General features: G+C 41.2%; 2 protein-coding genes across 2 annotated transcripts; both read left to right on the forward strand.

The window, feature by feature from the left end:
• The first annotated feature begins 38,598 nt into the window (after positions 1-38,598).
• LOC134209690 (uncharacterized) lies at positions 38,599-42,625 on the forward strand. The gene is made up of 3 exons (XM_062685701.1): positions 38,599-38,802; positions 38,932-42,520; positions 42,618-42,625. Exons 1-3 carry the CDS (start codon positions 38,599-38,601, stop codon positions 42,623-42,625), a joined length of 3,801 nt encoding a protein of 1,266 aa, XP_062541685.1.
• Positions 42,626-43,220: 595 nt separating this feature from the next.
• On the forward strand, positions 43,221-44,588 carry LOC134209691 (uncharacterized). The gene has a single exon (XM_062685702.1). It carries the CDS (start codon positions 43,221-43,223, stop codon positions 44,586-44,588), a length of 1,368 nt encoding a protein of 455 aa, XP_062541686.1.
• Positions 44,589-72,089: the final 27,501 nt, after the last annotated feature.

Below are 72,089 nucleotides of genomic sequence, written 5' to 3' on the forward strand. Positions count from 1 at the left end.
ATTGAGTTGAAAGATTTTCGGAAATCTATAAAATAATGAAAAAGAAAATCCTAAAGGAGTTATCTGAAGGGTTTCTCACGGAAATGTCAAAGGAATTTCCAGATGAAATTTCCGAAAGAACTCTTGAATGATTTTTGAATGATTCCTAAAAGAATTTTGAAGAGATTTCTTAAAGAATTTCTTAAAGAATAACCGAAGCTATAACGGTATTCATAATCAAATTTCCAGAGGAATGTCTGAAGAAATTGCTGAAGGAATTTTCAATAGAATTCCTGGATGAAATTCTAAAGAAATTTCCAGAGAATTCCAAGATTTTTAGTTCTGGATTTTTGGTAGGAATTTCTTAAGGAATTGGAAAAATTTGTTCAAAAAAATCTTGAAATAATTACTGATGCAATTCATTAAAAAAATTAAGTAGTTTCTAATACAATTTGGACAGGAATTCCTAAAGAAATTTCTAAAGGAATTCGTTAAGGAATTCATAAAGAAATTCATAAAAGGATTTTCCGAAGGAATTTCTAAAAGAATTTTGGAGAAAATCTTAAAAAGATCCTAACTAATCCGAACTAATCCGTAGAAAAATTTCCGAAGGAACATCTGAGGAATTTTCGAAGAAATTTCGATAGGTAAATAATTTTGTCTTTCAGAGGAATTTCCAAATAAATTTCCGAAAGATTTCTCCTAAAACAATTCCCGAAGGTATTCCTGAAATTAAATTAAGGAGGCTATGACTAAGACAATGACGAAGACAATGACATTCTGAAATAAAGATTGATAAAGAGAACATCGATGTCTTGTTACTCCTTCAGTATTCCTGAAGGAATTTTGAGAATTAATCAAAAACTCATTCGGAAATTCTTGTTTTTTTATTTATTACCAGACTAAGGCCGGAATGGCCTGTGCAATACACAAAAGTCTTCTCCATTCAGCTTGGTCCACGGCTGCACTTCGCCAACCACGCAGTCTGCGGAGGGTCTGCAAATCGTCCTCCACCTGATCGATCCACCTTGCTTGATGTGTACCTAGCCTTCTAGTTGCCGTCGGATCGTTGTCGAGAAACAATTTCCACCGGGTTACTGTCCGACATTCTGGCCCGGCCCACCGCAGTCGTCTGATTTTCGCGGGGTGAACGATGGATGGTTCTCCCAGCAGCTCATGCAACTCGTGGTTCATTCACCTCCTCCACGTACCGTCCGCCATCTGCACCCCACCATAGATGGTACGCAACACTTTCCTTTCAAAAACTCCCAGTGCGCGTTGGTCTTCCACGAGCATCGTCCAGGTCTCGTGCCCGTAGAGAATTACCGGTCTAATAAGCATTTTGCCGGAAATTCCTATACGAAAAATACGGAAATTCCTATAAGAATTATTTTTAGGAATTTTCCCAGTACCTACAACACCTACCGAAATTACTTTAGGAATACCTTCGGAAATTTCTTTAGGGGAAATCAATTTAGGAATTTCTTCGAGATATATTTCAAGAGTTCTGCTAGTACTTTCTTTCGAATTCTTTTGGAAACTCAGGGAAAAAATCCTTTGAAGTTTTCCTCAGGAATTTATTCATAACTTCTTTCAGACTTTAGGGGACCAGACCTTTAGACCAATTTATACCTTAGGAGATTCCTTGTGCTTTTTCTTCAAAGATTTTTTCGAAAATTCCTTTTGATTTTTGGTCGGAATTCCTACGGAAAAGTTTTCGAAAAACCTACGGGAATTGTTTCAGTAAAGGTTTAGGAATTCCTTTGAACTTTTGATGCAGCAATTATTTCAGAAATTTCTATAAAAAATCTTTCAGTAACTTTCTTTTCAGGTAACTCTATTAAGAAATTCTTTTTGGAGCTCCTACGAATTTTCTTTAGAACTCCAGAACTCGGAATTCTTCCGAATTTTGTTGGGACTTCTTTCCATCATTCCTCCGAAAATTAGAAATTCCTTGAAGCCTTCGGATTAGAATTAAGATTTTTTTTGAGGATTACTTCAAAAAATCAATCAGAATTTTTTTAGGAATCATTAGGAAATTATTTTGAGAGTTCTTTCGGGATTTTTATATGGAAATTCTTTGAAATATCCGTTAGAAACTCTTTAGCTTTAATATTTCCTATTTTATTCTTCAAAAATTCAAAAAAAGTATACTAACTTTTTTTTTAGAATAAATCCTGTAGCATTTCCACATTACATATGGTTAAATTAAAAGGATATCCGAATGATTTCCTGGAGGAAGTTTCTGAGGTATTTCCAGAGAAATTTACAAAGGCCTTTTCAGAGAACTTTCTGAAGGATTTCCTGGAAGAATGTCGAAAGGAATTCCTGGCGTAATTGTCTAAATTATTCCTGGAGTGAATTCCGGGAGGACTTCTCAAAAGAATTCTGAAGGGTTTTCTAAGACATAATCCGAAGAAATTAGGAAATCAATTTCCGAAAAAAAAAAAACCTAAAAGAAATATCCAAAGAGATTCTGCAGAAATATCCGAAGGTATCTGTTAAACAAGTTTTATAGATATTCCTGAGGAATATCCGAAGTTTTTCCCTTAGGTATTTCCAAGGAAATTTGCAAAGAAATTTCAAAGAAGTCAAGTCCTAGTATTGTGGGAATTCTTCTTGTTGGAAATTCCGAGGAATTACTGGAGAAATTTCCGAGAGAATGAATTTTCCGATGGTATCCGAAGAAATAACTAAAATAATTTTCGAATTGGTAAGTTTTTCCGTGTCCGTCCGTGTCATAACTTTTGAAGACAGCAGCAACCGATTGTAACTTATTGCCGTGAAGAAAACTTTTTTGTGCCAAAATCCATTGAAATTGTTGTAAAATTTCCGTAGAGAAATCTCATTTTGTTGAAAGCAATTAAATGGCATATGTAACTTGAGTGTATCCAGTTGGTCCAGCTGGAGTGAAATAACACCTCTTTTGGAGCAACTTTGTTGCACGAGATTGGTAAGCATTATCAAGCCATACAAATTGACACTCAATTAATTTAATCCGAATTTCCCTCACGTTCCAACGCAACAGAAAAAAATATATCTGCATATCAGGAAGTTAAACAATGTTTCAACACAGTACGGGAAAATTATCATCGTAATGATGAAACAATGTCAACATGTGTGCTCTATGCTTCGATGGAATGGTGATTGTTTTTAAACGCATTGTCAGCGCCCACAATTCCAATGCATTGGAAATGAGTCAACGGTGGTCAATGAGTATTTTCTGATGGCAGAGCATTAACGTGTCTGAAATGAAACAAAAATGCTTCCCTCCCATCAGCATTCCTGGAATTGATCCGTATGGAATAAAAGTAATGACGATGATGGAACGGAAAATATTTTTACGGATGCTGACTCGGACGGAAATCAAAGTGTGACCACGCGTAAGAATGCAAACGATTTTTCCTGTGATGGCAGATTAACCATCATCAACGGAAGTGACCTCAGTTAAGGCTCTATAAACCGTAATCAATTTGATGATGAAGATGATTTTGTTCTCATTCGCACTAATACTAATGCAATTTTAGCCAAAATTCAATATTTCACTGTTATTCATCAACTTACCTCTGTCAACGTATATTCATGGTATTTTTATATGAATTTTTCACTCACCTAGCAAATTGATTATTAATTATTTGACTAAAAAGCGCTTAAAACTGCTTTTTTCCTAAACAAATTTCCGTATACTAATTGTACACACACCAACTCCGAACGATCGAAACACACCCATACACTTGTTTTGAACATGCACTCAGTTTTTCACTTGTTCTTTTCTCGCCGTTTTCTTGATTTTATCACAACTAAACATAATTCACTATCTAACTTTCACTTTTGTCTTTGATGTTGAACACCAATTTCTTCACTTCATGTCGAAAACCCAACGAAAACTGCTTTAAAAAATTTGAAGTGAGAGACAAATTTGACGGCTGTATTGTGAATGTTGTAAAATTCGGAACACCCAAATTCACTACCGCATTAGGTGAAATAGTGCGCTCAAAATCTCGGCAAAGCAACTTAGAAATATCAAAACAATACATCGAATATGCTAGTCGACACGCAAACAACTTTATGCATATACAAGAAAAGAATCATCATTTCATCGTTGCCAGATTTATTTAATCAAATAATTATTGCGGTTTATAGAAATAATCAAATCAACCAGAAAAAAAAAAGATTATGCAAGCTTCTGTTGGCAGGGTGGAGAATGGTTGACATTTAATTTAACCGTACCATTCATCCTACCATGCAGTCAAAAAAAAACAAAACTACGGCAGCCGAGCAGCCTCGACCAAGCAGACGACAGCGCATACTTTTACAATTTTCTCCCCCCACAATCAATGTTTTTGTGGAATAATTTCTCAACGTATAATCGGTTTTGGTGGCAAATATGCATTTCATTATTCCTTACTCATTTTACAGATTAGAACTAATAAATCAGTATCTGAGGCTACCACTCTTTCAAGGCCCACAGCCTAATTCAACTCGATTTTGTTCTATTTGCACTGCGCACAAAAAAGTGTGGATGGATGGTACGAGACTCACGCAGTAGCAAACAAACAGTCTGCGGATGAAAAAGACATAATTTCGTCATACATTAATTTGGGAAACTGTCTCAGTGTGCTCGGTGCACGAAATTTTACCGGATAAAATGTAAATATTCGGAGAATCAAAGTGTTTTACTGTACTTTCCCCCAGAGTGTATGTAATTAAGAGTGGCGACACTGTCAGAATTGGAACAAAATTCATCTGTTATTCCCATACAAAATCGTGTTCCAAACGTGTAGGAGACCTGTCAAATGCGGCACATGTCGCCACTCTTAATTACATACACTCTGCTTTCCCCAACACTTGTATGTTGAAAACCCAGTGGTGTATGAAGAATTTTAAAATAAGTTTCCATATAAAAATATTTCATAAATGCTTAAAAGTAAACATTTTGTTGCATCTGGCAACATTATGTAGCAGCTGACAAGCTTTACCAATTCCATTTCCCCCCACCTCAAATTTTCGTCACTTTTTCGTACTAGTTGCCTCACCAATACTAACAAGCAATAACGTCATTAATTTTCAAAACAGAGTTATGGAGCCTTGAGCCTTAATGAAAGCAAACTGTATGCAAAGTTTACTTAATTTGGAAAGCAATAAAGCAGTGGTATGTCGGTTTTTATCTGAACCCAGTCGTGCGTTATTAAACAAGGATCGAATCTGATCATGGAACAATATGAAACCTGAATCTACGTTGAAATCTTTCTATCGCAGATGTAGCTTAGACTTGGAGAGTATGATGAAGTGAATTGCCGCCAGAGGTCACAAAAATTGCCTAACGCTCGCTATGAAATCATATAAAACTCTCCATGCCAGCTGTATGCTAACAAAACTTTATCTGTACTTTCTTCCCCGCCAAACTACGTGACACTTTTATTATTGTGTGATTTCTGGAGTATTACTTTTTCACTAGTTTTACAAGGGTTTAATCTGCTGAATATTTCTTCTACATCTACTGGAAAGCACTATAAGCAGGGCATTACTGTTATAAATAAAAGCATCCGAGTGCACTCAATGAGCATTTTTCTATGCTGCTCGGAAAAGTAACTTACATGTTCATATTTTTTTACCTTCATTGAAATTCATTCCAATCCTCTGATTCATGCACCGAGTTTTCCAGAGCGGAGGAAGCGACACCAACCTCTAGCTGCCGCATCACCCCTCGAGCCGGAAAAAGACGACAAAAAGCTATGATCTATAGAAAATCGAGCCAGAAATCGAAATATTGCTTTCCGGCGGTGTATCTGGGAGCGGTGCGGTGGTAAAACCTTTTCCAGCTCGCACACCTCTTGGAAACTAAAGACATCGAAAGTTTTCCGCAGCGTAAGAGGCAAGAAGAGATGGAAAATGGATATTCGAAATAATATCCAACCAAGCAACATCGAAAAGGTTGAACCCCATTCTGCTGTTTGTTTTACCGGATGGGACTCGGTGCGCCGTTTCCGACGAGGACGGAGAGCCGAACGCACACAAGAACTATACTCAAGTTGTGGCGCGGGGAGGTGGAAGCCATACCTTTTCGAAATGTTATGATAATCGATGATATTGAGATTTTTCTACGGAAATAAATATTATAGCTTCTAGGTGCTCGATTGAATCTCAATCCAAGGATCGTTATGGTAAACATAAAAGGTTAGAAGTGCCCACTCTCGGCAACATCGCAAAGGATTTGAATAATTTCATAGATTCTTGTGGGGATAATACGGAAGGCATCGTTGCAGCAACACCACATCGAGGGGAAACAATCTGGACGAGTTTATAAAATGGAACAGTGCATTTCCATTCATGATGGCTTTGTGATTCAGGAGGGTTGTTATTTTGATTACATTTTTTGATAGTCGTGTCAAATTTATGCTTGTACTGCTTCAATATTATGGTTATTTTAGATAGTTAAGGTAGACAGTTTTAATTCCCTAAACTTTACAAATAGTTTTTCTTAAGAATTTTTTTTTAACTATTGCTCTGCTTAAAGAGGACGTATACGCTGTCATTTTCCGATGCCGAATATTCGCCTTGAGGTAACCGAACTGCTGCCATCAGTTGGAGACAGGCGTGTATGTGAAATCACGAAATTTCAACATTGTTATATTTTCGCGTTCTAAACTTTTAAAATGCTTAGGGACTGTCCATAAACTACGTGAACATGCTGGTGGGAGGCAAGGGTTAGTGAAAAGAGACCAAAGTTATTAAACATAGGAAATGTATATTGAATATCAATGGTATCTGGTTGACGTTCCTGGCAAATAAGGAGTTCATCATGGGAACGTCCATAAATTATGTCACGCAAAAAATAACCATTTTCATTTCCTTCGCCCTTCATTATCCCACATTTTGTATGAAATTTTTCAAAAAATTGATATGAGTGGTCCCATTTTTAGAAACATTCTCCCTCCTACTAAAAGCGTAACGTAATTTCTGAACGTTTCCCAAAATAAGGTGGCATCCGTTGATAACATAACAATAAATATGAAAGTATTTGACCTCCTTAACCCTTTCGGGACGGATGGGTCATATATGCCCAGCATTTTAGATTGGCTGTGAAAAATCACAGAAGAGAGCAGGGTGCCCAGTTTCTTCTGCAAAAATGATCATCAGGAAGTCGGCTACCCAGGAAAATATTGGAGGTAAAGTTTGACGATACCCTGAAGACCTAGATATTCAAAACCTTGGAAGATTCTGCCTAGCATGCAGATAAATTTAAAATATTTGGACTCTATACAACATTGCTTAATAACGCTCAAGGTTCTCCAAAACGTTCTCGATTTCAGCCCACGGTATCTACCAGATCAACCAAGGCTTATGCAATGTCTTCGTCATCGGCATATACCCAATCCAGTCCAATAGGAATATGCACATCATGTAAATCCAATTTTCTCGAATACATCAAATTTGTTTATTAATTGATTTCTTTATGGAAAATTCTTCTTTTATTATTGCAATTTTTACTTTTTAAAACGTTAATATATTATATACGGAAAATGTTTAATTGTTCAAGGACATTTTGCATTATTTAGGGAAATTGTATATCTATTTATTGCTTCTACTTTGATTTCTTGATTGGCAACTTCTCATTTTTGTAGAAAATTTGCAATTCTTTATGGGAATTTTATGTTGCTGCCTATTGGTATTTCCTTTCTTCTGATTGAAATATTCAACATTGAGCTTATAATTACCTTTTCTTTAATTCCACTTGAAATATTTGTTTAACCTTTCCAGCATGTAATTTTCAAAGTCATGATAGTAAATCAGAATGCGTTGAAAGTTTTATTTCCATTTTTTCAAGTTTTTATGTCGTTCAGGTTCTTATTCTTGAAGCTGTTGTTCATAAGATGAATGTGAACAGTCTGGGACCCTTCAACACCCGTCGTATTAGTGTTACGAGATCCTTTGGGGAGATCTCTTTGAGAAGTATTTAGTTCTTTTCCTGCACAAACATTTGAGCATAATCGTTTATACAAGCTCAAACTCAAGGGAGTGAAAGAGATGCAATGTCTCATAATTTTCTTCATGTAAATTATGTCCATTTTTACGAGCCTAATGCCCCTTGTTCTGAAACAAGTGTTGCATTCGTGCTGGGAGTGCATTATGGTTGCCGTGGGGGCAACCATACGCAAACTCCATGAGTCGGGATTTTTATTCGCTTCGATTTAATTCTTCTGTCTCCGCTGTTGCGGGGCATAACCAGCACCGCGCACGATGACCCGGTGACGGTGTAGTATTTCGACCGGAGCATATTATTTGCTGCGCTGGTCACAGTAGTCGGCAATAGCATATGAAATGTGTAATTCTTTTTGTATGCTGATGCAATGAGAAAATTATATAACCGAACTTATTGATTTCGAAAGTTATTTAAGGAACTTTCGAAGAGTCTTAGGGGGCAGTTCGTTTTAGAGTGTGGTATCAGTTGTTAGATTAAGTTAGTGCAGTAAGTGAGTGCATAAAGAGTAATAATAAAGAGTGTAAAACCGGACAATAACGAGTTTCCTTAGTTTGGAAAAAGTGAGAAATTCAGACAGTGGTGACTAGTGTACGCTTCATATGGTGACAGCGGAAAAAACTGATCTAAACAGTTTGGAACGCTATAGATTGGAGAAATAAAAGTGAAGGAGAGTGAAAAGTATTTATTTGCTATAGCAAACTATAAAGCATAACAGCCTAAATATTCTACGGTCCTTCTCATTAAATAACGCCGTTTTTTCATAATTAGGATCGAGTTGAGTTGCTAAGAATATAAAATATTACAAAATCATAGCTTATAGATCGCAATCTGACAGAAGCAGTTTAGAATAATGGATTATGAGGTCTTAATTAATAGAGCATTTACATTCATTCCGTGCTTCAATGGAAAATCACAGGAATTAGATGTGTTTTTGCATTCAGCTGATTATTGTATAAATAAACTTCCTGCAGGAGAACCTGTTTCAGAATTATTGAATATAATTCTTTCGAAATTGATAGGCGATGCTGCAGCCTCTTTTAAACGAATCAAATCCGCATGGGAACAAGTAAAAACTAACTTGGAGAAATTATACCAATACAGAATAAAGAAATATTCCATAGAATCGAAACATTGGAACAAGAAGAAAATGAAAGCTTCAAGAGCTACAAAGAACGTGTTGTATTCCTGAAAGAATATATTGAGGATTTTGAGAATGACAAGGAAAACAAAACATCATTTGCTGAACGGTTTTTGAAAAATTCATTTTCTGGCTGGTCTTAAAGATAAACAGTTGCAATTTTACGCAAAGATACAGAAAAAGAAAACACTATCGGATTTATTGGATGATCTAGATCAATGGGGCAGCAGGGACTATGTACAAGGGCTTGACGATCCCTCCCCAGGCCATCTGCGAGTTGTGCCGCCTGCCTAGGATGTGGTGAGGTTTGCCAGTGGGCCCTGTTAAGCCTCTATAAACAGCTGAAAGTATCCACCAAGGCGACCGTGTGCCGCTCAAAGCGAACAAGCCCAAGTCCTGATGTTAGGTGGGACGCTAAACAGCCCTGACACGACGGCCCTCCGACAAGACAGGAGGTTTGCGCAGGCTCGCCTTTAAAAACAATTATTATTATTTATTTATTCAGACTAAGGCCGAAGTGGCCTATGCGGTATATAAGAGTCTTCTCCATTCGGCTCGGTCCATGGCTACACGTCGCCAACCACGCAGTCTACGGAGGGTCCGCAAGTCATCTTCCACCTGATCGATCCACCTTGCCCGCTGCGCACCTCGCCTTCTTGTGTCCGTCAGATCGTTGTCGAGAACCATTTTCACCGGGTTTTTCCGACATTCTTTAAAAACAAGCCGCCTTTAAAAACAACCATTACGAACGACATAGAAGATAACACGACTCGATACAATCGGCAACGACCTAGGCGACGAATAAAGGATCACGATTGGAAGCTTGGAACATGGAATTTCAAGTCGCTAGACTTCGCAGGTAGCGACAGGATAATCTACGATGAATTACATCCCCGCAACTTCGATGTCGTAGCGCTGCAGATAATCTGCTGGACAGGACAGAAAGTGTGGAAAAGCGGGCATCGAGCGGCTACCTTCTACCAAAGCTGTGGCACCACCAACGAGCTGGGAACCGGCTTCATAGTGCTGGGAAAGATGGGCCAACGCGTAATTGGGTGGCAGCCAATCAACGCAAGGATGTGCAAGCTGAGAATAAAAGGCCGTTTCTTCAACTATAGCATCATCAACGTGCACTGCCCACACGAAGGGAGATCCGACGACGAGAAAGAAGCGTTCTATGCGCAGCTGGAGCAGACATACGATGGATGCTTACTGCGGGACGTCAAAATCGTCGTGAACGCACAGGTAGGAAGGGAGGAAATGTATAGACCGGTCATCGGACCGGATAGTCTGCATACCGTATCGAACGACAACGGCCAACGATGCATAAACTTTGCAGCCTCCCGCGGAATGGTAGTCCGAAGCACCGCAAGAATATCCACAAGGCCACATGGAAATCACCTAATCAAGTAACGGAAAACCAAATCGACCACGTTCTAATCGACGGCAAATTCTTCTTCGACATCACGAACGTATGCACTTACCGCAGTGCGAATATTGAATCCGACCACTACCTCGTTGCAGTATGTCTGTGCTCAAAACTCTCGACGGTGTACAACGCGTCGGAGTCGTCCGCTGCGGCTAAACATTGGGCGGCTACAAGACGACAGACTTGCCCAAGACTACGCGCAGCAGCTGAAAGTGGCACTCCCAACGGAAGAGCAGTAAGGCGCAGCATTTCTTGAAGATGGCTGGAGAGATATTCGATCCGCCATTGGAAGCACCGCAACCGCTGCACTAGGCATGGTGGCTCCGGATCAGAGAAACAACTGGTATGACGGCGAATGTAAGCACTTAGTTGAGGAGAAGAATGCAGCATGGGCGGGATTGCTGCAACACCACACGAGGGCGAACGAGGCACGATACAAACGGGCGCGGAACAGACAAAACTCGATTTTCCGGATGAAAAAGCGCCTGCAAGAAGATAAAGACCGTGAAGAGACGGAGGAACTGTACCGCGCTAATAACGCACGAAAGTTCTATGAGAAGTTGAACCGTTCACGTAAGGGCCACGTGCCACAGCCCGATATGTGTAAGGACATAAACGGGAACCTTCTTACAAACGAGCGTGAGGTGATCCTAAGGTGGCGGCAGCACTACGAAGAGCACTTGAATGGCGATATGGCAGACAACGGTGGCGGTATGGTAATGAACCTAGGACCACGCGCGCAGGACATGCGACTTCTGGCTCCGAATCTCCAGGAAATCCAGGAGGAGATCGGCCGGCTGAAAAACAACAAAACTCCAGAAGTTGACCAACTACCAGGAGAACTATTTAAACACGGTGGTGAAGCACTGGCTAGAGCGCTGCACTGGGTGATTACCAAGGTTTGGGAGGATGAGGTTCTGCCGCAGGAGTGGATGGAAGATGTCGTGTGTCCCATCTACAAAAAGGGCGATAAGCTGGATTGTAGCAACTACCGCGCAATCACATTGCTGAACGCCACCTACAAGGTACTCTCCCAAATTTTATGCCGTCGACTAGCACCAATTGCAAGGGAGTTCGTGGGGCAGTACCAGGCGGGTTTTATGGGCGAACGCTCCACCACGGACCAGGTGTTCGCCATTCGCCAAGTACTGCAGAAGTGCCGCGAATTCAACGTGCCCACACATCATCTATTCATCGACTTCAAAGCCGCATATGATACAATCGATCGGGACCAGTCATGGCAACTAATGCACGAAAACGGATTTCCGGATAAACTGATACGGTTGATCAAGGCGACGATGGATCGGGTGATGTGCGTAGTTCGAGTTTCAGGGGCATTCTCGAGTCCCTTCGAAACGCGTAGAGTGTTACGGCAAGGTGATGGTCTTTCGTGTCTGCTATTCAACATCGCTTTGGAAGGAGTAATACGAAGGGCAGGGATTGACTCAAGTGGTACGATTTTCACGAAGTCCGTCCAGTTATTCGGTTTCGCCGACGGCATTGATATCATGGCACGTAACTTTGAGAGGATGGAGAAAGCCTACATCAGACTGAAAAGCGAAGCTAAACGGATTGGACTAGTCATCAACACGTCGAAGACGAAGTACATGATAGGAAGAGGCTCAAGAGAGGTCAATGTAAGCCACCCACCACGAGTTTCTATCGGCGGTGACGAAATCGAGGTGGTTGAAGGATTTGTGTACTTGGGCTCACTGGTGACCGCCGATAACGATACCAGCAGATAAATTCGGAGCCGCATAGTGGCTGGAAATCGTACGTACTTTGGACTCCGTAAGACGCTCCGATCGAATACGCCGCCGTACCAAACTGACTATCTACAAAACGCTTATAAGACCGGTAGATCTCTACGGACACGAGACCTGGACGATGCTCGTGGAGGACCAATGCGCACTGGGAGTTTTTTAAAGGAAAGTGTTGCGTGCCATCTATGGTGGGGTGCAGATGGCGAATGGTACGTGGAGGAGGCGAATGAACCACGAGTTGCATCAGCTGTTGGGAGAACCATCCATCGTTCACACCGCGAAAATCGGAAGATTGCGGTGGGCCGGGCACGTAGCCAGAATATCGCACAGTAATCCGGTGGAAATGATTCTCGACAACGATCCGACGGGAACAAGAAGGCGAGGTGCACAGCGGGCAAGGTGGATCGATCAGGTGGAGGACGATTTGCGGACCCTCCGCAGACTGCGTGGTTGGCGAAGTGCAGCCATGGACCGAGCTAAATGGAGAAGACTTTTATGTGCAGCACAGGCCACTCCGGGCTTAGTCTGATAATAAATAATTAAATAGATCAAGAAGTAATTTTGGAAAACCATATAAATTAAATCGAACAACGGTTTAAGAACCAAAGAAAATGTGAACAATTCAGACAAATCAACGACCATTCAACAATGAAAGTAGAATGTGATGACCAGACACTGCACGATTATGACACGAGTCAAGTAAATAAATACGATTTGAGACGTGTTAACGACGACGAGGCATATAAAGATGGACACATTTTTAGTAAGCATATGCGGTATTTCGAAAAATTTCGTTTCAGATGGTTGGAAACGAAATTCCGCGGAATTTCGTGGAATTTGAGCATTGCGAAATTTTGTTTCTCGATTTTGTTTAGCAAAATTTCATAAATTTCGCTAAAAAAAAGCTAGATTTTAACAAAATTTAACGGAATTCCGCGGAATTTCGGAACAAATTCAAACTTAAACCATACTGTCTTGTAAAGTCGTGTATTATCAAAAAATTTGGCTGCGCCGCTGAACAAAATCATAAAGCTGTTTTACAAACTTTATGTATCCAAATTATACAAATTGTATACAGGAGATCGCAGTAAGCATCGGCATCGAACGGTTGTGATTTTCCGCGTCCTGTCGTTTTTCATTGAAAATTTTGAAAAAAAAATATATTGAGGAACTCTTCCTTTTTTATTCAATACCTAACTATAATTATAAATACGTAACCATGATTTTCAAGAATTTGTTGAACAGATTGAAATGGAATTAATTGGATTTTTCAATTCGTTGTCTATCAAACTGATTTTCCTGTATTTTTAAGTGAAATTGTATTTTCAGTGAAGTTTCTCCGATTAGTTTATAAAGGGTATCAAAAATAAGCACAATGAACCATAAGGAAGAAGTGAAGCAGCCGTGATTTGTTGACACAAACGTTTACGTCGACTAAAATTTAGGATATCGTGGGAGTTCAGGTTAATGTTCGGTAACTTCCGTTCTGGTTAAGGTGAAGCGTCGTGACACTCAAATTGCAATGTGATTGTGTCATAAAAATCATCAACCATGGATTTGTAGTGGTGGAAACTTCCAATACCAATTCAGTAAGCATACACGTGGGATTCATTTTTTGTTAACATCCGACAACAGTAAAATTTGCACGAATTCGGAAGAATTCAGCCCAATTTTGACGGAGTATCAATCAATACAGTCTAAGTATGGCATTAACTGATGAAATTTGTCAGAAAAGCATCAGTTTTTCTTTGGTTTAGGTGAATATTTATGTATTATGTTTTCACGATGCTGGCTGTTTATGTTTACATCTTAAACCGTTGTTGCCAGCTGCTCAAACGCACCAATAACAAGATCATTTTTTGCCCCGATTTTTCAATTTTTACAATGCACCCCAAAACATAATCAATAAGATATTATTATTGCATCAATACATAATGCGTTAGGAAAAGATTGATTAATTAAATCGATATTTTACATGTTTCCGCTATGATTTCACAATAGTTCATATCGACATCACTGTCTGCTGCTGACCAATGATTGCTTGCATACGACGCTATCGACGTCGTGCAGAGTGTTGAAACCGGCGACGTCGTTGGCATACACTCAGATAATAATTTAGTAGCAAATAACTACTTTTTATGCAAAATGACGGTTTGGCTGGGTTCATGCATAACATGAATAAAATGTAGATGGATCAAGTTGAACTAAACGTTATATAGTTACCAAATGCATATTTTTTAGTTATTTTTGAACTAAAACTGTGCATTTGACAGTTGAATGAAATAGCTAATTTTTATGCATTTTATGACTATTTATTAGTATCAATATTTGCTTCATTGTTTATAAATTTATAATTATTTTTCAAAATATGAAATTGCTATTATATACACAACGGTAATTTTACTACCATTAATAAACTCTCGTTTTATTAATTCCAAATAGATACAATCAAGTGCCAAATATCACAAAAAATCATTTTCTTCAACCATATCCTTTCGATTATAAAACTTATTTTTAGAATTTAACTAAATAGTATTTCATCCAACGATGCAGTGGATCTGCAACTATTTTTTTTCTCGTCACAAATGTCCTGCGATGCCCCGTCTTCTAACGTCCGCTGAGTATATCGTGGGATAGTCGCAGGAACGTACGCTGTGTTAATTTGATGCTGTAAATTAAAATTGGAAACAAAACGAATCGGATCATTTTTTACCTATATCCAAGCCAATATCATGGTTGTCTTTTGAGAATTCAGCTCCCATGTTTATTAATTAAGAGTGTGGGAACTAAAATTCGGAATGTCGGTCTTTAGAGAAAATAATCTTTTACTTACCATTATGTTTCAATAATAGCTCGTCTTGAAGTATGGCTATTTATTAAATACAATAAAAAAATAAGTACAGTAAATTTGATTATTTCGACTGCTGTACCTAACAATGAAATTAGCCAGAACAAATCTTGGCATGCTGTTCAAAAAAGTACTTGACAACCGCTAATATCAAGTTATTCTTAATGATACTAAAATATATGCATTGGAAGTATAAATTTAAGTATTTATCATGCATAAATTCAATTTAGTTAATTTATTACTTAAATAAAGTTCCCAAATGAATTCAGTAATTTCTGAGTGTAGTGCGTTACTGGTGGGATTTTTTTCACTTTGTTTACTTGCTTATATATCTTCCCTAAATAAGCGCTATGTGATAATATCATCATACCGCCGCATAGATTGAACTTAGAAATAAGTCCAGATTTACTTTTTTAGTGAGAAGATGGTCAGGTATGTTGGCAATATACGAATAAAATGTATGTGTGCATATCGGGGTGGTTGAGGTGGTTGATCGTTTGACTGTGTTGGTAAGCCGCAAGGCAGCTATTCTGAATGACATGTCATGAAGCCTTAACGTGTCTCAAGCTAATGGTACTAATTGGATGCTGGGCAAACTTTGTCGGATCTCTCGCAGAAGCAATTCAAGAGCCTTGTTCACTTCACAATTCTTTCCGGACATCGAATATTAGAAGTTGGTACCGTGGGGCATCGAAATCCGTACACTTAAGCACCTTAGTATATGAAAAAGTCATTAGAAAATAGGAATCGAATGTAAATAAAACGTTTGCCATTGATACAGGCGAATGAAGGCTTCTACTTTTTAAGTGTTTCACATTTACTCATTAAAAACTAGGAAAACATGATAAAATAATGAATTAAATCAACTACTCCTGACTCGAAATCCGTCCACCGTGGACGGATTTCGAATCAAAGGATCAAAATCCGTACAGCTATTTCTTAACTAAATATTTAAATTGAAACAGTCTGATTGACTAAACTACCACTGTAAATAGTTCGATATGCACCTTGAGAAGCGATCCCTTCGATTTGTATTCCGCTTATCTTATGTAATGATTTGCAAAAAGCAATTAAAACACAGTTACTTTTGGTGCAATTATGCTCTACCCGAAAACAAAATGGCGGCACAAACTCCGCGTTTGGTGGGTGGAGATTTGTTTTTGATTTTTGTGGTTTTAATTTCAAAGCCTTCTTTCCAATTCTATGCATAAAAGCTTACTGTCAAGTATCTGAACAGGATAAGATTAATTATTCCTACATTAATTACCTTTAACCTCCTTTAATTTATTGATATCTCATGAGGTGGACGGATTTCGGTGCTGTACGGATTTCGGTCCCGCACGGTACTAAATGTTGATCGTCTTTGAGAAATACACGTGGTATGTATGTGGATGCTTTCTTCGGCTTTTAGAATGTTTGCAACAACAAGGTAAGTAGCAAATAATTTCACACTTGTTTCCAAATTCATTTACCGTGGACCCCCGTTAATTTGACCGTTTTTAGTTTGAACACTTTTTAATTTGAACCCCGTTAATTTGAACATCGTTCAAACTAAAAATGGTTTAAATGTCAAACCCAACATGATAAACAAACTCAAACGAAAAGTGCATAAGTGATAACAAGAATTATTTTGTTTTGATTATCTCGCTTATTAAAAAGCAATCTGCACTAAAATCCAAATTCTACAGAATAATTCTTTTAGGGACGATGGTGTCTTAACTCATTACATACCAAATTTGTTGTGAATGCAATCAGTTTGATAGACAAAAAGAAATTCACAAAAATGTAAAGCTGTATATAATGTATATGGAACAATCTATTTTTAGATATTAGTGCAACGACCCGGTATTTCCGATCCGGAGTCATTTCCAGTACCTTCTCATAGTCCATGAATATATAGATAAAATTATAATTTGCCCACACTCCACCGTAATCTCACCCGTGCTTAGGGCTCGTTTACAAATAACTAAAATTGGCGATTTTTGACCCCACTTTCCCCTACGTAACACTTTTGTATGAAAGGTTTAATTTTGTATGAAAAAGTTACATATTGGTTTTCGCTTATTACTAAGGGCATATATTAATATCACTACATAACTTCAATTGGGATCGCATAACGGAAGGGAAAATTAATATATTTTATATTCTTTCTCGTTTCAGAGAGCGAACAATGGCGCTTAAACCTAGGCTAATTACCCGAGCAGCACAAGTCAGACTAAAATGGTTGCAGCAACTTGATAGTGACCAAATCTAGTCGCATATCCGTTGCAGTAATCTATGTGGGACATGTGTGATACTTGGGTAGCCAGGGCAAGTTTAATAGCTTCGCACCTTTCCTTGACAATTAACAATGGAGTGACAAAAATTTCTTAGCATGGTCACTCCCAACGTCTGTTTAAACGCATTGTATCACTTGCTTATGATGATATTCCTAAACTATATTCCCTACCAACCATCCAACTCCTTGACATCTATGAGGGCGTCGGTGAGTCGCTGGCCTCTCGTTAAGTAGATGTGATATCATCATTTCCTTTCCTTCCCTAGTAACGGAGAAGATGCGCGTGGCCGGCAATGGTAGCTTTCATGCTTTATTATTTTGGACCCCCAATTGGGTTGCTATTAAATACCAAATAGTAATCCATAAGCTGTTGGGGTAAGAAAGGTAAAGAACATACATGACAGCTACCAGTACGCAATCTACGAAATACTCTGTTACAACGCAACGCAACAAATTATACAAATTGTATACAACGCTTACTGCATAATCTCGTTCTGAGTCGATAAATACGTGCACGTACGTTTTCTTCTATAAAACGTCTTCAGTGTTTTTTTTAGAAATGTCTAACAGAAAAAGAAAAGCATCTTTAACTATTCTATCCTAAGTGATCCGACTCAATATTTTTTTTTAATTCTTTTTTTAAGAGGCTTGCAGCCCAAGGCTGGCTCACCTCTCAACTCAATATTAAAAACGTCAGGCGCTGAGTGTAAATATAATCAGATATTAACCTGATCAGTATAACTTTGTCAAAGAGGCAAAGCCGTGGCGTATGTTCCGATTTTTTCATATTAAAGGTGGATTTCTTCACCTCCGCTTTGGTCGCAAACGAGGTTCAGGCGAATGGGTAAGCACCGTTTAAGAGTTAAGAAGGCCTTTAGAAAAACGAAATGCAACCTTTACTCGTTCAAACGACAATTTGAATCTTACCTAAAAGTTCGTATAAAAAGTTCAGAGGATTAAAGATACTCCATAATATTCTGCGAGTCATAGAAAAATACACAAAGCACCCAAACATTTTTTTTATATTTTTGACTATTTGCGCAACATGAGTGCGGAATCGATCGTGTTGCTGCTGGTCACGGGACAGCAGCTAGTTCCGGTGAAAAAAATAATGTCTGCATTGAAGAGCACCAAATTATTGAATGCAGAATCGATCGTGTTGTAATAGTTTATTAAACGAAGCACATTGATTTTGCGTTGGATTGATTTGAAACACAGTCTTTGAGTTTTCAAAATAACTTCGTTTACAATAAGTCGCTCACTCACATAAATTACGTTTTCAACGAATCAACGGTTCCTTTCCCTTGGCGCTCACGGAGATTCAGAGCATTCCTTGGTCTCTTATAACACTGAATGTCAAACTAATTTTCCTCTCCTAATCCTAAATTGACTTTAAGGACGTGATCGGCTTATACTGTCCGTAGCAGCTGTTTCTTGCACTCTATTGAAGTTGGTTGAAGATGAAAGCATGACAACAATTTTTGCATGCCTCATATGCACAAACACATATACTAGGTTCGTCGAGTTGATTGTGTATAAGTATTAAGTCTCCTCCTCCAATAAAAAGGTCTAATTTTGAAGGAAATGATAGCCTTTTGGTACAATTTTGTGTTTGAGACAGAAAAAAATTATATTTTCATACCTGGTAAACTGATAAAAAATATAAAATTGAACAGATTCGGGAGCACACACTCCACGATGAAGCGGTACAAATTCTGGGGTATTGCCAATGCATTGTGCAATGATATGTAAACGAGAACGCACCATTCTTTGCCGATCGCTTGAAGTAGCCGGATGTGAATGTCCGTGTCTCCATCGCAGGCAGTTATTTTTTCAAAACAGTGGAGTTTTTTCTCACACAAAAGTGAGTTTTTTATATCCTCCCGCGTCATTCCCACTGTGGATTAAGTGGCTGTCTAAGGCGATTCGTGATCGTCGAAGAAGGTGCACGTGTAGCTAAAGGGTTACGCGTGCATTTCCAAGTGATTTAATTCGGTCTCCATCCAGTCAACAGAGAGGCCGAACAGCACCAGCGCAGCATCTACCTACTCGAACGGGAACGGATAAGTATATCAAAGTGTATTGTTCTAACAGCTCCCATTGCACAATGGTCCGATTCAGTTATTTAGCAGGAAAAAACTATTTTCCTCCGTTTTCGTTCTATTTAGACACTTGATGTCTTCAGTGAAGTTGTTTATAATAAAATATTGCTTCTTCGGACAAAAAGTTCGATAGGGTGGTCCTTATCGTTTCTCAAAACTGAAATTAAACTTTTTTGTTTCGGTTTTTTTGTGGATGAACTCTTCAGGAAACTTGCAGTAAACATTATTTGATGCAACTTTGCCGAAAACACCTTGTAGACACATAAATTGAGTTCAGTAAATTAAATTTTCGATTTTAACCTAGGGTGGCCCCAAAAAGCAGTTTTTTTATTCTAACTTTTGTGTTTTGAGTTTTACGAGAATGCGGTCTTCAGAAGAAATGAAGAGCAAGTGATGGTGCATATTTTTGCTGAACACATCATGTTTATAAGTCTTACCATTTAAAAGTTATATGCAATTTATACCAAAAAACTATGCAATCTTAAAATGCCTATATCTCATGGAGATGGTTCGATTAATTTTTTTTTGAAGGTGTTATCTGAAAGGGCACATATATAGTAACTTTTACTGCAAAAATTACGGGAACGTATTTTTTTAAATTGAATAAATCGACTTTGAAAATTTCTTCGAAAAAATTTAAATTTACTAGTACTTCACTATATATTAATATTATGAGTAAATTACCTTTGGCAAAAGTTCAAATTTAAACTAAAAATACATATCCGATTATTATTATTTAATCAGACTAAGGCCGAAGTGGCCTGTGCAGTATACAAGAGTCTTCTCCATTCGGCTCGGTCCATGGCTACACGTCTCCAGCCACGCAGTCTACGGAGTAATCTTCCACCTGATCGATCCACCTTGCCCGCTGCGCACCTCGCCTTCTTGTGCCCGTCGGATCGTTGTCGAGAACCATTTTCACCGGGTTACTGTCTGACATTCTGGCTACGTGCCCGGCCCACCGCAGTCGTCCGATTTTCGCGACTTTGTATCGAAGTATCGCGAAGTTTTTTATCGGATTTTTCGAAAGGAAAGTGCTGCGTACCATCTATGGTGTGGTGCAGATGCGGACGGTACGTGGAGGAGGCGAATGAACCACGAGTTGCATGCCCGAGCAGAGAATGAAAACAAACTGAAAACTTATTTTGATATTTTGATACTTTCATTTGCAATATCAAATTTTGGTGACCCTGTGGTCGAGTTAATAGTAATCACATCAAAAGTTGAGAACTTAATGCTGTATCCAAATAAACAATTTTTGATATCACGAAAAACAAAACAAAACTTATTTTGATATTGGGCATATTTTCTACGGTTTACATAATGAGTTTTCATTATGATAATGACTATATCGAGCAAAAACAAAAAAAAATCTCAATTTGATATTATTTTGATTCATGAACCATATAGTGATATCAAAATACTGATATCTTATTCAGTTACTCGTTTGATTGAACACATGTTATGCGATATCAAGATTTACAAACTAAATTAGTTATCATTTAGTTATTTGCTATAAGTCTTGATATCAGAAAAATATCTAAGTCAGTTCCTGTTTGGTTTTAATAGAAAAATAATTCTATCTCGATTTCTTGCTTATGACGTAATGAATAAGCTTCTTGTAGTTCGAAGCCACTTTGAAGACTGCAGAATGATCGTCGTGCAGGAGATATTATAATTTATCTTTTCAATCCGTAAGAAAAATCTTCATATACCGTTTGACGGAAAATAATTTCTATTCATATAGAAGATAGGGATCGTACTTTTATTATGTATGATATTTTTTTGGATTTTTCAACCGCCCTTTCCCAATATTAGATTTCCTTCAATAACCTTTTTTTGCAAATAACTTTTCATTCATAAGAACGTAAAAATGACAGACCCCTTCCTCCTCTTTAAGGGTCTGTCTCATTTGGAGAATTAAAATTAAAAGTGACAGTTCGAAAATTAGAAAACCTCCCGGCCATAAAAATGGCTGGTGCTACCCAGCAATTCCAATAAGACATCGATGCAAAATTATTCGATATTTGTCAAAGGTAATATTGCTCTGCGAGCAGGGTTTTTCGATAATTATAGAAATGTCACTTTTGAGTTTAATTTCAGTTAATAAGTGTACAGCCTCAAAAATGTTTTCATGCGGTTTATAGAATACGAACTCTCACGGTGTCCTTGTCCGAAGAGGCTTATTATCAAAAAATCAGTATCTCTAAAACACTCACTACACAGTATAGGTTTTCCTGTTTCACGTTCAATCGGGGGTCATTTTTCCACACATTTTTGAGGAATTAAATCTGATAGCCGATGAGATTTCTATGAAGTTTGCACCAAAAATAGTGAAAAAAATAAAAATTGTTATAGATCCCCCGATCGAACATTTTAGTTTACCCACTATATGGAGGAGGAGAGCGTATACTTTTGCGTGTTGGGTGTTTCATAGAGACTCCGTGACTCTATTTATTATTTTCAGTTATCAAAATAATATCAAAATATGATATTTGCTAGAGTACTCTGCAATTCTATATCAAAATATGTTATAGTTATGATATCAAAAACTCAATTTGTTATCACTTTGATAATATTTTGATAGCCGACTCTGCTCGGGTGAGCTGCTGGGAGAACCATCCATCGTTCACACCGCGAAAATCGGACGACTGCGGTGGGCCGGGCACGTAGCCAGAATGTCAGACAGTAACCCGGTGAAAATGGTTCTCGACAACGATCCGACGGGCACAAGAAGGCGAGGTGCGCAGCGGGCAAGGTGGATCGATCAGGTGGAAGATTACTCCGTAGACTGCGTGGCTGGAGACGTGTAGCCATGGACCGAGCCGAATGGAGAAGACTCTTGTATACTGCACAGGCCACTTCGGCCTTAGTCTGATTAAATAATAATAATCGGATATGTATTTTTAGTTTAAATTTGAACTTTTGCCGAAGGTAATTTACTCATAATTTTAATATATAGTGAAGTACTAGTAAATTTAAATTTTTTCGAAGAAATTTTCAAAGTCGATTTATTCAATTTAAAAAAAATACGTTCCCGTAATTTTTGCAGTAAAAGTTACTATATATGTGCCCTTTCAGATAACACCTTCAAAAAAAATTAATCGAACCATCTCCATGAGATATAGGCATTTTAAGATTGCATAGTTTTTTGGTATAAATTGCATATAACTTTTAAATGGTAAGACTTATAAACATGATGTGTTCAGCAAAAATATGCACCATCACTTGCTCTTCATTTCTTCTGAAGACCGCATTCTCGTAAAACTCAAAACAAAAAAGTTAGAATAGAAAAACTGATTTTTTTGGGGCCACCCTAGGTTAAAATCGAAAATTTCATTTACTGAACTCAATTTATGTGCTAGATACAAGGTGTCTTCGGCAAAGTTGCATCAAATAATGTTTACTGCAAGTTTGCTGAAGAGGTCATCCACAAAAAACCCGAAATAAAAAAGTTTAATTTCAGTTTTGAGAAACGATAAGGACCACCCTATCGAACTCGTCCGAAGAAGCAATATTTTATTATAAACAACTTCACTGAAGACACCAAGTGTCTAAATAGAACGAAAACGGAGGAAAATAGTTTTTCCTGCTAAATAACTGAATCGGACCATTGTGCATTGTAACCAATTTGCACTCAGCACACAGCAGTGGTCGAGCTGCTGTCTGTCTGTCGTTCACCAGTTACCGTCGGCTTGCTTAGAGTGCGACAAAATTAGAGTGATACGAGAAAACAAATTCTGAATTTTGTAATTAAAGTTATTATTTTTCTTTAAAGTTTTTTTTTCTTTTTTCTCTAAACATTAACTAGTTAATTTGGATCTAAGTTTTTTTTCTTTCTTATTTTTTCTTGGTTTTCTTTTGGTTTTTTGTTTATCAATTTTGAATTCATTCCGCAACTGATGAATGAAGAGAACGGAGGCGATACGCCTCCCAAAGATAATGTTGTCCGCACGCGATTTTACCAGGCTTCCTCACCTGGTCCCTGGGTTGTTTACTTTCGGCAGAAAGTAAAAAGTATTGATTTTCTAGGAATCAAACGTGACTTGACGCGTCGTTTTCCGAAAACTGATTTTCATCAGATCAATCGGAACAAACTACGTGTAACCGCACCTACATATCAGGATGCAAATGCTATTACAAAAGATCAACTGTATAATGTAGAATATTTGGTTTATGTGCCCTCGCGGGAGGTCGAGATTGAAGGCGTGATAAACGCAGCGAGCCTGACTTGCAAGGATGTACTTGCGGGAAAAGGCCGCTTGAAGAATGCAATAAAGTCTACCGTGGATATTCTGGATTGCAAGGAGTTGCATTCAGCTTCCACGGTAGATGGCAAAAAAGTGTATTCAAAGTCAGGCTCACTTCGGGTGACGTTCGCCGGTTCGATACTCCCAAAATATGTAGATATCGAAGATATGTTGTTTCCGGTGCGTCTTTTTGAACCCAGGGTTTTTAATTGTACCAACTGCAAACAGTTGGGGCATACTGCCGAGTTTTGCGACAATAAACCCCGTTGTGGCAAATGTTTTGAAAGAAATCGGGAGGAGACCTGCCAACAACAAGTAACAAAGTGTGCTTATTGTGGGTTGGATCCTCCCCATGGTTTGCAAGAATGCCCGGTGTACAAAAAGCGCACCCAAAAAGTGAAGCGCTCGTTGGTACAGCGCTCCAAGCAGTCGTATGCGGAAATGGTGAAGTCGCAAGATACATCCGCAACTGCCAGCGCAACGGCCGCTATTTCAGCTGCCGTTCAAGTTAGTGACTTTTATGATGTTATTTCCATTGACGAATCGGACTCTGACGTAGCCACTATGGATGATTCTGCGGAGGTACACGTGCCCGAAAAGAGGAAGAAACCGTCTTCCCCGGGATTGCGCCGTAAGAAAACAAAAATCATCCATAAAGGCTTGCCAAAATCTGATGGTAATGGGGGATTATTTAAAATCCCGAAGCAGTCTGTCTATACTGCCCCTTTTGACCCAGGTTGTAGTAAGACTTTCCCGCCATTGCCTAAAACTGATGTTTCTAAAAAACATCAGCCTAGGGTTATCAATGAAAAAAAGAATGTTACTCGCTTTTCCAAAAGAAGAATTCCGTCCAAGCGAGGATTGATATCCTTTAAGGACCTTGTGGACCGTATTTTGAAATTATTCAATATACCAAATTCAATGAGGGCAATCATTGACCTCTTTATACCAACAGTAGAAACATATCTGAAGCAATTGACTGTTTCATGGCCCCTTCTTGCAGAAATTGTATCTTTCGATGGATAATACGGCCATTACACAAGATACAATCACTGTGCTGCAGTGGAACTGTCATAGTCTTAAAAATAAATTAGACGTGTTCAAGTTTTTGATTCGCAATTCCGATTGCGATATATTTGCACTCTGTGAAACATGGCTTTCTTCTGAACATGAAATCAACTTCCACGATTTTAATATTATTCGCCAAGATCGGGATGATAACTATGGTGGCGTTCTTCTGGGGATCAAAAAATGTCACCCCTTTTACAGAGTTCCCATCCCAATTGTAAATGGCTTGGAAATCGTCGCTTGCCAAGTAAATGTAAAGAATAAAGACCTTTGCATAGCTTCAGTTTATATTCCTCCAAATGCCTCGCTTAGTCGTCGACATCTTTGGAGCGCAGTCTCTCTTCTATCATCCCCAGTTTTAATATTGGGCGATATGAATGCGCATGGTATTGCATGGGGCGAAACTAGAGACGATAACAGAGCGCCTATTTTCTATGATTTGTGCGACGATTTCAACTTGAATATCTTGAACACAGGTGAAGTAACTCGAATAGGACCTCAAGGTCAAGAAAGTCGAATAGATCCGACTTTATGCTCAAATTCACTATCATTAGATTGTACGCGGAATGTAATCCAAGATCCCCATGGTAGTGACCACATGCCGATAGTCACCACAATCAAAAATGGCTATCAACGATCAGAGCCAGTTCAGGTCCCATTCGACCTCACGAGGAACATTGACTGGCAAACATTTGCATCGGCGGTAAATATTGGTATTGAATCAACTGATATTCTGCCACCACTGGATTAATATCGATTCCTTACCGAGTTGATTCAAAAAAGCGCACTAGAAGCTCAGAAACGACGCGTTCCAAGTACATCTGTCATAAGAAGGCCAGCCACTCCTGGATGGGATGATGAATGTACTAAGTTGTATTCTGAGAAATCTGATGCCTTCAAGGCCTTCCGTAAACATGGAAGGTCCGAGCTTTTTGAAGAGTATTTGAGGCTCGAAAGAAAACTCAAAAATCTTCTCAAGGCGAAAAAACGTAGCTACTGGCGACGTTTTGTTGAGGGACTATCACGAGAAACCTCAATGACAACACTTTGGAAAACGGCCCGCAACATGCGGAACCGCATTTTCACCAATGAGAGTGAAGAATACTCCAACCGATGGATATTCAACTTCGCAAAAAAGGTCTGTCCAGATTCCGTACCAGCAGAACCGCTATTTCGAGAATCAGTCACTGATCCCGGTTCTTTGGGTGGACCATTCTCAATGCTGGAACTTTCTATGTCTCTTCTTTCATCGAATAACTCTGCTCCGGGATGCGATAACATCAAATTCAATTTTCTTAAAAACCTCCCAGATATCGCAAAAGACGATTACTTGACCTGTACAACTGTTTCATGGAGTACAACATTATGCCACCTGAATGGAGACAGGTAAAAGTAATAGCTATTCAAAAGCCTGGGAAACCAGCGTCTAATCACAATTCATACCGACCGATTGCCATGCTATCATGCATGAGAAAATTATTGGAAAAAATTTTCCTTTGAAGAATCGACCATTGGGTCGAGCAAAATGCATTACTCTCAAATACTCAGTTTGGATTTCGAAAAGGTAAAGGAACAAATGACTGTCTAGCGTTGCTCTCTTCAGATATACAGCTGGCCTATGCGCACAAGGAGCAACTGGCTTCAGTTTTCTTGGATATTAAGGGCGCTTTTGATTCTGTCTCCATAGAAGTACTGTCGGAAAATCTGCACAGTAGTGGATTACCCGTTATTTTGAATAATTTCTTGTACAATTTGTTTTCAGTAAAACATATGAACTTTACTCTCGGCACTCTGACAACTTCCAGAAATAGCTACATGGGCCTTCCCCAAGGATCATGTTTAAGTCCCTTGCTTTACAATTTCTATGTTAAAGATATTGACAATTGTTTGGAAGGACAATTCACGCTTAGTCAACTTGCCGATGATGCCGTGATCTCCCTAAGAGGTCCATGTGCAGCTGTCTTGCAAGGACCATTGCAAAGTACCCTTGATAATCTGACTGTTTGGGCCAGGCATTTAGGGATCGAGTTTTCACCGCAAAAAACTCAATTGGTTGTGTTTACTAAGAAGCGGTACCCTGCTCAACTGAAACTAAAGCTGTTGAAAGATGACATCAACCAATCTTTATCTTCTAAATACCTTGGGGTCTGGTTTGATTCCAAATGTACCTGGAAAACCCATATTGATTATTTGTTAGAGAAATGCCGAAAAAGGATCCATTTTCTCCGTTCTATCTCCGGAACTTGGTGGGGCGCTCACCCGGAAGACCTCATCAAACTATATAAAACGACTATTCTCTCTGTTTTAGAGTATGGCTCTTTCTGCTTCCTCTCAGCAGCTGATTGCCACCTAATCAAATTGGAACGAATTCAATATAGTTGTTTGTGTATTGCTCTTGGCTGTATGCATTCAACGCATAACATGAGCCTGGAGGTGCTTGCTGGAGTCACTCCTTTAAAAGCACCGTTACTGGGAGCTCTCACTTAGAATACTGATCAAATGTGGAACAAGTAACACACTTGTCTTAGAAAATTTCGATAATATGCTTGAACTGATTCGTCAGTCAAGATTCCTAAGGGTCTACCTCAATTACATATCGTCAGATCTATGTCTTCCGTGTTATAATCCACCCCGAGTTCACTTCACCAAAGACAGTTCCTCAATTGAATACGATCTGTCCATGAAACACGCTATTCAAGGAATACCAGATCATCTTCGAAATCTTTCCATTCCCCCTATCTTTTCCGAAAAATATGGACATCTATCTTTTCCGAAAAATATGGACATGTCAATTGCAACAACAGATTTTTCACTGATGGTTCTCGCATTAACGGATCCACTGGCTTCGGTGTTTTCAATGAAAATTCAACCACCTTCCGAAAACTTCAGCAATTAACTTCGCTTTGGGGATAATTTCCAATCAGCCCGTAGACCATTATTTCATCTTCTCGGATAGTCTTAGTTCTATCGAGGCACTCCGGTCGATGAAACCTGTTAAGCACGCATCTTACTTTCTTGCAAACATAAGAGAGCAGATGCGTGATTTGGTCGAAAGATCATTCAAGATTACCTTTGTATGGGTCCCGTCCCATTGCCTAATCTATGGCAATGAGAAGGCGGACTCGCTAGCAAAGGTGGGCGCACAGGAAGGTGAAGTTTATGATAGACAAATCTCGAACATCGAGTTTTTCCCATTAGTCCGTCAGAGTACTCTTCAAAATTGGCAAATGAATTGGTCACACAATGAACTTGGACGGTGGCTATTTTCCATAGTTCCTAAAGTTTCTGCGCGAGCGTGGTTCAGAGGTGAGGACTTAAGCCGAGGCTTCATTCGCACGATGTCGAGGCTTATGTCCAATCACTATTCACTAAACGCACATCTCTATAGAATTAACCTGGTCGATAGCAATCTATGTAGGTGTGGAGCCGGTTACGATGACATCGATCACGTAGTTTGGTATTGCACGGAAAATGGCGCCTCAAGAGAGCAACTATTGGATACCCTTGTGGCCCGAGGTAAACAACCCTTCCGGGAACTAAGAGGTGTTTTGGGAGATCGCGATGTGGTTTATATGCAGGCCATCTATGCCTTTCTTTGTTCGTCTGACATCAAAGTCTAATACTTAAATTTTTTCTTTCTCAGTTTTTTTTCTTGTCTCTGTCTTATTGTTCCGTGTACCATGAAGCTCTGGCCATCCGGAAGATGCTCCCTGAAGAACCAAAACCCGAGCACGACGCTACGCCAAATCATACATGACGTCAAATACCCGGATGAGCAGCTGAAATACCTCAAACCTAAATCCCAACCCCGTCCATCACCAAATTACGCAATCTAACCTTGAGTCGCCACGAGTATCTTGGTCTTTGTCCCTTTCCCTTACTAACTGTTGATAATAAGATGATATCGATTGTAAATATCATTAAGAGTCTCGGCTCCGTTAAGTGTTATACACGCCTGAGCCTGTCAAATAAATACAATAGATAAAAAAAAAACGAAAACGCACGCATCATAGACTGCTCTCTCTGTTACTATAACTGTACTGATCGCAAAGCAGTTATTCGACTTTGGAAAAAATAAATTAGAATTGCGTACATATGTAATGTTGAATTGATTAAAATTCCGCTTAAAAAAAAAAATTTCGTTTCGTTTCGAAAAATTTCGAATAAAATGGATCTTTATTTTGTATTGTTTCGAAGTCTCAAAAATAAATCTATATTTCGTTTCGTTTCGTTTCGTTGGGAAAATGTGTGTTATCGCATACCCTTAATTTTTAGTATATTAGAATCGAATCAAGCCAAAAACAACGAACGAATAACAAAACAACAATAACAACATATGAAAGAAACTCGAATTACAAGCATGACATATGTATCGATAATCACGGAAAACAAGGACATTTAATAAAATCCTTTAATTGTATTGAAACAAAACGTTTATTGCACCATGAGCAGAATCCACAAATACTACAAAGAATTAATTATACGCATTCTAATCTGCTGCGACGAGACATAGCACGTCTCATTGGAGTGAACCAAATTGATTATGAAGATAAAGTTAGTATGAAAGACGCAAGTGGTACATTTTTGAAAACGTTTGGATCCTTCTGATCGGTAGCGAAATATTTCCAATTAAATTTCAGATTGTAAATGATTTGCCAGTACCCGGTATTATTGGAGTTGAATTTTTGAGGGAAAATGTTGTTTACATAGGTGATCAATTTAATTATGCCGTATTCCTAAATAAATAGAACAATTTCTCTACATACATGGACAGATGTGGACAAAATATATGGTTTCAGACATATAAAAATACAAAAACACCACTCGTGTAGCCATGACAGTGTAAAATCAAATAATAGATAATAAACTACAGAGCAGGGAAAAGTTACTTTACTAATACAAAGTACAATAAAGAGTATAAACATAAAAAGGATTGTGACGACCCCAACAACTTGAATTCCTTCAGGGGGATTCGTCACAATCTTTTATGCGGAGTCAGTTTATCTTGGCATCGACCCGCACTAGAAAAGAGTTTTGCGCCCGGCAACAGGGCGCGGAGGAAACAAACATTTTCAGTGCAAAACGTAAACAAACGAGCATAAATTCCATACAAAAATCCAAGATGGCTGAGTTGGGGATATTGACAAGTCGGATAACCTGTATACATAAAAAAATCTAGGGTTAGCTATAAGTTAAATGTAAGTTGATAAAGAGTCTTAAGTATTTGTACGACCGAACCGATGATATAGTGTTTTAATTGATATACCCGAAAATCCAGTGCCGCCGCGCGGCTCACCGGCGGGGATCGTCGCCCCGTCGGTAGAGGTCTGTTCAGGATGATAATCGAATAAAAAAAATCTGAATTATTTTTAAATAGGGTAACGGTACCAATAGTGGAGGTACTAGTAGCTCCACAAAAGAAAATATTTTTTAAAAATTGATAATTATGGTTAACTTTCAGCTTTGAAGTCTTTGTCAATAGATAATCTAATAAACGTGCAAACAAAATTAGATAGATGTTATTTAACATCAACAATTGCAAAGTATTGCTTGCACCACTATGGGTACACTGTTCCTTTAGTGGTGGTAAAAATTAATTTTGGTTCCCATAGTGGTGCTATCCATTGGTTTCTTATGAGACTCGCCACTATTGGTACAGTTGCACCACTATAGGTGCAAGGGAGTCAATTTTGATAAGGAAAATAATTGTTTTCATGCATTTAACAGGATATTCACAGCACGACACATCAACTGAAACCATCATAAAGTGTATAAATATGATAAATCTCATTAAAACCCCACTACCTCCACTATTGGTGCTATCTCCACTATGGGTACGGTTACCCTAACAAAAATATGACTTATAAAATTTATAAAACTATTATAACGATAATATATGTTCTAAGCATATTCAAGGCGATATAAAATCAAAATTCAAAACATTTAAAACTGAATACTACCTGCAGAAACATGAAAAACAAACTAACGATTTTAACTAGTTATCGAATATTTCAATGGATTTGGCATAATCAAAAGGAAATGACATTTTATAATTTTCTCTGGTTTTCTAATATTGTAACAGGATACTTACCACCGAACTCAGCTCCCCGAAACGAAACAAAACGATACTAACCAAAGCTTTCGATACGTCTGGTCCGTGGGTACCCTGTACGACGGATTCGGGACTAGCAGAATAGTGAATCTCGACTACCAACTTAAACGGAACTTGAGCCTACCAATACTGCTCTGCTAGTGCGGACAAAGCTGACCAAAACCCTAAAATAAGTCGGTAATAACGTAATCCGCTTAAGCGCCAACACGCCTTTCAGCGTGATGCGGACACGCACGTTCAAGATTTACCCGGACTAACTCACCCAGGGCGGGTCTAACGATCGCGGAACCAATCCCAAAAACTCCCAAACCAAATCAATTGATGTCACCGGTTGTTCACAATTGGTATACAACTAATTATCTGATGTAACGGAAGGATACGGTACGGTATATTGTACGAATGGGTTAGTTGTGTGTGGGTACAATGTTTAGATCCTTATATACTAATTGGTCTGACCTTACTTAGCAACCTAGGTTGCTTACTGCTGCTGCTGCTGATGCCGGATTGCGCTACGCCGGCCGGTGGACGAAGGTGGCGTGTAATGGCCCGTTGGATGCGATGGGGTCGCTGCGAGGCGCCGTGGCGGTGGGTTTGGGAACCACCGTCGAGATTTGCTGCGACGAGGTCGCCTTAGCGGGAAATGTAGAATGGCCCGTCGGTTTGGGAACCACTGCCCTGGTTACATGCGGTGGGCTCGCTGTTCGGTGGCTTAGTGATTGGCCGGTCGGTCTGAGAACCGCTGATGAAATCGACGGAATGATAAACGGAGACTTACGGCCCACGAGAACGCACGACGGCACAGAGGTTAACTCGTGGCACTCCACTCTTCGCACTACACGATGGGTTTGTAGCGGGGCTAGCGCGACAACGCCGGTGAAGGAACGCGCCGGGTGGGCACGTGGGAGCTGCTAATCGCCGGATTAAGGCTGGCTTCACTGGTCCCGGGCAATTACTGGGGCCCGTACGGAATAACACCACGCTCCTCGCTGCTGCAGTTTGCACAGCACACGTGCGATCGCCAACGGACTTGTCAATGGCCAGCCGTAAGCTTGGCGAGGCGACAATGTCGAAAATCGGCCACGGAACACCTGTCCGAAATAAAGACCTTCTTGCGAAGGTTTTGGTCTTTTGACCAAAACACCTTTAATTAGCATTTGTCACTATGACCATTAGCAATATAAATTACCTTCAGTAATAAACTGGCTAACTCACAAAATAATCTTCAACTCTAACTTTCCTATCTGGCTCACTTGCTGGTCGCTTTTGAAATGGCAGAGATTTTGCTATCATCTGCCCAGTATCTATTATCACAAAAGGATGTAATCGCGCTTTTGTGATTTATTGATACAATTAATCAATTTGGGAGAAATCTGGAGAGGGTTGAGCATAGAAATAAAATTATTGCTAACGATTCGCGTGGTGTTGGTTTTATCCAGGGCTAGATCGCAGTCGGACTAAAAAACATTACAAAAATGTAACGCCTTTTTTGCCTGCCCAAATTATGAAGCGTTTGAAATTGCAGCTTCGAAACACTCTTGAGTTTCGTCACGCGAGCCGTTACAATATAGATATGTGCACAACGTAAAAAAGTGCTGCTAGTCCGGCGTTTCTACCCGGATTGGTGATAGGACCCCAATACAGAAAAATAACAGTTCTGTTGAAACTTGTTATGACTTCCTAAGCATCCATCCTTAGACAAATTTATTTTGGAAAATTCCGAGTAGCCCAAAACAATTTTCCATAGATAGATTATTTTCCACTGTTCCCATGTCAAGATTTTTTTCTGCTTAAAGGGAAACGGTGGAAAACTTCTGTTAGTAAAATCCACTTCCCAGCTAAATGGAAATCTGTTTATTAATGTTTCTTTGCAATTAGAAAGCTGTGACAAAATACAACAAAATAAAGAATCACAGTCGGAAGATCTGCAAACAGCATCCAATTATCGTAAAAGCACACACAATGATAATAACAATAACCATTAGATGAGGCCGAAAGTGCTGATTTGCTTAATTGCACTTTAATAGTTCAGTGTGTTTCCGGATGCATGGCTTGGTGTTGACCGAGATTAGCTGGGCACTCGACAAGATGGAAACGAACACGTGCAGCACGTCTCAAGATGATTATTTCGAAATAATGCTCGTCGATGCGGTTCAGCCGTGATGGCGACCACCGATTGTCGGAGGCGTTGGCTAGCCGTATCGAGTGTTGCCGCACCGTCATGCGATATGCTTCTTCTGGGTTGCAATTCACCAGAACATTATTGGTTGGTTTCTGTCGAATCAGACCGTTCCAAATGCCAATAGCGCGCTATAGCGAGCGGAAGATGCAAATGTGCTGATGCTCAAAGCAGCCGACCGACCGATCATCGAATGGCTTCTGATGCCAGACAATCTCATATTTCTAATCTAGCAGAAACGGATTAAATAAAACATAACGCGGAGGCTGGAATTATATCGAGAGAGCCTGGCCCAGCAAAACACTTGAGTGAAACAGGGAAACTGTTGCAAGCTTCGATTATTCCTGGAGGGTGCTTTTCCGCTCCATTAATGGACGAAAACAGGTCAAGTAGTTAGTCATCAGATGTTAATTTTGGTTCATCAGACGATGCGCAGCGTCAGGTGGGCTGGATTTTGGCGAAACATTGCTATCGCATACTTGAGCTATTTTCAATTTTCTTTGGGCAAGATTCTATTTAAAATTGATATATTTCAAGTTGTTTTCTTCGTTTCCGTAAATTAATTGGCATCTTCAGAGTACCTATTTCTTTCCACCTGTTTGATCAATATTCTCCATTCGTTCAATTGGTTCTAGTGCTAATTGTCTGCGACGTAAATAACTTTCCGGTACACCTAATTTGATAATCTTGAGCGTTTTTTTTTTCGTTTGTTAATATTTAAGCCTAAAGGTAACGGTAAGGGTATCAAAAGTGAAGGTATTAGCAGATCCTCAAGAGAAAATATTTTTTTAAATCAGCTTTAGTATCCCAGCCAATAGATAAACTAATAAATTTGATAACAAAAATAAGATTGATGTTATATAACATCAACAGCTAATGGGTACATTGTTCCTTTAGTGGTGGTAAACATTGATTTTGGTTCCCATAGTGGTGCTATCCATTGATTTCTTATGAGACTCGCCACGATTGACAAAACGCTCATCATATCTGTACACGGACGGACACGAGACCTAGACCATGCTCGTTTGGGACTTTAGAGGAAAAGTGCTGCGTGCCATATATGGTGGTCTGTAGATGAAAGAACGTTGTACTAGTTCCAGTTGGGTACATTCTAAATCTTAGTATGTGTATAATAATCACGTTTAAAAGCTATTATATTATTATAGTTTTCCCTGAACATCGATAAAACGGTCCATTTCAGTCGTTTTCATAGTCGTTCTTATAATGACGACGGTGGCAACGTATGGAATTTCGATACACTACACTACACCCAACCGGACTGCGAAACGACGATTGCAATCGAAGAAGCGAATGAAATAGCTCCGGAACTGTTCGACCTTTACCGCCACTTCCGTTTGTCATTGGCTGGCAGGCGTAAAGTGAGATCTGCAATCCATGTGGGCAGAGCTGATGAGGAGAAAAAAAACTCTTACAGCTAATTGCACTTTGTTCATGCCGATCGGCGACGTTCCGCAGTTTAGCTGCCGAATCTAGTTTTTTCTCTATCCGAAAACGATTCTAGAAAGAGGCAGCGCTGGAGATGATAAAATGGCGAAAATTGAAAGCAATTTAATTTGGAATTCATTGGCTGATTGGATGAAGTGCAATATTAAATTTCACTTAGCGGTAGAAAATTTATCGGCGAGGCATTCAGACGTTTCTGGATCGGATGAAAATTCAACATTGCTACATCAGAAGCGCAATTCTTGGGAAGCTATTCGTGCGGTTATAAATAGGATTGGTTGGACTCATCAAGATCCTAATTCATGCTCCTAGTCATAATGGCACATTTGATAACATTTATTCGAGATTCGAAGCCAGACTAATTTACAAATACATGAAAATTTAAAACTTTCCGTTTTCTACTCTTATACTTTCTAATCCCATGCATTACCACCTAGGAGAATGCAAAGCAAACGTGCATATTCTGGTGAGCAGTCTCGTATTATACAAATAATATCTTTAAAACTGTGATATCTTCCAACTTTAATACGCTGACATCAAAGCTACGTTGATATCAAATGGTGAATGATCCGTCGACAAAGCAACTCCTACCACGATAAAGTTTTTTTATTCTAGCACCCGTCCCCTTTGGAGGAGGACAAGAGATTATACGATAACGGTGATGAAAATATCCCTAACAATCATTTCAATCAAACCACGCCAGACCGAAATGGAAGCTAATCTTGTATGCCTGAAGGTATTTACCCTGAGCTTTAATCGATACATGACCCCAACCGTGAGCTTTACGCCATATGATTTTCTCAATCGTCGAAAATGTGGCATACCTGTACTAAACTGAATAAGTCCAAAAGTTTTGGTAAAGCTTTGCTCTCAACTTTTTTTTTCTACTAGATCATAGCATTTTTTGTAACGCTTTCCGAGGTGGGCACCACCGAGTCTCAGCTATAATTTTTTTTGACGAAATTTTCTTGACGATTTTCTTTAAAACAAAAGTGAATAGATGAACTAAAAATTATACTTTCACATTGAAAGTGTTTTTCGACTATTCAGAATGTTTATGGAACTATCTCATAACCTCCATAGCATTCTAAAGACAGTGGCTCTTGGAACTTGCAGCATCGTTAAATGATTCCTAAACCACCACAACTAATACATCCAGTGCAAACGCTATACAGGTATGTTCCGTTTTTATCAACACGGTCCGTGAGTTTCAGTTGATAAAATCGGAACAGTGACAAAATCGGAATAATTTTCTTAGACGATTTTTTTGAGCTAAAATTTTAGTAAAAATGATTTTTGCTGGTAAAATGTGAGATTTTCAGGTTCTAACATTTTTAAATGCTAAAGGACTGTCCATAAACCACGTGAACATGCTAGTGGGTGGCAAGGGTTAGTGAAAAGACATAGGAAATATATATTTATCATCAATGGTGACTGGTTGAGGTTCCTGACAAGTAAGGAGTGCATCAAGGGAACGTCCATAAATGATGTTACGAAAAATTAACCATTGTCAATCCCTCCTCCATTAATTGTCCCACTTTTTGTATGAAATTTCATATAAATTGATATGAGTAGTCACACTTTTAGAAACCCTCTCTCTCCCTCTCCTCCGCGTGACGTAATTTATGAACGTTCCCTAAGATAAGGTGGTATCCGTTGATAACATAGCAATAAATTTGAAAATATTTGAGCTCCTTAACCCTTTCGGGACGGATGGGTCATAAATGCCCAGCATTTGAGATTGGCTGTGAAAAACTACCGAAGAGAGCTAGGTCCCCAGTTTCTTCAGCAAAAATGTTCATCAGGATGTCGGCTACCCAGGAAAAATATTGGAGGTCAAGTTTGACTATAGCCTGAAGACCTAGCTATCCAAAACCTTGGACATATTTTGCTTCTGACAGCTTGTAGATGAATCTGAAATATTTGGATCCTATACCACATTGTTTAATAAATCTGAACACTCAATCAAGTTTAGTCATCTTGATCGTTGAGACAGTGATCAGTTTTCTGAAATACGAGATGCTCAAGGTTCTCCAAAACGTTTTAGAATTCAGCTTACGGTATCTACCAAATCAACCAAGGCTTATGCAAAGTCATCATCATCGTCATATACCCAATCCAATAGGCACATGCGCATCATTTAAATCCAGTTTTCTCAATGATGGTCAAGGTATTCCAAAACGTTCCCAAGTTCAACCCAAAGTATCTGACGGACAACCAAGGCTTCATGCAATGTCCTCAACAGCGATATGTACCCAACATGGTTCAATAAGCATGTGCGCACCATACAAACTCGATTCTCCTAAATTTGAGATGTTCAAGGTACTCCAAAACATTCTCGAGTTCAGCTCAAGGTATCTACCAGGTCAATCAATCAAAGTTTTTGCAATGTCTTTGGCATAAACATAATATATCCATCAGGAATAATGTAAACACAATTTTCTGGAATACGAGGTGTTCACGGTTAGATCCGGTCCGGTCTAGAATATTATCGTTTGGGAAACATTCTAGATTCCCTGGGCATAGCGTTCCCTTTCTACTTGGCTCACAAGATACATACTCATGCAATGGCGGGCATAGAAAAGCTTTCAATTAATAACTGAGGAAATGCTAATAGAATACTAAGTTGAAAAGCCGGCCAAGTTCCAGTTGGAATGTAGAGCCATAGCAAAAGAAGAAGAAGAAGAAGAAGAAGAAGAAGAAGATGTCCAAGGTCATCCAAAATGGTTTTGAGTTAAGATCAAGATATCTATTAGATGCACAATAACTAAGGAGGTGTTTGTGTCGAGAAATTTAGCTGCGGACTTTTTTTTGTTTAGGCGTATGACGGACTTGGATGATTACATAAAACAATACGACTTCCAGAGTATTTTAGCCAACCGTAAAGGCCTGCAATGGCTAGAACAAGTGATGATTGAAGTCATATAAGCTAAATGGTTTCATTTACATCATTCATAGGTTGGATCGTTGGATAGGACAAAGCCGTTTTGAGAATTCGGTAGTGAAATGACCTGAGATCCATGACGTTTTGAAGAGATGTAATGAAGTCGGTATTGAGATGTGGAACAGAAATTATTGGCAAATTGTTCGAAAAGACTATCAAAGTAACTGTTCAATACTTCACGGAATCCTTAAAACCTGAAAAGGAAAAAACCTGGAAATGAAAATTGAATTTGTACATAGATTAACATGAATTTGTAAATAATTAACCTTATCTTTAAGTCCACTAATCGTAGAATTAAGTAAATTATTTATACTGAATTTTGGTCATCGATTTCCCATAGTGCGCAAAACATATATTGTAAATAGTTGAATTAGTGCAACTGGCAACCCTTCCGCCAGTATGTTTATGCGCAACACATAATAAACAACAACAGTTGAAATAAAATCTCCTCGCGAGCGGTTTACCTTTCCCACGAAGTTGTTCGTTTGTTGCTTCTTGCAGTGGAAGAAATAGCCAATCAATTAGCCGTGTGTGTACCTGCGTTAAAGGGGAGTTAAATTGAACGAGAAGTTGGCAAAAGGGTGACGAATTATCCGCAGCGAAGAGGAAGCAAAACTGTTGAGAAGATCGTGGAATACAGTCCGCTTAAATTCGAATTGTTTCGCTAATTACTGTACATAATTTGGTCCGGATCGAGCCGGATTTGGTGAGCGAAAGTGAACAAAAAGTGCACAAAGGCCGTCGAAGTGGCGAAGGAAGCCGTTGAAGAGGCAATTAATTGCAATTGAATAGCGAAGAAACCATTTTCCCGGTAGTGACCGCAGTGCAATTTCGCCATCACAGAAAATAGCCACTCAGTGCGTGTGACACGACGAGCCCGAAGCAAGAGATTGTTGTCGCCGTGAGTGTTTGTGTGGAGCGCTACGGTTGGAACGTAGTTTACGAAGTGTTGCTTTTCGTGTCCGCACACTGAGTAAAGTGGACTCGCGTTGGTCAAAATTGTGTTTGGACGAAAACTTTGCGAAACCGGGAAAATTGGAAAAGTGCAAAAGTAGTGGCAAAAATGTCGGAGGAAGTGCTGAAGAAAAGGATGGGTGGAATTATTGAGTCTGTAGCGTTGTTGGAGTCCTACAAGAAGGATTTCGATAAGGAGAAACCGCCACCAGGGCATGTCCAGGCGTGGTCAGAAAAGCTGGAATCACTATATGAGCTGTTTCATCGCTCCGCAGCTGAGTATGAGGCTTTACCTAGAGAAGAGGAGAATCCGGTGAGTCTTAAATCTGAGCGATTAAAATTCGATGCACGTTATTATTCCCTCCGTGCATTTTATATAAACAAAATGTGAGTGCCCATGAATTCCTCCGCCCATTCGAATCAACCTTCCCGCTGTGTAAAGCTTCCGGAGCTGAACCTTCCCAAGTTCTCCGGGAAGCTTGAAGACTGGTGCGCTTTCCGAGATTTGTTTGATTCAGCTGTAGGCTCCCGCACGGACATTGGCTCGGTCGAAAAACTCCAGTATCTGAAGGGATCCGTTCAGGGTGAAGCTGCACGTCTGCTGGAGCCGATCAAAACATCCGAGCAGGGGTATAGGGATGCCTGGAGAACCCTACGGCTGAGGTACGAGAATAAGCGGCAGCTGATCAAATGTCACATCCGGATGCTTTTTGAAGTTCCGTTCATGAAAAAGGAGTCTGCCGACAAGCTGCTTGGTTTGGTCGACCGGTTCGAGCAACAAATCTCTGTGCTCAAGTCTCTTGGTGAGCCAGCAGATAAATGGAGCTCGATTATCTATATTTGCTATCCACCTGCCTGGACGCTTCGCACCTGGGAGTGCCATTGTGCCAAGATGGATTCCGAGAACGTCGCTGCTGTACTTGGAATGATCGCCACTAAGCAAGGAAATGAGGAAGTCGAGGGAATGCCATCGTATGTGTTGATGGTGAACTTTCTGCAAAATCACGCTCGAGTTCTACGAGCTGCATCTCTAGAACCAACATCATTCCGGGACCGGAGGCCAAAAGTTCAGAAATCGGCATCGTATCCAGTTACGATTTCATCGGTGACGGTATCTTCGCAACCACTGCCTTTGTCGTCGGCGTCTGCTTTCAGGAAGTGTTGCATGCAGTGTGTTGCACCCCACTTCCTCTATCACTGTCCCATGTTCCAGAAGCCCGACTTTAAGGGGAGCATCAACGTTGTGAGGCAGCACAATCTGTGCTTGAATTGTTTGCGCTCTACGTCTCACTTCGCAAGGGACTGTCCAGCGCAAGGTTGTCATCGTTGCCAGCAGCGACATCACACGATTCTTCACGTCGCTAACTCCGCTCAGAGAAACACCCCGATGGAAGCTAGAGGGGAATCTAGTGTATCTGTTTCTGCTCCTCCTGCTCCGACTTCCTCCGGAGAATGTTCCCAATCCGGAAACCCACATGTGGCCTGTGTAGCTTCCACCGACACCGCGACCTCCAGTGTCGTCTTTCTTCCGACTGCGCTAGTCAACATTCGTGACAGCAAGGGCGCTGTTTACACTGCTCGTTGTCTGCTGGATAGTGCATCCCAGCATGACTTCATCGCACAGAGGCTGTGCGACCGCTTGAAGCTTCCTCGTCTACGACTGCCGGTTCCCATTCGAGTGTGTGGTATCGGAGGTGCCACGACATCGGTCACACATCAAGTCGTTGCTGCTCTTTCTTCTCGAGTTTCTCCGTTTGCAGTGAAGGCAAATGCCCTCGTTCTACCAACCATCACGGTGCGGTTACCACAAACCGCCACCGATCTTCGAAATTGGTCTGTCCCGGATCATGTGGATTTGGCAGATCCAACGTTTGCGATACCTGGCGACATCGATGTCATTCTGGGTAGCACACACTTCTTCCGCTTACTACGCTACGGTTCCATCACGATCGGTGACAAGCTGCCGACGCTGCAGCGGACAGAATTTGGCTGGGTCGTTTCGGGCGGCTGCACACTGTTCAACCATGATCATTCGGATCCACGAACCTGCCATTTCAGCACCGAGTCCACGCTCGAAGAACTCGTACATCGTTTCTGGTCCCTGGAAGAACTGCACGACACCAAAGGGTGGTCGCCTTCCGAGCGGTTCTGCGAAAAGCACTTTGTCGAGAACACCACACGCAATCCGGACGGGCGATACGTAGTAAAGCTTCCAAAACGGGAAGAACTTCTTTGGCAACTGGATAGCAACCACTACAACGCCACCCGTCGCTTCTACGCTCTGGAAAGATCCCTGTCGAGGGACCCGGAGAAGAAGGCGATGTATTTTCGATTCATCCAGCAGTATGTGTCGTTGGGACATATGCGAGCGGTTACCGCCGAAGAACTTGACGTGAAGCCCCAGTACGTTTTGCCTCATCACGCGGTGATGAAACCGGAGAGCACGACTACAAAACTGCGCACGGTATTCGATGCTTCCTGCCGGTCAAGAACCGGACTTTCACTCAACGACGTACTGATCGCTGGGCCTACTATCCAAGACGAACTCGTGTGTTTGGTTTTACGTTTTCGCATGTACCGTTTTGTCGTGTCTGCCGACATAGAGAAGATGTTTCGACAGATTCTGGTGCATCCAAGCGATCAACCACTACTACGCATCCTCTGGCGTGGCGACAAGGATTCGCCACTTACGACATTCCAACTTCTCACCGTTACGTACGGTACCAATAGCGCTCCGTTTCTGGCGGCTCGCACATTGCAGAAGCTCGCCGATGATGAAGAATCTCGCTTCCCACTGGCCGCACCAGTCGTTCGCAACGATTTCTACGTCGACAATCTGCTCACTGGGGCAGACAATATTTCGGATCTGATCGTCGTGTGTGAGCAGCTGATTCGTATCATGAATGCAGCTGGTATGTCGCTTCGTCAATGGTCGTCGAATAGCCAAGAGATCCTGGACACCATTCCCGTTGACCTCCGTGAAACAGAAACTATTCTCGAACTGGATCGGGAAAGTTTCGTGACAGCTTTGGGGCTTCGTTGGGAGCCTTCTACGGACCTTCTCTCCTTCAAGCAACGGAAGTGGGTCGGCGGCAAACGGTTGACAAAACGCATTATACTTTCGTTTATCAGTAGCCTGCTTGATCCGCCGGGTTTGATCGGTCCGTTCATCGTCAAGTTGAAAATATTGCTGCAGATGTTGTGGAAGCTGGAACTGGACTGGGACATCGAAGTGCCAGCTGGGTTCGCACGGACTTGGTCAGAACTTCAACAGAGCATACACCTCCTCAGCCAACTGAAAATTCCTCGACAAATCGTCGAAACGAATGCCCGTCTGGAGATTCACGGTTTTTGTGACGCTTCGCTAGATGCCTACGGAGCTTGCCTTTATCTCCGATCAGTTTTGACAGACGGTATCGTCACAGTACACCTCGTCACCGCAAAATCGAAGGTCGCTCCGCTTGGGAGCCAATCTATACCGAGACTTGAGCTGTGTGCTGCGCTCCTACTGGCCCATCTCCTCACGAAGTTCTCTAGAAGCGTCGATATCAACAGCAAGGTTTATCTCTGGTCTGATTCGACGATCGTCCTGAACTGGCTTGCAGCAACGCCGTCGACCTGGGAAGTTTACGTCGCAAACCGCGTAGCTGAAATACAGGAGCTGACCGCACATGCCTGCTGGCACCATGTTGCCTCCGGAGACAATCCCGCTGATCTAATCTCCCGTGGCACTACGCTCGACGTTCTCCTCGACAATTCGCTATGGTGGCATGGCGCACCTTGGTTAACGAAAGCTGAAGAAGAATGGCCACAATCGTCGTTCGCACCAGTGGCCGCTTTCGAGATGGGAAGACGCAAGGTTGTCGCACTTCCAGTCGTCGTAGAAGACGCCGACATCATCGATCGCTACTCCAGCCTCAGTCGCCTTCTTCGTATCTCTTCGTGGTGTCATCGTTTCGTTGGAAACATTCGGCGAAAGGCACAAGGACAGCAAGCGCAAAGTGGACCTCTAATGCCGGAAGAAATCGACAGTACACTCCACTGCCGTTCTACGCATGCTTGTACCAAATTCAAAAAACGACAAATGAGAAAATGGCATTTGAAATTGAACACTAATTTTCATTGCAGGCGTATAACCAAAATGCAATATAAGATTATTACATCACAGCACCATTCAGAAGTCTTAATTTTATTGAAATCATTCTTATTTTTCACTCACAAATAGAATTTGCGACAATGATCATGAAAATAGTTTGGCGGGACAGTTATGCCGAGAAATAGAGCACTTGTTTTGTGGTTTCTACGCATATCAGCCCCGTTCAATGCATGATTTCGTAAATGACTACTGCGATTGACATATGTCTCCACATGCTTTATCTATGGAAGTAAACCTGCCACGTGGTTGAAGTGATTATGTCGCTAAGAATGAGTATTGTACAAATTGCCCCCATTAAACCAGTGCAACAGGCTAAGATTGCAAGATCTAAACAGAAAATGCTATTTTAATGTGTGTTGCTCCTTAAAGTAACAGAATCCGACTTAATGATGAATTTAATCACCGCGAGACAATTATGCGTATAAATTAGGGAATGGGACAAATAGACTTGGTGTTGTTTTCAATGATTTTCCGAACAAAGTTCGAAATCTGTTAGAGTTTTCTAAAAGTATACATCAAAATAGACTGCTCTATGGTGAAAAGTCAAAATCCACAAAAACTAACATGGGACAACTATGCGTAGAAGGGCAGCCCAGCGGTTAGTTAAAAGGGTTCAGCAGCAGCATTTCGTTTCCGAATACCGACGTCTGGCCGACAACCAACAAGTAGACCGCCGATCCAAGCTTAGATTTCTCCACCCGCGTCTGGTTGATGGTCTTATTCGTCTTGGCGGCCGGCTACACAATGCGCACATTGCGGTAGATGTGAAGCACCCTATTGTCCTGCCACCAAAACATCGGCTCACCATCCTTATAGCCAGGCAGACGCACCTTAAAACGCATCACGGTGGACCTGAACTAGTGTTACCCACGCTTCGCCGAAGATTTTGGCCTCTTGGCGGCCGGAATCTGGTCCGTAAGATTTACCATGATTGCTTCACCTGCACAAGAATGAGACCATCCCCTCTGCAGCAGTTGATGGGTGATCTTCCCGCTGTACGAGTGCATCAAGCGTACCCGTTCCAAAACGTTGGAATCGACTACGCGGGGCCTGTTTACGTTCGAACAGCGAACACCCGACGAACCGTACTGGTTAAGGGATACATCGCAGTATTTGTCTGCCTCGTTACAAAGGCCGTTCATTTGGAACTGGTCGACAGCCTCACAACGGAAGCATTCATTGCATGTCTACGTCGGTTCATCGGTCGTCGTGGCAAGCCCTCCAACGTCTACTGCGATAACGCGCAGACATTCGTCGGTGCTCACCGAGAGTTGGAAGAACTTCGACGCAGATTCGTGACCCAGCAACACCGAGAAGCAGTAAGCAATACATTCGCTGAAGATGGAGTTCACTTCCACTTCATCCCTCCACGGTCTCCTAATTTTGGAGGAATATGGGAAGCCTGCGTGAAGTCCACCAAGAATCTGCTCCGTAAGATAATTGGAAACGCACACTTCACTGAGTCGGAGTTCAGTACTGCGTTGATCCAAGTCGAAGCTCAGCTAAACTCGCGGCCAATTACACCGTTACCGAACAGTCCGGATGATCAACTTGCCCTTACACCGGGACATTTCTTGGCGGGTAGACCACTGAATGCAGCCCCGGAGCCTGACCTATCTGAGGTTCCAGAGAATCGACTATCCAGATGGCGAAGGGTGCAGAAAGTGACACGCCAATTTTGGAACCGTTGGCATAGCGAGTACTTGCTAACGCTGCAGAAACGCTACCGTTGGACAGAAGAACTGGACAACGTCATGGTTGGATCGATCGTTGCACTCAGGACGAGAAGCTCCCGCCGCAGAAGTGGTCACTTGGTCGGATTTTGGCAATTAGACCTGGCCACGATGGTCTGGTTCGAGTGGCAACAGTACGCACAAGCTTCGGGACGTCAGATCGTGCAATATCTAAGTTGTGTCTACTTCCAACGGAAATTGATCCGGTGAGAGTTCGAGTACGCCCGCTCGATCCTGCCTTCAATCACCAATCGGCATCTTCTACGGAAGCCGATCATCGTGAATGACCGCCAGACTTCAGTTTGGCCCTAACTCGGGGAAAACGAGCACTGTTCCTGGAACATCTTTAGTAAAAAAAAACAAGTTTTTGCCACGTAGATGAAAATCTTGTGGCTAAGACTTGACGCAAGTTAAGTATTTTGTCGTCAATCGCAACCCCTGAATATTCAGCCGTCGTTCGTTGCAGCTCCAGGACCATCTACACCTACACCAGCACATCCTATTCGACCTAAACGCCTCCTCCAGGGAAAATCGCTGCATTCATCGTGTTGTACTTGGCGCCGGGTACAATCGCCGTGAGTAGCGGACCAATCCCTCGCGGGAAGGACGTAGCGCCGAAAACAAGCAACAATTCCAGAGACAACAGGGTTCCGCATGGAACAAAGCCTTTGCCGCGTAGATTCGCATAGCGATCTCACGGCACGGGGTTTAACACAAGTTGAGTATCCCATTCGTTCCATAGCTCCAACCCTATCGTACAGGATTTTTCTTTCACCAGAACCACCTCCAGGATATCGATCCCACATCGCTTCGCGAAGACCTGTACCATGTGGAAGGAGATACGGCAGCCGATGAAGGTATTGGGTATTTTCATTTGGCGGCCGGGATGTTCAATACTTCACGGAATCCTGAAAACCTGAAAAGAAGAAAATCCTGGAAATGAAAATTGAATTTGTACATAGATTAACATGAATTTGTAAATAATTAACCTTATCTTTAAGTCCACTAATCGTAGAATTAAGTAAATTATTTATACTGAATTTTGGTCATCGATTTCCCATAGTGCGCAAAACATATATTGTAAATAGTTGAATTAGTGCAACTGGCAACCCTTCCGCCAGTATGTTTATGCGCAACACATAATAAACAACAACAGTTGAAATAAAATCTCGTCGCGAGCGGTTTACCTTTCCCACGAAGTTGTTCGTTTGTTGCTTCTTGCAGTGGAAGAAATAGCCAATCAATTAGCCGTGTGTGTACCTGCGTTAAAGGGGAGTTAAATTGAACGAGAAGTTGGCAAAAGGGTGACGAATTATCCGCAGCGAAGAGGAAGCAAAACTGTTGAGAAGATCGTGGAATACAGTCCGCTTAAATTCGAATTGTTTCGCTAATTACTGTACAGTAACCGTGAAAATATTTTTGTATGGCATCATTTGTTCCAACGACTCGATCGTTCCTTAGAACATCAACTCATGGAGGGTCCACTGTAGCTTGTAAAAGAATTAAGTGTTCACATGTTCTGAACTCAAGGACCGAAAAGGCCTGTAGTAGCTTGTAATAATGATGAGTGAAATACTATCTGCTAAATGGATCTGCTGGGATGTTCAACGATGCATGGATACATCGTCCAGGACTTGATTGATCGGATAGATCACATGTTCTGAACTGATTTGAACTCAATGATGTTTTGGAGAAACTAAAATGCCTATAGTTTCGTGTAAAAGTAATGAGTGAAATCTTATCGGCTCAATGTACCTGTTAAGATGTTCAACTATGCACGAATACGTCATTCAAGGCTTGGTTGATCGGGTATATCACATGTTCTGAACTACAGGGCGTTTTGGATACCCTGAAATAGTTTACGTTTATTCAAAACTCGATCAATTTATGTCTTTTGATCACATATGTTCTCCAGAACAGTTTGGATGACCTAGAACATCCGAAAGTTTCTCAACGATTTTTCGGTTATATCAGAACGCCAGATAACAATGTAATTCTTCGTCCTGAAGTAATAAAGTGCAAACAAACCCGCATCTTGTACCTTTTATTTCGATGGGGAGAAGTCGGTAAAGATAAACCTTGTCTTGTTAGTTACGGCTTTTTTACCGCTAGTGCTAGAAATACTATAAATACATCATTTGGCCAGACACTAACCCAAGTTATTTAATTTTAAAAGCTAAAGCAAAATGAGGAAGTGCCAAAACTCTAGAACAATAATAATCCATTTACAGTTCGTAATTATTCGTGCGCATAGAACAATGGATACTCTTGCTTGTTCAAATATAAAATTGCTCCAAAATTGGTTTTAAACGCATTTAGAAGAGAAACGATTTTTTGGCAGATGAGTAACACGATACAATTTGGCATGAAAAACTAAGCCGTGATGCATTCCTTCGAAATCGCAAACAAATTGGCTCACGCGACTAAGGCCGGAGTAGCCTGTACAATACATAAAAGTCTTCTCCATTCAGCTCGATCCATGGCTGCACATCGCCAACCACGCAGTCTGCGGAGGGTCCGCAAATCGTCCTCCGCCTGATCGATCCACCTTGCCCGCTGTGCACCTCGCCTTCTTGTACCCGTCGGATCTTTGTTGAGAACCATTTTCACCGGATGACTGTCCGACATTCTGACTACGTGCCCGGCCCACCTCAGTCGTCCGATTTTCGCGGTGTGAACGATGAATAGTTCTCCCAACAGCTGATGCAACTCGTGGTTCATTCGCTTCCTCCGCGTACCGTCCGCCATCTGCAACCCACCATAGATGTTACGCAGCACTTTCCTTTCAAAAACTCCCAGTGCGCGTTGGTCCTCCACGAGCATCGTCCAGGTCTCGTGTCCGTAGAGAACTACCGGTCTAATAAGCGTTTTGTAGATTGTCAGTTTGGTACGGTGGCGAACTCTATTTGATCGGAGCGTTTTGCGGAGTCCAAAGTATGTACGATTTTCTACGATGATGCGTTTCCGAATTTCTCTGCTGGTATCGTTATCGGCGGTCATCAGTGAGTCCAAGTACACGAATTCTTCAACCACCTCGATTTCGTCACCACCGATAGAAACTCGTGATGGGTGGCTACCATTGACCTCTCTTGAGCCTCTTCTTATCATGTACTTCGTCTTCGACGTGTTGATGACTAGTCCAATCCGTTTAGCTTCGCTTTTCAGTCTGATGTAGGCTTCCTCCATCCTCAAAAAGTTACGTGCCATGATATCAATGTCGTCGGAGAAACCAAATAACTGGACGGTTTTCATAAAAATCATACCACTCATGTCAATCCCTGCCCTTTGTATTACTCCTTCCAAAGCGATGTTGAATATCAGACACGAAAGACCATCACCTTGCCGTAACCCTCTGCGCGTTCCGAAGGGACTCGAGAATGCCCCTGAAACTCAAACTACGCACATCACCCGATCCATCGTCGCTTTGATCAACCGTATCAGTTTAGCTAGAAATCCGTTTTCGTGCATTTCGTGCTAGTCCCGATCGATTGTATCATATGCGGCTTTGAAGTCGATAAATAGATGATGTGTGGGCACGTTGTATTCGCGGCATTTCTGCAATACCTGACGTATGGCGACCACCTGGTCTGTGGTAGAGCGTTCACCCATAAATCCCGCCTGGTACTGCTCCACGAACTCCTTTGCAATTGGTGTTAGTCGGCGGCATAAAATTTGGGAGAGTACCTTGTAGGCGGCGTTCAGCAATGTGATTGCGCGGTAATTGTTACAATCCAGCTTATCGCCCTTTTTGTAGATGGGACACACAACACCTTCCATCCACTCCTGCGGCAGAACCTCATCCTCCCAAACTTTGGTAAACACCCAGTGCAGCGCTCTAGCCAGTGCCTCACCACAGTGTTTAAACAGCTCTCCTGGTAGTTGGTCAACTCCAGGGGCTTTGTTGTTTTTCAGCCGGCCGATCTCTTCCTGGATTTCCTGGAGATTCGGAGCCGGAAGTCGCATGTCCTGCGCGCGTACTCCTAGGTTCATTACCATACGACGTTAACAGCGTTAAAAACGGAAACGGAGACACCAGACCCACTTATTTCAAGAGAAGAAACGCCGCCTATAAGAAGTGGAGTGCGAGTAGGTGGAATAGTTATTCCGTTCTCAGGGAACACACAAGTTCTATTCAGAAGCACAATGCATTCCGCAAAGGCTTCGTGCCATGAGCCGAGATGTGCGGTAATAAGGATGGGAGCATCTTGACGGACAAACGTTTGGTGGTCGGCAGCAGCACTTCAAGGAACACAGGCAGTGAGCGTCAAGACAGTGGATGAGACGGCACCGTCAGTTCAATATGGGCACTAACCAGCGCTCCCACTTTAAGAGAAGTCAAATACGCCATCCAACAGCCAAAGGAAAATTTAGCCGCTGGAACAATAAAGAAAAGCGATAAGGTAAAGTATAAGAACTTCCAAATGATCACCAAATGTAAATACCGCCTTCAAAATTTTATTCCAGGTCACCTTACGTAGTCTGTCACTAATGTCAAGACCTGGATCAGTGCCAACCAGAACCCTGAATAAAAAAAAACGTTTTCAGTTCCATCTGTCATTGAATATGTTGGTGTGCGTAGCAACGTGTTTGTTTTGATTCGAAACATATAATCACCCAACCAGACTAACAGAGCGTTAGGGAAGTTCCTCCAGGAATTCCTCGGGAAGTTCCTTCAGGAATTCCTCCACAAATTCTTCAGAGAAAATCCTGGAGAAACTTGCGGAGGGATTCTTGGAAGAGAAATGCGGAAGGATTCCTGGAGGAACTTCCGTAGAAATTCCTGGAGGAACTTTAAGAGGTATTCCTGGAGAAACTTCAGTAAGTATTCCTGGTGGAAATACCGGAGGAATTCCTGGAGGAACTTCCGGAGAAATTCCTGGAGGAACTTCCGGAGGATTTCCTGGAGGAATTTCTGGAAGAACTTCTGAAGGAAATTCTGGAGGAACTTCTGGAGGAATTCCTGGAGGAACTTCCCGTGGAATTGCTGGAGGATCTTCCGGAGGAATTGCTGGAGGAACATCCGGAGGAATTGCTGGAGGAACATCCGGAGGAATTCCTGGAGGAACTAAATTTGCCACCATACGCTGATCGCTGTCGCTTGCTGGGACTGGAAAGCCTTGCCAAACGGAGGAATGTGGGGCAAGCAGCTTTCATTGCCAAACTACTGCTATCGGAGTATGACGTGCCCGATTTGCTAGGTAAAATTCAACTTTATGCGCCTTCTAGAACACTTCGGCCTAGAGCTTTGCTGTTTGAATCAGCACAAAACACCAACTATGCAGCTAACAGCTGCTTCTTCGTCATGATTCGCCGTTTTAACGAAGGTTACACTGTATTCGAGTTTGACATCAGCTCATTCGAATTTCGGCAACGTCTGTTAAGATTTTATAACAACTGATACTGTTTAGCTTTAAGTTTTCATGTAGACAACACAGTCAGATGAAATCTGATACAAATAAATAAATAAATAATGTTCCGAAAGACGTGGAAAGTGAGAGTGTAAAGTGCGAAGTGATATGTCTCAATTCTCGCTCCTCAATGCTGACTACCTGTTTTGCATTTCTCTTTATCATCATCAACTATCACTTTTTGTAGTGCGAAGCTAGAGGTGAGGTTAAAAAAGCTGCTAAAGAGCTGGAGAACAATAAGGCTGCGGGGATGGACCAGCTCCCGGCTTAACTTCTCAAACATGGCAGTGAGCAGCTTTATGAAGTTCTGCACCACATTATGTCGAAAATATGGGAAGACGAGGAAATGCCTGATAGCTGGTTGGACGGCCTCATTTGCACTTTCTTTAAGAAAGGGCACAGACTGGAGTGCGCCAATTACCGAGGAACAACCCTCCTGAATTCGGCGTACAATATTATGTCCCGTATTCTGTTCAACAGATTGAGACCGCTTGAAGAGTCCTTCGTCGGCGAATACCAAGCAGGTTTTCGTGAGGGCCGATCAACAACGGATCAAATGTTTACCCTGAGACAAATCCTTGATAAATTCCGGGAGTACAACTTGCAGACACATCATCTGTTTATTGATTTCAAGGCGGCGTACGATTCAGTGAAACGGAATGAATTATGGCAAGTTATGCTTGAACATGGTTTTCCAGCGAAACTGATACGGCTGATTCATATAACGTTGGACGGATCGAAATCAAGTGTAAGGGTTGCGGATGAAATATCAACGTCATTTGCTACCTTAGATGGATTAAAGCAGGGTGAGCACTCTCGAACCTACTGTTCAATATAGCACTCGAGGGAGCGATTAGGAGAGCTGGTGTGCAAAGAAGCGGTACTATTAACACAAAATCGCATATGCTCCTGGGATTTACGGACGATATCGATATTATCGGAATTGATCGCCGTGCCGTGGAAGAGTCTTTTGTGCCTTTTAAGAGGGAGACAGCGAGGATTGGACTCACGATCAATACCTGCTAAACGAAGTACATGGTCACTGGCAATCAACGTGGGTTCATTAGTGGTGGTGGTAGCAAAATGGTGCTGGATGGTGAAAAAATTGAACTGGTAGAAGAATTTGTTTATCTTGGAACATTAGTGACGTGCGATAATGATGTTACCCGCGAGGTGAAAAGGCGTATTGAAGCTCCAAATAGGGCTTATTACGGACTTCGTAACCAGCGTAAGTCCCGTAGTCTGCCTACGAAAACAAAACTCGCGCTGTATACTACTCTGATTCTCTTGTTGGCTTTTTACGGCCATAAAGCATGCAAAAAGAGGGCTGATCGGAGAGCTTTCGGAGTGTTTGAGCGTAAGGTGCTGCGGACAATACTCGGCGGTAAACAGGAGAACGGTACCTGGCGGCGTCGCATGCATCACGAACTGTACCAGGTCTATGAAGGGCTGGATATTATTAATCTTATACGGAAGGATGTCAAGCAAAGATAATATTTAGTAGAGAACCCGGAGGAGGCCGCAGGCTTCGTGGAAGGCCGCGTACACGATGGCTTTTTGCAGTTGAAGATGACCTGAGGGCGCTCAATGTTCAGGGCGACTGGAAGCGATTGGCCCAGGATCGAGTACAGTGGAGAAGGATACTCCATTCGGCGTAGGTTCATCGAAGAGCTGTAGCCCATCAAGTATCAAGTAAGTGAGAAGCTAGAAGTAAACATCTCATTTCTCCTTGCGCATTTCTTATTTCTCCTTTATTATTTTCTCTTCTCAATTATCATTAAACACTTCACACATTCGCATTCACTATTGATCGGCAAAGCGACATGTTTCGCCATATGACATGCCACGTTCAACAGTATTCACAGTCGTATGATCCATTAAGCCAAATCGCATTTTCGTCCGTATGACTAGTTAGGCCAAATGACCATTTCGACCAAATGGCATTTTCGTCCAAATAACCTATTCGACAAAATTTCTATTTCCGACCTGTTTGATCAAACGACATTTTCGGTCAAAGGACACAAAAGACCTTTTCTGCCCAATGACCATTTCGTCCATATGTACCTTGACATACGACCGCTTTCGGCATAATAACATTTTCAGCCAAAGCGTTTTTGTGCTTTGTTTTATGGATTATTCATCGTTTTAGGAATTCGCAATAGTTATGACCTTCAAACGTGAGCAACTACGATTTATTTCGCGTCTTTTTGAGTAATACATCCAACACATGGACTTAAAATCTTCCGTAATCAAACGTTCCAGGAGAAGGAATTGATTACATGGAACGACATTATCAGTTCCAGATAGGATTTCCGTACTTCAACAAACAAACCAGGCGAAGTCGAACCACTCGAGCTACTCGATTCGGTAATCTGGCCAGTAATGAAACAATATAAATCTTGGCTAATGGAAATCCAGATGAGGTTACGTCGTAAGAATGTCCTTTGTACTCAGCTAACGATACCGGCCTTGTGTGCGTTGTCTTGTGAGCGAGAACAAAGGAGGAGGACTAAGCGTGTCAATGCCTACCTGAGCCTACACCGAAAGGAAGCAAAGTTTTATCACCTTTTATGAGGCAAAATTATCGTCTTCCTAGTGGAAGGAAGAACGCAATTTTGCCTTCCCCCGCAACAACCCTCCCGTTATGTGGTGATGGCATGCTGTTGGTGTAATTTTTCAACCCATTCAGCAATGCAAAGCTTTCAGTTTCTCGGGTCTCTCGGCTTATAATCTTACGTCAGAGTATAAAAAGGTGTGCCTTCAAAAGGGAAGTGTTTCATTGCCGTAATCGACTAATCTTTGTGCAATAAAAGCCTTGCACTTTGTTATCAGTTTCGCAAACAGGGCGTAAATTGCCGACAACAATGAAAGGGTTTCGGCCATAAAAAGGAGGTTTATGGGGCAGGCGAGTATCTTCTTGCTTCATAAACTTGACAATCGACAAGCTTTGAATTTTTTAATTGAGGTCAGCCATGATATGAGCTATTTATATCTCATATTTCATAATGCCATTTACTTCCTCTGTTGAATATCTTTGAGTTCGTAATGGAACGTGAGCTATTCTTCGACTGTGATGAATTTTATAGTTAGAAAAAAAGGTAAAGAGCCATACGACCTCTTTATAATGTTGTTATGGCTGACAAAACACTGGTTCATAGTTTTACCTTTCTCTTAGAAATATGTGCACCGGTCCAAAATTCGACGACGGGTCGTTTATTTTCATTTTGCTCACGCGTCACTTTCAGCCGACAACAGCAGCGTGACTTGCCGTGGCGTTTCATTTTGCGTCCGGCAAGGGTTGTTGATGGCTTTGCAAACAGTACCTCGAATTGGTTATACATTTTTATAAAACCAGCGATACTCGTGGTGTTTTATCAGCGTGATATATTCACCATATTTCTGACAGTTAAAATGAAAACCTTCATTAATTTATCTGGCGATGATGCTGCCCTTCTCGTAATTATGATTTGCTTTTATTTGGTTTAAGGTAGTCAATTACCTTTGGTAGAGAACTAATTATAACGTTATCGATACGACGAGAACGACATTATCCCCTCCCGGAAAATTTTTAGGCATTTTCAACTACTTTTGTCCTCTTGAGATTCTTATGCTGTGTTACTCAACGAAGCACTAATCAAAGTTCAAACACTTTGTTTTTATATTATGTGTAAAATAATAATTAAGAGCTCTTCAGACCTACGCATAACTCAATTTACATCAAATATAACTATCCACATAATCCAACACGAGAAATAAACACATCCTTAAAATTCACATTAGGTTGAGGAAAATCTAGAATAAAATGGCTTTTATTCTAACCCATAAAACCCTAAAAAAAATTTCCCTTACCTCTGAACCGTGCTTTTAAAGCACAATGGAAAAGCTTAACCGTGGACGGTATACTGCAGGCGAGGTTGGTAATAAAAATCCTGTTAACGCTTATCACTCTGCCCCACATGTTGAGTCAAATGGTCCCATATTTTTCAGCGAAAAGTTCTCTTCTTCGACGGGAGGTTGCTGTCGATAGCCGCGGTAAAAGCATATTGCGGTGAAAGTGGGAAAGTTTTGGTGCCATAAACAACTTTCCCAGACGCAAACGAGGCCCATGAATATTCACGCTCGGATAAGTGGAAATCGCTCACTGGTAAGGTGATGAATATAATTGAGATTGAATGGAGTTTATGCGCGGGATGGAAGATCCAAATCGTACTACCGGTCATACTAATCTTTAAATGCGTGATAAATTATAGGTGTCGTAAGTATTAAACCTTTTAAGAGTACAATAATGCGGCGCGGGAGTAAATAAATCAGGCAGGTCATTAAAGTTTGTTTGCATAATGATAACGCGAATATTACCGAACGCATTGTCATTAGGCAAGCTTTCGATGTATCAGTAAATTGAGTGAAACAAAGAAATTGACGTTCTTTGACAGATTTATTTTGGGTATTCGCAGGGTTTTAATTTACTGATCAAAACTTTTACAACTATGTATCCAGCTGATTCATACGCAGCAAAAATAGTGTTACCAAAGTGGATCGCTGCACAAAACATGTGCAGTGTTAGTGTAGTAAGAAACAAAACATCGATTTCAAGGGTCCAATCGCCTTTCCTGCTTAACAACATCAATTATCCATTGCGGGAAAGGGTCGTTTGGCTGAAACCCATCCGGCCAAAAGTCATTTGGCCGAACGGGCAATCCGGCCGAATAGGACATTTGGCCGAATAAGACATTTGGCCTAATAGGATATTTGACCGAATAGGTTATTTGGCTGAATAGGATATTTATCCGAGTAGGAATGAATGAATTAGATTTTTAAAACAGTGAGATATTCATGCTGTTCCTTCCGTTTCATTACTCTTTTGACGTTTCTTCTTCATAATTCACATAGAGTTATATCCCACAAATGTACACTACATACATCACCTTCAAATAGTTATCGAAAAAGTTTGTCCAATTTCAAAACTGCTATAGTTCCAAAACTGGGCATGAAGCGAAGCTCTTCGGCAACCAATGTCCAACCGCGTGGCGCAGATATTTCTGCATTGTCCCATTCGTATCGGTTTCTCTTCCTCGTACTGTTGCCGCCGCCTCGCAGTTGGCGGCACAGTTTTCCGCGATGACGGCCATAAATAACACGACCGCGTGATCTGGAGTGGTTCCGGTCCCGGAAGTTTCCGCCAGAGCGCGTTCATGGGTGGATGATGATACATCACGCTTGGTCGGCAAACTTAGTCCTCCCACCTTCCGCTTCCCGTGGAGTGGTCTGTGCCGTCAATGCATTTTCCCGACAGAAATGTATCATATTTCCCACTGCACTGGTAGTGTATTCCCCACTGTTTACTCTTTTTTTTTTCAACCGCGATGAGGGGATCTCATTTTGCAAAAGCGATGAAAGTTTTGATATTTCTGCACTTTTTTTGCTTGTCTGTGCTGACTGGTAAGTGAGAGCCAGTTTGCAAGTTTCATCATCCTTTAAAACTTAGTCTGAGCATTTGTTTGCTTTGCAGTGTTGAACGAAGTGAAGACAATTTATCATCATTTGTCATCGCTGTCGGGCTTCGCGCTTCTCGAACACGAGATGCCGAGTGAGATGGCATAATTGAAAGAATTTTCATTATAAGCACCGTGGGGATAGGAATATGAGCTGTTCGCCATTTGACGATGAGCTAGATTGTGACGAAACATTACTGAAGCATTTCTGAGATCTATTGATTTAAAACTGTTGTTTGAGTAATGAGTAATGACCTTTTATTCGTTTGGCAATCATAACTGCACTACGTGATTGTCATGTCACTTCAGGGCACAATCAGTTGTAAATATGACATCCCAGCAATGCGGACATCGTATTAAAAGACATGGTGAGAAACATTTGTAAACTATGGTTATTAGGTGTCATACGTCGATAAATACAAATAACGCTAATCTGGTAAAACAAATTGTCAAATTACCCATACGACTGGTTAAACAGACTGCATTCGTACATTTGCTCTAGTAATATCAATTATGCTGTTCATTTATTGCATCATGTTATAAGGTCTCTTGATGGTATTATGTCAAGATATTTGTGTATGCCCAATTGCCACAACAAAACTGGAAACGAAATTTTAATTGGCTTTACTTCTTTTTTACCAGTTGGTTCATTAGGCACTAGTACATACATGATTTTAATATGGAGCAAAGCATTCGTGGTGAGTCATTAGGTCTAATGAGAATTGAGAAGGTAAAAACAAGAAGGAAGACGGAAAAAAGGAAGAAGGAAGAAAAAAGAAGAAAGGAGAAAGAAGAAAGAGGGAAATAGAGGAATAAAGAAGGACACAGAAAGAATGAAAAAGGAAGCCGAAACATGAAAGTGGAGGACGAAACAGAAACAAAAAAAGGGAGCAAAGAAGAAAAAGGAAGAAGAAATAAAGAATAAAAAACGAAGACAAAAAAGAAGGAAAAACAAAATCAAAAGAAAATAGAAAAACAATACAAAAAAGAAGAAAGATGTAAGGATAAAACAGGATATAAGGAGCACGAAGGAAGAATAGAGAAGCATGAAGAAAGAAGAAGGAAGTAGAATAAATAAAAAATGAAGAAACGAAAGAGAAAAAAGGAAGAAAGAAAATAAAAAATCATAAGGGTTGTGTACAAGATACGACCGCCCGACGGAAGCTATGTAAAACAGTTAGGTGAATTGAAGAATGTACTGCCATCATGCTTAAACTTTATTGATTTCTCATAACACTGGTTTCAAGCAATATTCAAAATATGAAATTTATTGGATATAATCATTGACAATTTACATTTTAAAGTAAATAATCCATTGAGATTTTATTAATTCAAAACTTATTCTATACAATCAATATTTATTTTACTTGCATCGAGAACAACATTTTTTTTATTTCAACATGAAACAGCATGAAAAGAAGTTTAAAGTTAATAATGTTATCTGTTGTTGTGGATATTTTGATTATTAAGCTACAATCGTATAAAATCATTGTTGTTGACGATTTTAGACATTCCATGAAACTAGCAGCGATCTATCTGCACACTGTGCTCGGGACATGGTGGCTTTTCAAGCTACGGAAGTTATATGGGGATGTAGATAGTCTGAATAAATTTAATGCAGCGTCTCTCTCTCTCCGTGTGCAAATAGCGTCGACGACCACCACTGATACCGATGGCCACCAATAATATAATTGGCAATTTGAACAAAATTTTTGGAAAATTGAGGGTCTCTTCTGGCAAAACATACTTTTGCATATAAACGATAAAGACGGATCCATAAAAAACTGGAAAACGATCCATAAATAACATCTGAATGTTCCTTAAAATGCTACCATAAATCCATAAAATAGTTAATGAGATTCCATAAAGAATAATTTTTCGATCTATAACTAAGCTAAAATTTAACAATTAATTGGGAAATATGTTCCATTAACATGGTCAAGAAAAACAATACAATTCTTGCTATTTTCCCATGAAAATATAACAAATGATCCATAAATCTTTGGAAAATGATCCATAAAAAACTTATTTTGATCCATAAAACTTCAAATTTGCGCATTTTTTTTATCGTGATAATGTTCCATAATTTCAGTAATATGATCCATAATTTTAGTCATATGATCCATAATTCTGGCCATTTGATCCATAACTTTGTTCAAATGATCCATAGTTTTGGTGATATGATCCATAAATTTTGATAAATGATCCATAGATTTTATAAAATGTGTGGATCAATTAATATAGTTTCATTGGCCTTCTTTCCAAGCATTATGGATCACATTATCAAAATTATGGATCATATGACCAAAACTATGGATCATATGGCTGAAATTATGGATCATCATCAGGATATAAATTGCGCAAATTTGAAATTTTATGGATCAATTTATAGTTTTTATGGATCATTTTTCAAAGTTTTATGGATCATAAAAATATTCTTTATGGAATCTTTCGAACTATTTTAAGGATTTATGGTAGCGTTTTATGGAACATTCAGATGTTATTTATGGATCGTTTTTCATTCTTTTGTGGATCGTTTTTCCACATTGAACGGTGCAAAGTAAGGGCTGCCGTCTCTTCTGTGTAAAATGAAAAGATCCATATTAAATAAAAGTTAATGCACCTACCAGCAAACAAAAAGCACACATTTGTTGCTTTCTGATTTATTTTAGCCAAACGACTGAGATGCCTAAAACCCCATTTTTTGACGTAGGACTACGTCTGTCTTTTCTATATTGGGGTACACTTTACGATTGCGAAAATCAGGGACCGTCACGAAAATATGATAGACTTTTTCAATTTTTTAGGACCATTCGACCAAGGATGAGTCAACGCTTCTTTGTATTCATATGAAAATACTGATTCTTAACTATTTATTATCAAAAATTGAAAAAGGTTTAGAAATAGGTAAACCAATCAATCACGTACATGCATCACTAGCACAGACATCAAAAATCAACACCAACAAATTATATGTTTTTCTGTTTATTAACAAGGGGTCTACTTATTTTCTACTTATTATTTCTACTTATTTGTAGTGATTATATTAACTACCCCAGATGAATTTGAGCCGTAAAAATTGAAATGTCAATTTGAGAACTGTTTTTTACGAACAGATAAGTTTCGAGTGGAAGATAGATTTTCAGTTATAATTCGTTGAAAAATGACGACAAAGATATACTTTTTCCCATTGGTAATAATTATTTTGAATCTCATGTGTTAGATTATGGCGTGATTAGCGTGAAAAATACTTTGCCTTTCTTGTATATTTGGTTTTTGGATTTTTGACAAAATTGTTTGGGAAAAAAGTGCAAAACAATTTTTTTTTCATTTATGATGCGTTTTCCAACTAGGACTCTTTACTAAAAAATGTAACGTGCCTTGTTTTGATTTGTTTTACGTAAAACCTAATTTTTTAAAATCTCTTATTTATTTTTGTTGCATTTTTTTCCAGCTTGCAAGGCAGTGGCAAATAACATTCTCCGACTTTGACTGCGGAATCCCGATCAAAATGGCTCGCGCGCGCCGAAAACCAGCTTTCTTATATCTAATGAAGTAATTCCATTAATCCCCGCCGCTTCATTAATCGTTATGAGTGCACATTTTATTTACACCCATATCAGATCACAAAGGGGCGGGGTTAACGGGCTTAATTTATTAAATACAAGAAAGCCGCTGTTCTGCACGCGCGAGCCGTTTTGATCGGGATTCCACAAAGAGCGGTTCGACATTCGATGCAGCGGAGCGGACACAGCAGCACGAAGGCGTGGGTGGCAGTGGCAATGTGGAAAAATTATTCCAAATTTTGGAGGCTTAGCGAAAAATCATAAAGTGTCTGTCGGACAGTTTCATCGCAAGGTGCCCGCAAGCGTTTGGATGCAGTTTGTTATTGGAAAGTCGCATTGGGAAATGAAAAATGGTTCTTGTCAGGACTAACATTTTATGGAAAGAAAGAGTTAATTGCGAAAATGTATTGTTTAGGTGGCATCGGGTTTGGCGTGGTAGCTTGGTGGCTGTTAGTGATTCCAGCTATTCAAATTTACTGCATCTTCTCCCTCCGAGGCGCTATCAAATTCGCTATTTTACTTTGAAGAAAGATTATTTCGGATAGTCGGATCAACCTTCTTTTGTATAAAATGTTGGCTTTTGTATAAAATCAATGAAGACGCCACCTCAGTGGAAACTATCTACAGCAACCACCCATCGGTGAACGTCGCTCGGACAGACAGATGCCAAGAGATAATGTTTTGTAATATGAAGAAACTTCGTCTTAAGTCAAATTTATGTTGTTATTCCTCGCAACAAAACGCATCTTAGATAAACAACATCTCATACCCAATTCAGAATCTTGCGAGAAAATTTCATAGGATTCTTAGAACTTATCATTCTCTAAACGGTCTGTTGTCTGCGGAATCCCAATCAAAATGGCTCGCGCCCGCCGGAAAGCAGCTTTCTTATATCTAATCAAGTTATTCCATTAGCCCTGCCCCTTCATTACTCGTTATGAGTGCACATTTTATTTACACCCATATCAGATCACAAAGGGGCGGGGCTAACGGGCTTAATCTATTGAATACAAGAAAGTTGCTGCCGGCACGCGCGAGCCATTTTGATTCGAGCGGTTCGACATTTGATGCAGCAGAACGGACACAGCAGCACGAAGGAGTGGGTGGCAGTGTGGAAAATTTATTTCAAATTTTAGAGGTTGAGCGAAAAATCATCAAGTGGCTGTCGGACAGTTGCAACGCAAGGGTAAGACAAGCGGTTAGATGCAGTTAGTTATTGGAAAGGCGCATTGGGAAAAGAAAATTGGTTCTTCTCAGGACCAGCATTTTATGGAAAGAAAGAGCTAAGGTGGTTATACAACAAAGCCAGAGAATTCCAGATTGGAATGCTAGATGATTTCGCTATTGAATATTTGGAGGTATTCCCGGAAAATTTCCTGGTAGTTATCCCGGAGGAATTAAAGGAAGAGGAATGCGCGGAGAAGTACCTAGAAGAATTTCCGAAGGAATTTCTTATATATTTACAAGTGAAATTATGGAGCTAAATCGGAGGATTTCCGCCATAAGATTTTGAAGAAACTTCTGGTAGAATTTTGGGAAGAAATTCCGTATGTATTCTTGACGGATCTCTCGAATGCATGCCTGAAGGAAATGCCGGATTCTTCCTGAAGAGAGAATAGCCGAAGAAATATCTAGAAGTAAATCTTGGAGAGAAGAAAATAAATCTTCAAGGAATTTCCTCGTGAATTTCTTAAAACCAATTTAGTGGGGGTTTCTAGATAAGGAGGATTTACAATTACATGAGAAGGATTTTCGAATGATTTTCACAGGAATTTGTGGATAACTTTCCGGAGGAATTCAGAAGTTCCCAAGGGAGCTTCTAGAAGGATTTCAAGGAGAATTTTTGAGCCCGAAATGTTTCAAGTTGTTTTGAACTTTCATATATTATGGATCCTGGATGCCCTAATAGGTTTTGGGAATCTTTTGAATTTCAACTAGAGATGGGCAAAACGGATCACTTCGTTGAACGGATCAGATCTGGATCATTCAGTCCAATGATCCGGATCATTCATACGGATCGGATCTTGGGAACAAAATGTAAGGAGATAGCAAATTAGTGAAATGGCTCACACTATTGATCCATACATAGAATAATTAGTAGACGATCTCTTTGATTTTAGAGATAATTGTAGATTGATCATTAGTAGGGTAGAAAGATCTGGAAGACGAAATTAGTTATCGAAGATATTCATGTAGACTGCTATCAGATGAATTAAATAAGTAAATAAACAAATAAATAAATAAATTTCATCCTTCTCAAACGCACAAGCATATATAACATTTATGGAATACTACAGAAAACTTTCCGACGGGCACAAGAAGGCGAGGTGCGCAGCGGGCAAGGTGGATCGATCAGGTGGAAGATGACTTGCGGACCCTCCGTAGACTGCGTGGTTGGCGACGTGTAGCCATGGACCGAGCCGAATGGAGAAGACTCTTATATACCGCACAGGCCACTTCGGCCTTAGTCTGAATAAATAAAATAATAATACAGAAAACTTTTCATTCTGTCATTTTCTTACAAATGGTCTGATAATATGCTGATCTGGTGAACCGGATCTTTTGAAAAGTGAGCTGCGAATCATTCGCTCACATTAAAGATCCGGATCATTTGAACGGTTCCGGATCTTAACGTCTATCTCTAATTTCAACCACCTATTTCTGTATATGATTGGATCGTAAAGTGCATATGTTTAAGGGAATTCATTTCAGTACCCGTTCAATCCTCCTCCTTAGCCGTGCGGTAAGGGGCTCTCCTTAGCCGTGCGGTAAGATGCGCGGCTACAAAGCAAGACCATGCTGAGGGTGGCTGGGTTCGATTCCCGGTGTCGGTCTAGGCAATTTTCGGATTGGAAATTGTCTCGACTACCCTGGGCATAAAAGTATCATCGTGTTAGCCTCATGATATAAGAATGCAGAAATGGTATCCTGGCTTAGAAACCTCGCAGTTAATAACTGTGGAAGTGCTTAATGAACACTAAGCTGCGAGACGGCAATGTCCCAGTGTGGGGATGTAATGCCAATGAAGAGAGAGAGACCCGTTCAATCTCTCCACAATTTAGGGGGGGCGACGCCCCCCCCTGCCCCCTCTAGCTACGCCCTTGTTCTTTAATCATGTTGAAAATAGACAACGTTTTCGAATCATTAACGTACTTGATGCTTGGTGTAAAAGCAAATATCCGGTCTGGAATTAAAACATCGCGCCATGCCCTTCCTAGTAAGGGTCTTACTTCAAAATTTGCTTCCGTCCTTATAACGATTAGCTCTAGGGTATGATTCGTACTACTGGGTGCAAGAGTCACTATGACTTTAATTTTTCCTAAAACTTCGCATTTTTTTTCGGAAAACTGTTAAAAACTATTCGCTAGGAGGGACAAATGATAGTGTAAAAAATCAGACAAATACCTTTCATAGCTAATAATTGACGTGCATGCTCCACAGTCGACTTCGAATTGCTGTTCTTAGTCATCGACTTGCAAGGACATCATCAGAGATGAATTTACTCCACTAGGCAGCTGACTCTTCACGGTATTGATGATGTCATCTTCACAATTCAGGCCGTTAGCGTCGGATTGATCGGATCATGTTGACGAAGTACTTTGCTCCTAATTGCAGCTCCTTGACCCCAGCTTCGACGTCTTCTTCCGTGACTTGATGTATCGACTGATTCTTCGGTTTCTGCGGAGCGCTTCTAGATGGACGAGATCGGCAGCAACGAGACGTATGGCCAATCTTTCTGCACGACAAACATTCCCACTCCTTCGCCAGACATGTGTAGGGGCTATGGTTGTGCCCACATCGGTAACATCGCTGCCTTGCATCTTGATTGGTCTGCCCCTTCTTCTCCTTCATGTGACTTCTGATTTAATGTATAGACCCTGGGTTTCGTGCTCCACCAGCTCGAAATTTGATGCGATCTCAATTGCAGTAGTGAAGACTATTGTTCACTATGCCGGCACAAACCTGTCGCACAGTGCTTCCTCTTTGAAATCTCCAAATTGACAATTCTCGGCCAGAGTTTTCAGCGTAACTACAAAATCGGCCACCGATTGACCCGATTCCTGGACACATTTGTTGAAACGGTAACGCTCAGCAATCTTGTTGATTTTAAACCGTTGAACTAGGCTGGAGCAACCAAGGACTTAAACTTTTTATAGCATTCATTTCCGATTGCAGACACTAGACATAACACTTTCCTATTATCGGTTATGTTATTCAGGACACAAAAGTGGTTGAATCTTTCCTCATACAGCGAAAAATCCTCACCAGGTACGAAGACTTCTATTTGACCAATCATGCCTACTTGCTGAGATGAGTGTTGGGCCGCAGATATCGATGAGGTGGTGTCTTGGAGTAGCGGTGCAGACAATGGAGGTAGAACGTGGCTTGGCTGGTTTGATAATTTTAGCATCATCATCGGCCATCGATGCGATCGACATTGAATTAAAATCAGCATGAAATGTATTAGTTGCTGACAATAAAATATATATTTTTCAAAATAACAAGGCATTCTCAAATTAAATCTCATATTTTCCATCGGTACGTTTGGAGATAATTACCAGACAAAGTAAAGATTGGATTCAGTCTCGAAGAATAACTAGCTTGTCCGCACTTTAAACTGACTATCCAAAAAAGTGGCGAGTCAAAATAATAGGCTCACGAGTTCTCACCAACCGGAAACGTCAACTGCTTGATAACGGCAGTAAAAGTCCGTAATTAAAGATGAAGGCAGAGCTCTGAAATAACCACAGAGCCTTTTTTGCATAATCAAATTACTATTTTATTCATTCTTTTCGGGGAAATTTACATAACTCAAATCGCCACCGGGTGAATGTGATAGACAAGTTGAGAAGAGAAAAATTCCTCTTCTGACATATCCTAGAACTGACGCTCGAGTTTTAGCTATTGACAGAAAAAAATCTTGTGACATGCACACGTGTTCGGCGGAACCTTCAATAGCAGACATTCGAGCGCTCATTTATTTACACTGCGTAATTGTAATCACTTAGCTACATTAGCCGTCAGATCACACATGTTACAATTAACTCGTATTGAGTGCGCACAATTGTTGGCAAATTGAGCGGCTCTCGAGTGTTAATACCATCAACAACACATGTAGGTACTAGATATTTAATTACTGCCCTTCTGTGGTCAGAGAATTAGCTGCATCCGAAATAGGTCCTCCTCGTTGCAGCATGCACACAGGTAGGGTGGGTTCGTGTTCAATCGCGAGGCGTAGCCACAGATGGCGGAAATTAACTATTACGAGGTTCGCGAGATAAACTAATATCGAATCCGCTGGGGCGCTGCAGTGGACTGTGGGAAACTCCAGTCGGGACAGTGGTTTTGTGGATGCATTGCGTAAATGTAACTGATACCGGCAATTTAGAACTTATACTCTGCCAACATAATGGAGCACATGCATTTGTGCATTGTACCCTCTGGCAAATTGTTTCAAATCATTCAGCATATCTTCATTAAATCTGTTTGTTGGCAAATAAACGTACTTTTTTCAATTTAATGCTGCGCGTTGTGAACACTGCCTAACAGTAAAATAATGCATGTTTTGTGTTAATCTTCTAAATCTTTTTACATTGTAGGCTAGATGTACCAGTTGTGGCTATAGCATCAGTTGTAATCAAGCAAACCATAATTGTAAAAATTGATTTTGCTTAATTTTTGACGTCCTTTGCACCAGTTGTCGCACTAGTGGTCCCTATTTGGCCAATCCCATATGAAAACAATGGGATTTGCCAAATAAGGAACCAAAATTAAGAATAGTGCCACAACTGGTGCATGCGTTCCTATTATGGATTAACCAATTTTGATGATTATAACAAATTTTATTGTGGTTTTCACAGCTGTTCTAAGGAGCCTGAAGTAAAATCTTTCGCTTGATGTATAAAGTCCACCCACATGCCTTTTACTTATTTTTAAAAAAAAATAGTTGTTCTCATGTATGGCGACAATTGGTACACCCACCCTATACCTGTTTTACTTTTACACTAATTGTTGAACTCATTCTTCACACTTACCTCAAAAGATGCCTTTCTCTTGAACACTTCATAATTTCTTAGGGGAGTTCATTTTGCGTTGACTTATGGGCCTTCCCAATCACACACAGCAACAAAACCAAAATCCAAATCAGAATCTTGAGAGAAAATTTCACTTGATTGCTACTGATGTCATCCATACGAATGTATTTTTGCAGCGTCTGCGACGTGCGCTCATGATTCTGCTATGGACGGCAACTACTCAAACTATTGAGTAGTTGGCGATAGTGATTCGATATGCGCATTACTAGTTATTAAATGCTTTTTTGTAGGACCAGCAACATTGTATAGAATCAGAGGAAGGTTCAGCCGAGACGAGCAAATTAATTGCTTGGAAACAGTAGAAAGTTGCCGTTCATAGTAAAACCACGAGCGTGCGTCGAAGGGAGACGCTGCAAAAATGTATTCGCCTGGGTGGCATCAGTAGAAGTCAAGTGAAGTTGTCTCTATAGATTCTGTATTGGTTTTGTTGCTGTTAGTGATTGGAAAGTCTCATTATGAAGAATAACTCGGTTCTTTTCAGAACCACAATTTCATAGAAGCAAATATCTTGGTGACGGCAGAAAGTTTACTTCGGTAGCAAAATCACTAGTATGCGCCGGGGGGAGATTCTGCAGAAAAAAATTCCATGTATGGCATCAGTAGCAGTCAAGTGAAATCTTCTCTCAAGATTATGATTTCAGTTCACCCGGTGGCGATTTGAGTTATGTAAATTTCCCCGAAAGGAATGAATAAAATAGTAATTTGATTATGCAAAAAAGGCTCCGTAGTTATTTCAGAGCTCTGCCTTCATCTTTAATTACGGACTTTTACTGCTACTGATGCCATCCATGCGAATATATTTTTTGCAGCGTCTCCTTCGGATGCATTTCTGATTCAGCTGGCGAAGACCACTTTCTTTTGTCGTCCAGCGATTATGATTTGCACTTTGAGCAAAATTCGTCTCGGCTTAATTTTCAATGGTGGTCCTGAAAAGAACCGATTCATTTTCTGTCATGTGCATTTTCAATTACTAACTGCAGCAAACCGAGGCAGGAACCATCATTTGGGCTGGGACCACTGCCGACGATGTCGTATTGTCCGCTCTCCATCCCCGCTCTTCGTATTCACTGACCGTGGATTCTCGAACAGAAATGACGCGAAAATGCACACGGCGTGTGCATAACCTATTCATTCACACTTCCGCCATGCTTCGAGGTGACGATCTCGGTGCACCTACGTCTACTGGCGCACATTTTGGAGCTGTTGGACATCATCCTCGATAATGCCGCCACAGCAGTCGAAGCCTTCTTGCACGCATATTCGACATGGCTACCGAAGGTTAGCTTGTCGTCTATGATGACGCCAAGAATCTTCAGACTCCGCTTTGAAGTGATGGCGACGTCTCCCACGTGAACAACTGCATGGATTGACTCCCCGTAGACCTCTAGGGTTACATCGTCAGCAAAGCCGACGATCTTCACACCAGGAGGGAACTTTAGCTTCAGAACCCCGTCATGCATCAGGTTCCATAGTACCGGGCCCAGGATTAACCCTTGTGGGGCTCCTGCGGTAATGGTAACACTTTTCTGACCGGCATCGGTCTCGTATAGCAGCACACGGTTCTGGAAGTAGCTTTCCAAGATCCGGTACAGTCCCACCGGCAGGCTATGCCGGTGTAACGAGAGCGCGATGGCATCCCAGCTTGCGCTATTGAATGCGTTCTTCACGTCCAGTGTCACCAACGCACAGTATCGAATTCCTCGCCTTTTCCGTTGGATCGCTACCTCTGCAGTCTTGAGCACTGAGTTGATAGCGTCCACCGTGGACTTACCCTTCCGAAAACCAAACTGGTTATTCGACAGGCCATCCGTACCCTCTGCGTACGGGGTGAGCCTGTTGAGGATGGTCCTCTCGAGCAGTTTACCCGTCATGTCGATCAGGCAAATTGGTCTGTACGCCGATGGGTCGCCCGGAGGATTCTCGGTCTTCGGCAGCAGTACCAACTTATGCCTTTTCCATCTTTCAGGGAAACGACACTCATCTCGGCATCTCTGCATAGCTAGCCTGAACATGTTCGGGTTGGCTATGATCGCTGCCATGAGTGCACTGTTTGGGACTCCATCAGGCCCTGGAGCTTTGTTCAACGCAAGGGAATAAGCCACCGCAAGTAACTCTGCATTCGTCACCGGAGCCACCATTTCGGTCATACTCCCAGCGCCTTGCAGCGCAGGAGGCCAGGGACTTGTGGCTCGGGACGGAAAGAGTACTTCGATAATCCTCGCCAACCGGTCCGGTGACCGTTCGGGAGGTGAAGAGCCCCCTTTGGTCTTGGCCATAACGATCCTATAGGCGTCACCCCACGGATTCGCGTTGGTATCCTCGCACAGGTTGTTGAAGCACGCTCTCTTGCTGCTCTTAATACCCTTGTTAAGGGCCAGGTTCGCAGCTCGAAACACTTCACGGCGGACCGCTCTTTCCTCCTCGGTGCGGGTTCGTTGCTTCCTACGTCTAGCCTTGAGGCAGGCTGATCGTAGGGCTGCAATATCGGCACTTCACCAGTATGCGGAGCGTCTGCCATTTCTTGGCAGGGCTTTCCTCGGCATAGTAGCGTCGCACACGCGTGATAGGACAGCTAGCAGCGCATCCCCGCTTAGACTGTCGGTGTTGACCTCCCAGGGCCGCGGTGAAAACTTCGCTGTCGAAGTGATTGGACTTCCACCGACGGACATGACAGGGATCACCCGCCCTCGGATGCTGCACACCATAGTTGATCTTGAAGCGAATTGCTAAGTGATCACTATGGGTGTGGCCCTCGTCTACTCTCCACTCCAGGGGTGGTATTGTGCATCTCGAATCGAATCACTCGATTCGTACGTTTATGCATTCGTTTCGAAAAAAATGCGGCATTATGTATTTCGTTCGACTTCATTCAGTCGCAGTACAAGATTTCGAATGGTGCTGTACTAGCTCAATCGAGTATGTTCTGTCAAACAAAATGTAAACAGAGAGAATAAGAGATAGCTGTCTCCGTGTTTAGTATGCCGCCCGCTGGAGAGACAACCTCGAATGTGAGTAAACAGAGAGAATAAGAGTAATTTCATCTGCGTGTAGCATGTTGCTTGTTGGAAAGGCATCCTTCAGGGCATGAATTGGCAGTTAATTTATAAACAAGCAAATTGTGCTCAATGACTATAAAAAGGAATATTATTTACTAAGCAGTTGCAACCGATTAAAACATTATGCCGATACGATATGTTTTGTAAATTGAGATATTGTTACGACACAAATTAAAAGTTTTATGTTTATTCGAGTTTATGCCACAGATCTAATTTTGAGCTAAAGAAGGATTCGATAATGAATTACTTTGACGCTTCTATGTGTTTTAGCTAAATGCACTTGGGTTAACTCTTCCGCGTTTTTGCCTTTCTCGTATTTTTTTTATTTAACTCAACTATTTTTACGTACACAGAAAAAAAAATCCGTGGTAAAAATTACTATTTTGTAGACTACGCTCTGTTTTTAAAACTACCATGAAATTTCAGTAAAATTTACCATGGTTTCAGAGAAATTCACCACTGTTTCAGTTCATGTGACAACATTCCTCATGGGCCACAGTTGATTTTTACTGCACGCATGGTAAAATCAAACGGGTTTGTTTTCTGCTAAAAATCGTCGGTGCATACAGTCCCGATTCGTTGGTTGGGCCACGACCTCGACCCAACTAACGAATTCGGTTTTTTAGTTGGGCCAACTGACAGCCATTTGAACACGTGTATTCCGACTTGAACATCACAAATGATGTCCAGTGACACCCAATCCCGTTTTCCGTGTTTACATTGAATTTTGACGTACGGTTGCTTTTTAGTTAGGCCCTACTAAAAAGTGGCCCAAGTATTAAAATCCCAACCAGCGAATCCCGACTGTATTCTTAAAATAACCCTTGGAATGGTAGTTTCAACTGCAATATTTTTTTGCGTGTACACACGAATATACACGTTATTACGCAGAGTTTCCCCATCGATTTTTTACGCGGTTTATCGAAATCGGCATGAAATACATGAAAACCGCAAAAAAAAAGATTTTAGTTGAAGTTGTTTTTACGCGGATTTCGGGATAATTAGATATTGCATATTGTCTGGAAACTATAAAAGTAGGTATACTAATGACATTCTTTCCCTCAAGATATAATAATGAAACATTTATTCTCTTCCCGTAGAGAAATAATAACAAATATAATTAAAAACTTTAAGCGAGAAATGACTCTCGAACAACATTCGAAAGCTAAAAAGGTGACGAGTGTTTTTCATTCGACTTGAGTCGTTTGCCAGTGTGCTATCGAGTATCCATAATGCCAAAACATCTCGTTATTCTTGTACCTCCTCGAGCATACTCGAACGATGAGTCGTTTTCGAGATCGAATCGAAAGCCGTAATGCCAAACATGTTCGACTCGATAGAATTACGTTCGAATAGAGATGCACAATGCCACCCCAGGTCAGAGGCCAGACCGGGGCTAACAAACGTTACAACTATCCATGACTCGGCCCCATTCCTACGGAATGTGCTACTGGTTCCGTCATTTACAAGCACTGCGTCGAGTTTTGCAAGTACCTCGAGTAACGCTTGTCCCTTCTGATTGGTGCAGGGGCTGCCCCTTTCCACTGCCCAACCATTAAAATCTCGATCATCTGGTTGAATTGTTCCATTGGTCACCTTGGTGGGGCGTAGCAGCTACAATAGAATACACCATTGATCTTGGCTATCGCGACACCCTCCGCGGAGGAGTGTACAACCTCTTGAACCGGGTACCTTCCCATTGTGCAGATTGCCGCCGACCTAGACCCGTCCGCCACCCAGTTGCCATTGTCGGCAGGGACGTTGTACGGGTTGGACAGGAGGGCGACATCGGTCCTCGACTCCGAGACCGACTGCCACAGCAGTTGCTGGGCAGATGCACAGTGGTTCAGGGTCAGCTGTGTTACTTGCACGGCCTTTTCCTATTGACATCTCCGAAGGGACACGCAGGCCCGCCCATAGCACGGTTCCGGGCCTGCTTCTTACTGGCGCAGATGAGGCACTTAGGTGCCTTGTCGCATTCCTGCGCCTTGTGTCCCTCCTCGCCATAGCGACGGCACATCTTGCTTCGGTCTGGGCCCTTGCAGTCATAAGACTTGTGCCTGGACTCAAGCCACCGGTAGCACCTGTCCACTGAAGGTGGCTGGCGAATGCGTACCAAAGAATCCCCCTCTTAGATGTACAGAAGACCGCTCAACCTCTGTGCCGCACTGCTTTTTGACGGCGGAGACGACGTCTTCCGCGGTCGTGACCTCGTTCAGTTGCTTACACTGGAGGGTCACTTCCGCACCCAACGACCTGACCTGAGCGCCGTCACCAAAGACCTCCTGGGCAAGCTTTTTGTAAGCTACATCGCTGGATTGCGCGCCACGCTTCAGTACTAAGATCATTTCATCGTTCTTGGTACGTCTGACGCTGCGCACATCCTGACCCAGGGCCGCTCGCAGCGATTTGAGGACATCGGCGTACTTGTCCTTGTCGGTTTTCACCAGCAAGGCCTCGCCTCTGTCTCTCACCTTCTTCGCAGGTCGAGGGGTGTTCGACTTCCGCATCCTACTGACCAGCTGTCAAGGATTTGCATCCCCTAGGGCAGATACCAATGGCTGGCTGGGGCCAGCTTGAGGATCAGCAACTTGAGCCTGTTTGGTGCCTTTCACCTTCTTGGGCACACGCCCTTCAGGCTCCGGTGTACCATCCAGACGACGTTTTGCCTTTATGGTGGCGCGTCTAGATAGCTTCGAGTTTGGGTTTTCTTGCCCTCGCTGGTCGTAAGGGAGGAGAGGGCCTTAGTCTGGATACCTTTGGCTACCTTCTCTGCTGCCGCTACACGCCTGATATAAGCGTCCTGTTCGTGTCTTACGACTCGAACAGCTTGCCGAAGCACCAACAGGTTCTCTTTAAGCTCCTTGTTGGTGTTCTGTTTACCGCTTATGTCATCGAGTTTCTCGGCCACCACCCGACCACCACCCAATCCAATCCTATCTGATTTAGGTACCTTCATGTTTCACCCAACCATGGGATCGCAGATTTTAATATAGTTCTGCAGAAACTGTATAATAATTTAGCAATTTCGGGAGATTTTAATACAATTGTTGTATTAAAATCTAACAGATTTGTATTTTTTGTATTACAATATCTGTATACAAAGCTTACAGAATTGTATATGCCAAGATTGTGTACAATAATTGTCAGTTTTGTTTTTTTGGGTGTACAACGTATTTTATATTTATCGATGGAGCATAACCTGTAAAGTATGTGTGAGGGTGAGATATATTAGGAGTTGAACAATCCACTTTTAGAGTGCATTGATGACAGATATGCAAATATCGTATAACGGTTTGGTGGCCAACACTAACATAGCAGGCCATGACTTTGCCTCTTTCCTCGTGGGACAACGAACGGAGACGCACGCGCGATTAGACAGCACACCCCGTGATAGCTCGTTCGGCAGAACTGGGCCGCACATTTGGCGATCCTGCCAGGTTGTTCCTGGTTGGAAATAATTGTTTTGTAAGTATCCTGTGGGCGTGATTAGGACATTTCTCATCAGTTTCGACTTATAATGTCGAAGACGCTCTGGAAGAGCGTCGGATTGATAAATTTGCTCATCGGTTTCGACTTGTAGTGTCGAAGACACTCTGGAAGAGCGTCGGATTAAATGATTTGCACATCGGTTTCGACTTGTGATGTCGAAGACGCTCTGGAAGAGCGTCGGATTGAATGATTTGCACATCGATTTCGACTTATGATGTCGAAGACGCTATGGAAGAGCGTCGGATTGATAAATTTGCTCATCGGTTTCGACTTGTAGTGTCGTGTCTGGAAGAGCGTCGAATTAAATGATTTGCACATCGGTTTTGACCTGTGATGTAGAAAACGTTCTGGAAAAGCGTCGGATTGAATGATTTGCACATCGGTTTCGACTTGTGATGTCGAAGACGCTCTGAAAGAGCGTCGGATGGATAGATTTGCTCATCGGTTTCGACTTGTAGTGTCGAAGACGCTCTGGAAGAGCGTCGGAATAAATGATTTACTCATCGGTTTCGGCTTGTGATGTCGAAGACGCTCTGGAAGAGCGTCGGATTGATAAATTTGCTCATCGGTTTCGACTTGTAGTGTCGAAGACGCTCTGGAAG

The sequence above is a fragment of the Armigeres subalbatus genome, chromosome 2 (genome assembly GCF_024139115.2).
Source record: "Armigeres subalbatus isolate Guangzhou_Male chromosome 2, GZ_Asu_2, whole genome shotgun sequence".
Lineage (NCBI taxonomy): Eukaryota > Metazoa > Arthropoda > Insecta > Diptera > Culicidae > Armigeres > Armigeres subalbatus.

Excerpts from the sequence above, each read along its gene's own strand:
- LOC134209690 (XM_062685701.1), top strand. The coding sequence starts at position 38,599 with ATGTCGGAGGAAGTGCTGAAGAAAAGGATGGGTGGAATTATTGAGTCT. Across the intron at positions 38,803-38,931 it reads CTAGAGAAGAGGAGAATCCG|CTTCCGGAGCTGAACCTTCC; the intron begins GTGAGTCTTAAA and ends CGCTGTGTAAAG.
- LOC134209691 (XM_062685702.1), top strand. The coding sequence starts at position 43,221 with ATGCGTAGAAGGGCAGCCCAGCGGTTAGTTAAAAGGGTTCAGCAGCAG.